General features: G+C 42.1%; 3 protein-coding genes across 3 annotated transcripts; 2 read left to right on the forward strand and 1 right to left on the reverse strand.

Moving 5' to 3' along the window:
* Window positions 1-2,290: 2,290 nt before the first annotated feature.
* Window positions 2,291-31,067, reverse strand: shq1 (SHQ1, H/ACA ribonucleoprotein assembly factor). The gene is made up of 12 exons (XM_046384771.1): window positions 30,917-31,067; window positions 29,790-29,956; window positions 29,510-29,574; window positions 26,957-27,085; window positions 26,664-26,824; window positions 26,421-26,533; window positions 26,225-26,322; window positions 21,666-21,823; window positions 21,092-21,145; window positions 17,220-17,343; window positions 12,046-12,166; window positions 2,291-3,140 (listed from the first exon to the last, which is right to left on the reverse strand). The coding sequence occupies exons 2-12, from the start codon at window positions 29,933-29,935 to the stop codon at window positions 2,501-2,503; spliced, it is 1,809 nt and encodes a 602-aa protein (XP_046240727.1). The 5' UTR covers window positions 29,936-29,956; window positions 30,917-31,067; the 3' UTR covers window positions 2,291-2,500.
* Window positions 31,068-32,321: 1,254 nt separating this feature from the next.
* gxylt2 (glucoside xylosyltransferase 2) lies at window positions 32,322-47,636 on the forward strand. The gene is made up of 7 exons (XM_046384773.1): window positions 32,322-32,882; window positions 39,690-39,876; window positions 40,914-41,045; window positions 43,181-43,432; window positions 43,750-43,873; window positions 45,463-45,635; window positions 46,442-47,636. Exons 1-7 carry the CDS (start codon window positions 32,590-32,592, stop codon window positions 46,616-46,618), a joined length of 1,338 nt encoding a protein of 445 aa, XP_046240729.1. The 5' UTR covers window positions 32,322-32,589; the 3' UTR covers window positions 46,619-47,636.
* Window positions 47,637-48,520: 884 nt separating this feature from the next.
* On the forward strand, window positions 48,521-54,808 carry ppp4r2b (protein phosphatase 4, regulatory subunit 2b). The gene is made up of 9 exons (XM_046384774.1): window positions 48,521-48,678; window positions 49,353-49,434; window positions 49,769-49,939; window positions 51,214-51,307; window positions 51,398-51,435; window positions 51,561-51,635; window positions 51,730-51,870; window positions 51,970-52,268; window positions 53,203-54,808. The coding sequence occupies exons 1-9, from the start codon at window positions 48,645-48,647 to the stop codon at window positions 53,580-53,582; spliced, it is 1,314 nt and encodes a 437-aa protein (XP_046240730.1). The 5' UTR covers window positions 48,521-48,644; the 3' UTR covers window positions 53,583-54,808.
* The last annotated feature ends 6,140 nt before the right edge of the window (window positions 54,809-60,948 follow it).

Below are 60,948 nucleotides of genomic sequence, written 5' to 3' on the forward strand. Positions count from 1 at the left end.
ACACATGCAACACCCGGCAAATTACATGCAGTGAAACACACACAGGCTGCATCAAGCACCCAGGGAGCATATTGGGGGGTTAAGTACCTTGCTCAAGGGCACATCAGCCGGCTAATGGAGGGGGGAAGCATTTCTCGCATTAATCACTCCACCACACCCAAATTTTTCCTGCCCGTCCGGTGGGGGAATCGAACCGGTGACCCTCAGATCACAAGCCGCTTGTCCAACCTCTAGGCCACGGCTGCCCCCAAAAGCTATTTCTACTACTGATTTTACTTTTCATTCTCCAGGTACATATTACAGTAAGTATGTAGGTATTTATGCAGGTAAGTATGTTGACAGTGCTGCACATATTACAGCTTTTTTGTCTGTGCGTATGCATAAGTAAAAAGCAAATGTGCCACGAGCCATAGCGGGGACTTACCATACTAGACGTGTGGTGTTGCTAATGGCCTAATTACCATAGTGGCCGACAAGTCCTGAACACGTTACTCTATTTTCTTAGACCGATGAGGGTCAAAGGGCACACTCACTACACGAGTTAGGTGCTGATTTATCAAATCTAAGTCAAAATAGAGCATAGAAATTGCAATAATTACCGCCCAGTATAATATATCAGCGACTTTCATTAAACCTGTTCCTTGAAAAATGTCCGTCAGTGGGGAGTATTAATTGCATGAGAACCTACTGAAGCGCAGAGCTCGGCTGTGGATCCCCCCGCTCAGGCTCCGAGATGGCTGCACTAATGGGAGAATATGGAGGCCACTTTAAAATGAAAAACGGCAAGAGAGCCCTGTGTCACTTAATCAATGTGAAACCCCAGCAGGGAGAGGAAACCACCGCCTGAGGGGGCCACGCAGTCCCCGTGCTCACGTCTCCAGAAAAAAGGGGGTTTCAATGGGCCAACTTTAACGGTGTAACTCATCTCAGTCACAGAAATGATGGTGCTCACTCCCAGTAGGGGTGTTGCAAAGAGGCTGTCTCTTCTTGGGAGGTGCTTAACAACACCATTCGTCTTGGTAACACAATACTACAGTCACCGCCTACCTAAGGAGCTATCATCACCGCTGGTTCCTGAGCTGCCTTCATTCATGCAGGATGAAATTCACCTTGAGAAAAGCCAGAGGCAACACTGTGGCTACGCTTGATCAATCACTCCCCCAGCCAGTTATGACCCATAAGGATCACAAAAGCTGACAAATTCTGCTAATTTTGGCCATTTCTGTATCTCATCTTTCTCCATCAGTTATGATAATCAACCCAAGTCCAGTCAGGGGACAGAAAATTAAAATGTGGGTATACTGAAGGGTATGTGCACATCTCCACGCTTGAGCTGGCTAGAGAGTCAGTGTGTGTCTGGCGCAGTGCTCCTCTACCTCGTGGCTGCCTCGGGCCCTGGGGTGCTCTTATCTCTCCAACAAACGGCTCCCGTGCTGCGGTCCCGCTCGCAGCCCTCATCTATCTGCCTGACATGTGCTTCCTTGTTTGTTTTCTCTCGCCTGCTCGACGCGGCTGATGATATTGAGCTGTGTTGACGGCACTCCCCCATTCATGCCAGATGAATCAATCACTCCTGTCTGCTCCGCAGCCCTGTTTAGTGCCGGCAGAGTCTTTTCCACTTCAATCAATGCTGGGGCTTTAGGAAGTGCTTTCCTACTATTTATTAGGAAAAAGAACAACTCTCTAAAAGTAGCTCTAACAGACACTTTGCCTGAGTGATGCATAACAATGAACAAGGACAAATGTTAACTCCTGAAATTACATTGCTGGTTGGTTTATTCGAGATTAACATGTATGAACATAAAGAATTTGGTAATGTGGTTATGGAAATATGCACATTAGATTGGTTCTACACTCTTGGCAGCTATGAGTGAAGTAATTCTACTTCAAAAACCCTGTTGAATTACTTTCAATAATTAAACAGGAACAGAATAATTCATATAAAATCACAGATAGGATGTTCAGAGAGTAAAAGTATATTTGGATAGCATGTAAAGCAAGTGTAGTTATTGGGCAAAATGAACAAGTAAGTCAGATAACACAAGAGGAAAGACAGAAGAAGAAAACTGGGCTTTGTCTAGCAGAGATTTTTGACTTGTCACAGAAAAACAGATGGACTGAAGGACAGTAACACCAGCTCACTGTCCCGGTAGCAGTGAGCCAGTGGGGTCTCCTCTAAACAGTAATTCATCTACCTGTGAGCTTCCTGTTACGACATGTCAAAGTGTCTGCTGTGCAAATTCTTCTTCTTTCCTGACTAAAAGCATACACATGCACATTTAAAAAAAGCATGTATGAAATTAAAGAATTTATTCAGGCATACCATGTTCATAAATTAAGAAAATACCATTCATTATGTAAAATAATATCCTTTAGAAGAGGGTTTGAGTACAAATTACACAGAAATGAAATCATTAAAAACTAAACAGTTGCACACTTACATCACTTACACAGGGTTAACAGTTTATAAAGTGGCTTTCAGGTTCCACAACATATTCTGTCAGGAGATGAAGTTGCTGTCATCGAGATCTTCCTGCATTTGGACGATGAGCAGAGGGTTCCTGGGCGTACTCGGCTCTAACAGAGTCCCACTGCTGCTCCTCCCAGATGTTGCTTCAGTGTTTTCCGCAAAGCGGCTGGGCTGTGAACAGCTTCTTTCTGCTTTGCAGCTGGAATCTTGGGAAATGTTCAACTCCTCTGCCACTCGTTCCCCCAGCTCCTGGATCAGCTGTCTGCAGCTTTCTGAGGCTGAGGGGAGGGTGTCCACTTTCTCCGCTGAGAAGGGTGCGCTCGTGGGCTCCTGGGGGATGGGAGAAGCAGCGAAGCTGGGTTGGGGATGTGGAGGGTTGTCCTTCCACATCTCTCCTCCTCCTTCTCCTCCCCCCTCGTTTGAGTCGGTGCAGTCTTGCCCTTCAGCCTCAGATTCCTCACTCTCATCAGATGAGTTGCTGCTGCTGCTGCTGTCACTGGAAGCACTGCTGCTGTCACTGCAGGATACCAGAGCGCCCTTCTCTTCTCCTTCTTCCTCCACTGCCACCATTCTTGCTGCCTCCTCTAGCTCTTCAAGTTCCAGCCCCAAGTCTTTTTTCTGCAGGGAGGCGTTTTGTAACACTGCGGCCAAGGATGTCATCTTCTTGGACCTGGGAAGATAAAACAGTGGGAAGGAGGGAGGGCGAATTAGGAAAGCAAGAAGTTGTTTCACTTTCCTCAGTAAACCCTTGTGTATGTTTACACAAAGAGGAAAAAAAAGAGACATCAAGCTACAACTTCATCAGTGGTACCCGAGAGAGAAAGAGAGAGACACGACTGACTGAACGACTGGCTCTGCGTACTAAGGACGTAGCCACGGGATAACCATCTACAAATCTAATACCCATTAACCATATCCCATCCTCATCTGAATGCTAAGTAGACTACGATTATTTGAGGCACGGGGAGCTCAATGAAATATGGAAATATGGATGTTTAATAATGTAGGGAGATGAGCGGCACTGATACACACAGCACTCGCTGTCCTCCTCCCCCACGCCGCTCTCCCTGCGCGAAGTGATAAGAGACTGAGAGGGATTACAGAGAGGTGGACCCCTCCCCCTCCTCCTCCACCACCACCTCAGCCCGTGCATGCAAACACACGCACACTTTCGCCTCCGCAGTCCGAGAGGCTAAGCCAACAACTAGAGCCTTCAAACAGTGTGAGAGGAGAGGGAGCTGTGACCAGTAAAATCAGACAGTGCTTGCAGAGGATAAGAGCAAGAGGAACCAAAGTTTACACTGTAAAGACTACATGTTTGCTATCTTTTCTAAATGATTTCAGGAGATGCCAATAAATCCTGAAAATCTAAAAAGAGAGAGAGGGGGAGAGAGAGAAAGAACCTTATAGTCTGATTTGAATTTTAAACTAGTTATGTTACCCAGCAATCAGGCTGCAGAGTGAACAGGATGAACCCAAGCGGACTGTTGGAATAAATCGTGCAGAACAGAGGCAGGGTAACCCTGAATGGCCCAACAGACTGCAGTTGTGCACAAAGTCTGATACAGTCAATAAAAGTCTGGACTGAGAGTGGCTCCGAGCAGCAGCCACACAGCCGAACGTCTCCGAAGATTAAGATGAAGAGAATGCCCTCATAAAGCAGTACATTAAACAATGTTCCCGTCCTGTAGCTTCAGTTTTATGGTTGTGTCGCCACAGAAGACACAACAGACTCCTTGAAGAGAGAGAAGGTGTTTTATTGCTGATGAATGTCCTCCTACAAGGCCCCATTTGTGTAAAGCCATCAGATTGTTAGGAGGCCCCCGCCTGCACATTATTCATGCTGGGAATGCCCGCCATGCTGCCAAAAACTTAAGTGGTAGCTATTCGTCCCCCGGTGGGGTTAGGGCGTATGTGCCGCCCCCATTGCTACGGCGATTACAAGGTGACCTCTGCGGGTCACTGCGATTCAGACTGTGTCCATTCAGGGTGGGATAAAGTGTGTGTGTGTGTGTGTGTGTGTGTGTGTTTGTGGAGGAGCTACTCTTCCGCTGCCATTCACATTTTCACACTCGGCTCCTGGTGCCCTCTCCGGCCCAATTAACCCACTGCTGAGCACCAGGATGGCTCCTCATTATCGTGCAGGCCTAATGAGCTTCCTATTCAGGAGAATGGTGCGTTTGTGGAAACAGAACGTAGGGGCCGTACATTCATTTAAGACCTCAGGAGGGACTGTGTAAACAGATCTTATAGTTGCGCTGTATCATATAGACACTCGTTCTCCTCTGTGCACTGAGAAACAGAAGCTGGGAATGGGAGGAACGTGTGCATGAGGCAGAAAGCTCTTTCTCACACACAAATCAATGCTGAAAATGTTCTTGCAGTTTTCTCGGTCACAAAATGTCAGAATTTGAAAACATTGGCCAAAGTGAGTGATTTTCCTGCTAAGATTCTTGGGCAACGTGCCAGCTCAGAATGGATAAAAATTCTTGAAAAATCTTCCCCTGTGGTTTTGGTCACGGAGCTGCGAGTGCAGCTAAAGTGCATAACTTTCTCAAGCTACAAAATGTAAAATTCTGAATGTGCCAAGCAGTGGTTGTGGAAATTATGTTGCCTTCTTTTAACAGTGAAAACAAGTATTTTTGCCCAGATTTTACCAACATGAATGCTGTATGTCTACTGATTACCTATTAATCTTTGCAACCGAACATAAATAAATTTCCGTATTGGAGAAGTTCAAGACAAACAGTTAAAGGTTCACAAAATTTATTACACTGTATTTACTTACGGTGTGAATGAGATCATTTTCGTGACATTCCATCCCATAGTTATCAAAAGCATGTCACTCAAAACCTTAAACGTCAACTAGAGGAAACAAAATCATTAGGACATTCTGTGGACACCATAGACCTCTGTACCAAACATATACAGTAGCACTTAAACGCACCACACCGGCAGAGTTTCCAAATCAATCTGCGTATTGAACACTAAAGACGAGTACTGCAGACATCTCGTCTCGCTTCGCCTCCCTACACAATCATGTCAACACATGAGCTTTCTGTAGAGGTGGCTTATGTGTGAACAACAAAAACCACCACATTCTTTGGAAAACTGAGTCCAGCAATTTTGTGGTCTCCATATATGAAAGCCACAAGAGAAAGGCACAGTATGAGCTCAAACCCCCAAGTCCTACACAACTTCTTCAACAATCATGAATAACTTTTTCCACTCAATTGTTAAAGGATATCAAGACATTAATGCAACCTAGACAGATGCTGACGATTGGGTTTAGGCTGTTCGGAGCCTGCTTAGGTCCAAGGCTCTATAAAACCCATGTGAGTGCTTCCTGTAGTTAGGCTGGGGCAGAAGAGCCTCCTGCAAGCACAGCCACTTCAAAGACTGCCCCGTATTCTCTTTCCCCCGTGGGAAGTCATTATTGAGTTAGCGTTAGGGAGGCGCGCTTGTTTTCTCTCCCCTCCCTTGCTCTGTGGTGGGAGAAGCTCAGCCTGTGGTGAATACAAAGGGTCTGTCCAGGAGGGGGGGAGGGATAATGTTGTACACAATCCAGTCATTACTACACCGCTGTTGCGGCTTGCCTTCATTAGACCGAGGAGGAGTGGCTTTTTCAAGGTTGGAAAACTTCTGGTGAGACAAAGACGCTTCCGTCTGCCAAAGTCTTTCAGTGAGAATGGGAAGAGAGAGTGTATGTGCATGTGTATGTGTGTGTGTGTGTGTGTGTGTGTGGGTGGGTGGGTGTATGTGTGGTGTCTGCGAAAGAGCCGAGCTAAATTACAATCTGACATTTCTTTCATCAGGCCCGTGTTCACTGAAAGGGCAACTCATTCAGCATGTCTGTGCTCTTGAAAACATCTCACATAAAGCTTGTCTTCAGATGCATAAATCTGTGTAATATGAGCACCAGATTTCCTCAGTGTAACTCACAAAATGCATCATTCACTAGCTGAGCGGGATCAAAGCTGACACTGGGAGATCTGATCCGTCACTGTGACTGAATACTGGAACGGTCCAAGGCATCGGATGCCACTTCGATTCCAGAAATGAGAAACACAGATATATTTATTCAGCACGCCAATGTTCAGACCCATAGCTGCCTATGAAATTGTTCTGTATAAACACTGATGCATCATAACTATCTGTTGACTCTATCTTTTCTGGGGATTTTTTTTTAAAACAACCTTAATTACCATTAATTCATTATCACAGGGATTTCATTAGATTAAAAGGTCAGATGTTCCCCAGTCTTACACTAAGTATTAGTATCAGAAAACACAGAGAGCTGAGTATCACCACTGACTTTCTGATTTGATTTGATTCCGATTATACAATGGCCAAATTTGATAAAATTCCAGTACATAATACACACAATATGGATTCAGTTTGGGATATTTCAGTCACAGCAACATTTTTGCTTTGATTAGGAAGCGTTCCTCAGAAAACTAAGGCTGTAAATTGTACAAGGAACCATAAAACATAATGTGGTTCACATATATCAAAGAGGCTTCAGAAGCCATTATTTTCAACAAGGCTGTACTGGTGTATATTCTTGCATATGGAAATTGCAAAAGCCTCATTTTCGGGACATTGCATGGTACCACCACTTCGTTTTGGATCGGGCATCTTTGTGATGTGTCACTAAATGGTTTTGGAGATTTGTGGTATTTAAACAATATTTCACCTCCACATCTTACGTATGGCTTTAGTCCAGCTATTCTCCATTTTCATAGTTTTTAAAACCAAAATGGAACCAGACACCTGCCTTTACACGTCTTTTGATTTCACTGAGGTTCACTAGTCTCTCGCGGGCCAAATCTTGTTATGCCAAGAGCCAAAAGCTGACCGCACAAGACTAACAGGGTTAAAGTCTAAAGCATTCAAGGGGAAAAGGCATATATGAAAACAATCTCTGGATTTTATAAATAGACAATTCTCCCAAAATACAACACGCTTTCTATAAAAAAAAATTCTTTAGGCTTTTGCATGTTTGGTTAAGCACAAGAAGGAATGTGGGAAAATTCTTAAAATGCCTCAACTGACAACGCTATACTGTATTTCCCATATCATCATTAAGTTTAAAAGTCCAGTTGAAATGTATCTATTTTATCAACATAGAGTATCTTTACAACTCTACTCTGGTTTGGTTTGTGCTCAAAAACAGTCAAAGCCATCAGGGTTGAAACTGAAACAGCCAACAACAGTCTCCTGTTGGGAATGTGAGATCTTTACAACAAACTATGTTCAGCTCTTTAGACCTGCATTTACTGTCTCCCACTATCTCACATCCCTGAAAGTGTACAGATATGCAGTCTGTCTGTATAATATTCAACGTTTAATATTTCACATCCAATTCTCTAAAAGTGACAGAAATTACAGTGTAGGGAACAGTTGTTTAATCAGCATCTGATTAGAGGAACAGGCCGTTGAGGCTGCAAAGACAGATAAAAAAAAATCCCAACAGTATAATTGACTGTAATAGCTAGAGTGGGCACTCCTAACATGGAAAGAGGAAATTATGCAAAGTCTGTGTTTAAGATGAGCCTGTGTACTCAAGACAAAACAGTGAAGTGGCCTCATGCTGAGAGGAAATCTGTACCACTTATCCCTGTTAGCTGGGAGACATTTGTGTCTTTGTTCTTCCCAGCAGGGCCACTGGGATCTCCTTCAATGCTGAGGCTAACTTCAGATAGACAAGCTTCATTATCTGTTTCAAAGCCTTCAGGACGGGCATTTGACAGTTGTATGATGCTGCCTGGTGGTTTCAGGGAAATCCTCCTGAGCAAACTTCTGGTTGTCACATCAGCGGGGGGGCTGGCTGGCTACAGGACCTGAAGAGGAGGTGCATCCCACCACAGAAACTGCCTGCAATGCTTCATTTTAATTCTCTGGAAAAAGCTGAAATACAATTAAAACACCTACACTATACAGACAAAAGTATTGGGACACACCTGGTTATTATTGAATTCAGGTGTGGTATGGGACTGTTTTTCAAGGGTTTTAGCTCAGTTCCAGTGAAGGGAAATCTTAATGCTTCAGCATACCAAGACATTTTGCACAATGCTATGCTTCCAACTTTGTGGCAACAGTTTGTTGAAGGCCCTTTTCTATTCCAGCATGACTGTGCCCCAGTGCACAAAGCAAAGCTCCATAAAGACATGGTTGGATGAGTTTGGTGTGGAAGAACTTGACTGGCCCACACAGAGCCCTGACCTCAAACCCATCCAACACCTTTGGGATGAACTGGAACAGAGATCGTGAGCCAGGCCTTTTGGTCCAACATCAGTGTGTGACCTCACAAATGCTCTACTTCATGAATGGACAAAAATTCCCACAGGAACACAAAATCGTGTGGAAAGCCTTCCCAGAAGACTGGAAGCTGTTATAGCTGCAAAGGGGGATCCAACTCCATACTGATGTCTATGTATTCAGAATGCAATGTCATTAAAGTCCCTGTTGTTGTAATGGTCATGTGTCCCAATCATTTGTCTAGGTAAAATCTGAGGATGGAGTGGGGGGAAACAGGCGTTAACACCACACCACCATTGCGCACAAGTGCATTTTCAAGACGTCAGACCACAGGTCTTGGATGACACGTTGACCCCCACACTTGACCTCAATGCCGCGGTTGTTGGAGTCCCAAATATTTTTCCCCTGTGGGACAGCTGCTGCCAGAGCTACCTCTGTCCAATGACCATTGTCATGCAGAAAATGCCGAATGAGACATATGTAGAAATCCCTTGTATCCTTTGAAAATAAAAGGAAATAGAATGCACAACTCTTTTTTCATTATCTTCCTTTGCAGTTGTCACGCAGTGCTGCAGACTTGATTTTCTTCTCTGTCCTCCCTTATTATAGGGGAGCAGATCACTTCCCACCTAACAGTCACAATTACTTGAGTCTGTCCATTTAGCTGTTTTGGCGTGAGGCATAGGTTATCCCAAAATGATTTCTTGTCAATTTTCCACTCTCTGGAGCAACGTGTGATTGTCCAATTCACACGTCTTACAGACAAGTCAGTCCACATACAAAAAACAAAAAAAAAAGCCCACACAGAACCATTTTCTCCTTTTGGCTGATGACCTCATATGGAAACATGACTCTCATCTCACCTCCCACCCTCTCAGAGGAACCCTGGAGAACATCATTTGTACGCTGCCATGTTTTTCTGCTAGAATCTAATTGACCCAATTAATAAGGGTAGGTGGGTGGTTGCACGTGAACCAGCGCTGAAAAGAAGTTGTAGCCCTTCTGATTTAACTGAGCTAATGTAACACAACACCAGGCTTATGAGCTTTGTCCGTGCTGGCTGCCGTGAATCTATGCTGGCCTCCCTCCAAGCTTTCCGATAAAAGGAAACGACGACAAAGAGAGAGAAAGTGAAGCGGCTCGCTTCTTCTTTGCTGTCCAGCAGCTCTGCAGGGGCTTTGGCATCTGCGGACCTTCAAAAGCATACCCTGAAACTAATGGACTGGACTGGCCCCTGCTCTATTTGGACTGACAACAATTTGGAGATAATTAGGATCGGATGGGTGTGTGAGGGTGAAGTGTAAACAGCTTTCACAATGGAAGTGTTAAATTCTGGAATGGTGACCACATTGGCATCCCTGAGACATTGTGACGGGCATATTGCTTTGAATTTGCAATCTTGATTTCGACCTGCAGACTCTGCTCGGACCCCGTGTGAGAGTGTAAAGGAGAGGGCCTGCCCTGTGGCTTAAATCACGGTGAAGTCTTTACGAGGTTGTAAATTTGAGACCGATGTCTCAGCAGTCAAAGGAACTTAAGGAGTAGAAATGCATGTGGGATGGCGAGAGGACTGAATAAATCAACCCTCCAGCCAGCAAGCATCCATTAATCGCCATGTCCATCATGTGCAGCTGATCGCATCTGCCTTGTTGGCTGTACGGACTGACAAGATACAGGGATTGCAGGGGGGGGGGGGTATAGATTACATCTCATCGTACCGTTCAGCTCCCAGAGACGACTCACTTAGCGGAGGATGACAAATCCAGCACGGAGGAATGTCTCGCACTGAAGAACACAATGTCTACGCCATCTGTCATCAAACCTGTCAGACGACACAAACGAGCTGCCACAACAAACAGCATGTATGATACTGGAGGTTGGTCTGTGGGAACCGCCATCGTTCCAAACCTCAAAACAGGACAGAATCTCCTGTGCTGCTTTGCATTTGGACCACAGGCTCTTGTTACATTATACACCAAACACGCTAGAAACATAGTTTCAGAAACCACAGGTGAAGACTGTAGGGAATTTCTCACAAATGTGAGCCAGACGACCCAAACTGAAACAACAAAAAGCAATATATGCTTGGTTGCTCTTTCAAGTGGTTGAGGGTGACAGAAGTGATTTTTACTAATCCAAAAGTCTTTTTTTTAAAACAACATGACAGCTTATACGAGGGGCTTAAAAAACAAAAAAATTCACTTCCTTTATTGACAGAAAAAAACAAAACAAAACAAAACAGAAAACGGAAATGTAACAATTTAGTGGCAGGTCAGTGCAACAAGAGCTCGGGCTAATCCATTTAATGATCGATGCAGGGCGTAGTAGGAGTCAGCATGTTAGGTCAAGCTGACATTTAGCTCCAATGTACAGCGGAGGGAAAGCGATGAGGAGCAGGGAGGGGAGGCAGTGCTCTGATGCCCCCTCAGCTGAGAAGAGACTGATTGAGTTTTTCAGTGAGTTGACAGAGCTTCAGAAGCTTCATGTGCTTACACAGTGAGATGGAGAGCCTATAAAAGCATGTGTGTCTTCTCTCTAGTCTCTCAGAAAGAGATCCCACCAACCCTACGGTAAGCTTTTGATTTTTCCCACCAATTAAGACCCCTGCATCCATAACATTTTTTAAGAGTAGTATTCATAACTTCTGCTGGAAAAATGTAGAAATGAGAATGTGAGGGGGGGCAGTGGAGGGGTACTAAATCCCTGCAGACCTTTTATCGTGTCTGCATCTGGGCGCTGAGCCTACAACATCAGGCACACATTTTTCAACTGGGCTTTTTCCAGACGAGCACACCACTTGGCTGAACCCTGGCCAAGAGTAAAACAGAGCTCATTACTGAGTAATGTGCTTGCAGGCTCACATATGAAATGTGTAAGCAATTGTAAAATATGCACAAGGAGGACAGAATCGTCAAACCTATATCACTTTGAGAAAAAGTGCAGATTTTGCATGTTTGGTTTGCAGTGCCAGTGGACGGTTACACCCACGGAAGATGAGAAGCCCCAGCACACACGTGTGCTCTTAAAAGTTCCATACAGAGTGAATCCACTGAGTGCAGCTGGCTCCTTTGATGGCTCACTGATGGTACTTAGACACATGGTAATGGAGACAAAAGGGAGGCTGCGTCTCTCGCTGGCTTGGTCATTCATTTGGCCCCGATGTGACAAATGACTCGTCCAATCCTCTCCTCTAAAACACTGATGCATCACGGGGGCTGAGTGGCACTTCCCTTGGCTCCGAACATAATCCTCTGCAGATAAAGGCTTCCGGCGTGTGCGCGCATGGGTTTATGAGTGTGTGTTGGCGAACTTACTTGACCCTCTGGATCCAGACGCAGTAGTCTGTGATGTACAGATCGTTCAGTATGTAGGCCGGGTCGTTCTCTCTGAAGACTTTGTGGATATCCAACAGGCATTTGAGGACACAGGCTTTCCCTGGGCACAGGAACACACCATGGCAGGCAAATGGAAAAACAGTGTTACTCAGGCTCAGTATTAAGGATGACAATGCACTCCAGCTGCTGGCAGACGCAGCATGCATCTAAAGGCTTGCAGTCATTGTTCCATACATAAAAGCCAAGGTACAGGATCAGAAGAAAATGCCAGCAAGCTGCAGAGTAATTTGATCCATACAGTTTAAAAGAGTTCCTGGTTAAGAAACGGTTCATCTGAGACAAAAGAACCAAAGAAGACAACCCTATTTTTGGCATTCGTTCTGTCAATTTAATGGCGGCTCTGCTCAGGCTTTCTGTCAGAAATGTGTTTCCTTTGATCTGTCAAAAATAGCACACAATATTTTTGATGGTTTTCCACTTGACAGCCATTCAAGTCTGCCCATTCAGCTATTGTGCAGCATCATTTTAGTCCTAATCTGAATCCATTTTGCTTATGATGTGACAAACCTGAAGGCCTGATTTAAATTTTTTATAGACATCAGTGATTCAGTCCAGAAAAGTAATGAATTGAAGTGTCTTTCCAACTGTGCACGGCACCAAGTTCAATATAGGTCACTTGACTACACAGCTAGAAGCTTTAATAAGTTTTTTTCGTCTGCTGCTCGAGAAAATCAATGTCTGCAACTCCTGTCTGCTTTTAAATTGAGAATTTGTCAAAGTATTCTATTCCAAAAGCCCTTTTTTTCCATTTGGTACAATACTGTTGCAATCTTGTCATTAATGTATGGATTTGCTACTCAGTCTAACTTACAGCTTAATCCTTTCAACTACTTGACTACATTTCATTTTTTTTTAACTACTCTAGTGAGTCTTATTGGTATGTGGCATGAAATACAGACAGTTACTGTGCCAATGCCTGCTGCAAAACTTTGGAAATTCCCCAGCCAGACAAACACTGACACTACTTTTGTCTCGTGCTAATAACTCGTGATGCTGTAACTCTAATAATTACAATCTAAACACAAAATAGTCTGACAGATAACTTTGTTCCTCTACCCTCAGGCTGTATGCAAATATCTCCTGCCAATGAAGATGTATTTGCGCATTTTATGAGACTCCTTTCTGCGCTGCTTTGAGCACCAAAATTTTGTTCACTTCCATGTAACTGGAAGGGAGGAAGCTTAAATCAAGATAAATATCTCAAAATCTCGGCAAAATACAACCGCAATTTCCTGCACAGTTACATATCACATACATGCTATTGAGGAAATATGTGCTTTTAGGGACTTGGGTGAGCTGACGGATGCCTTAACAACTTAAACAGTACTGACACAGCTTATAGTGTTGCTTTGAGTAACACTAAGAAAACCCCAAATATAAAAATGTTGCAGAAAAATACGATGCATACGACATGGGTTTATGGTTGACACCTGCACTTTGGAAATGTGTTTTCAGATCCTTTTAGCCAGCATTCCGAAGCTTTCAATGCTACAAATGCATCACACATGATCTCCATTTTTTAGTCTGACAAATTACCTTTCACCTCAGTATACAGCAAGCCAAACTGCCACAGCACTTCTCCCCCTAATCAGGCATATAAATAGCCTTATGATGTGGCTAACAATCCTCTGAGGGCAGAAGAAAATGCTCCTCTCCATCTCCGCAGAGCTGGTTGGCATTGTCCAGAGACATTCCAGCCCAAACAAAACAAACAGCACGCTCGCAGTGAGGAAAACCTTAAACAAACATTTGGTTCTCATTTAAGCATGAGATTGTATGCAAGGAACTTTGCCCTCAAATTCAGGACTTGGCTCATGTGAGGCAAAAACACACTTGCATCCAAGATTTGACTTCTTTTTCACCGGGAAGATTCATGAGTTGTTTGTAGAAAATCAGGGGAAAGGTTGCTCTTTGCACCAGTTCCAACACTGATACTCTTCTCTCCTCCGAGACGTGAGCAAGGTGTGTTAATTAGCAGGTAATCCACTGAGTGGGGAAGAATGTGCAGTGCGACTGTACAACAGTAATTCTTTCATGGGTGCCAAATAAGCAGACATGCATAGATGTAGCGGTGGGTGTGAAGTGAGCCAAAAACAAAGCCCGCTTGGTCCTCTATGGGAAGATTACTAAAACAGCCGAAGCAGCAGTGAAGTGAAAATAACTAACTTTTTTTTCCCCCATTTCGTGCTTTATTTTTAACACTTTAGTATAGATATGTTGTCTTTGTTGTTAAAGAATTCATAAAATAATCAAAAATGATACTGACAATATATGGGGATCAACACATGACAAATAAGAAGAGTGGATCAACAATAAAGTTTCCGCTGTACACCAAATATCAGTTAGATGTGTTCATATTGTCTGGCTGAGAATCCCTGTTTTAGAGGGACTGCATATACAGTTCTGCTTTCTATTGCAAGCCATGGACTAGATTTCTCATCAGTGAACCAGCTTAATAAAAGGACACACATGTTAAGCAAAACATATAACTTCATATCAGGAATTGCCAAGTTTCCAATCCAAACTCTTCTCCTTTGCTTTAAAGTTTTCGTTTTCATTTTGGGATGTGTGCATTGCCATATGAACTGAGAGATTATTTTAAATTAATGTTCCCAGTACTTGAGTGGAAGGGACAAAGATAACATTGCAATGTAAAAATCTATCGAAGGTACAACATTCATTTAATTACTGAAATCCTGGCTGATAGAGAGGGCAGTCTGCACCACCTTTCCTAATCTCTGAACAATGTTCATTATTTGAGTCCTTTCTTAATTTTCTATTTGTCTTTTCTAAGGCATGTAAAATGAGAGACTGCTGGAATGTTGTGTTTCATAGCAGCCTCACACAGATTTGGTCCATTTCACTTTGTCCCTTGAAAGAGAGTTAAACTTTCAGAAAATCTGGAGAACATAAGGGAAGAATTGCTGCATCTCTGAAGAAAATAAAAGTACATCGTCTGCAGAAAGAGAAATGCGATGAGGAGTAGAATATATTCTTACTGAAGTAATGACTGAGGACTGCCCTCCAGCTAAGGGTTAGGGCTACACTGATTAAATGAATAAGATACTTCATAGGGAATCTTCCCAAAGTTCCAGAAAGCTGGATTTCTGTTTTTTTTTTTTGATTCAGGTGAACATTTCACCATTTTTTTTAAAAGACCATTATATTCTCTCTTCTCACTTCCTAGTTTTTCACAGCAAGAACAGAAACACTTTCACAAATTGGAAAAAGCTGCAGGAAGATTTCTGCAATTGTCTGACTTTACTACTGATGATGATGGGCTTTAAAGGCAGGAGAGGAACATGAGAGGAACAGCCATGATAGCACTGACATCACTATATAGCTTCCTCTTTTCCATTTTTATTTTCCTCTATCACACAATCCATGCATCTCATCCAATTAAAGACCATCAGTACCCTGAACCCAAAGTGTTCACATCCTGCACTGCTAGTAAAATTCAATTAGTCCTCCTTGATTTTCCATAACTAGGTCAAAGTGCTTATTTGACCTAAAAATTGACTTCCACTCTTTAAATACCCAAACTTTCCCTGCTCTCCCTCTCAGATTTCCCAAAGGTATTCCATGAACAGTGGTGAATGAATGACAGCAGACTAGCATGTTGGACGGATCTGTGAGAGGGGACCACATCTGACATTTCTTGTCTTGTGCAGGCAGTTCAATCATGACAGCAGCATGACCCCAGAGGTCCCCTTCCCCCGCTCTTCTGTACCTGCCCAGTAGCTCTTTACAGTTACAGCCACTTAGGAGGCAGGTGGAGGAGCTCCTTGAGAATACTCACCACGCTGCCAGAGGGCTGTTCAAATATTTACCCCCGGATAACATTTCCTCCGAGGCCTTAACCTGTGCGCTGCTGTTAATGGGTTTGTTTTACTAATACCTATGAATGTTTGCTTTCACAGCCACTTACATGAAGTGCCTCAAACAGGGAGCATACATTTCCATTTGCTTTATTCTGACAAATTAATTAGTGTGTTATGTAAGTAATGCTGGAAGGAAACACACCCTTCAGACACAGGTCAAATTACTGTAGTGTTACAGTTCATTAAGGAAAAGCCCCATTGCTCATACTTTCCCAATGCTTGCAAATAATGAAGGTAGCAAGTTGTGAGTGAACATTAATAGTAGTGAAATAATTAGCTTTTTTCCCCACTCTTAATATACTGAAACAAATAAAAAGAGGCTCTTATCAGTTGGCTGTTTTTGGATAAAGAAGAGTCACAGTATGATTTTGTATAAGCTGTCAATAAGCAACAATTTCCAGGCTTTGGATGAACACAAGAAATCTCATTACAGCAGAACAAGTGTTTCCGAGGTGAGACAGAGAGTGAGAGAGAAGGTGAGAGGAAAGAGTGACTCTCCTGATAAACACATCTTCCTACTTAATGAGGTGCAGAAATGCTAATCTGGAGCTTAAAAGGCCTTTAATTTGCCGTCATTTACCAGCATTGAAATCATCACAAGCTGGATAATCTTAGCCCTCACACATCCTGAGTGTGTTTACACAGCACACTTTCATCTGTCCGTGGGGGGATTTTGATTTAAAGATTACTCTGCGCTTTGAGATATCCAAGTCAACAGTCCGTTCTCGACTAATCCACATTTCACTCCCCGAGGAGGTGGGAGTTGGGCCACTCTATTGCTTAGCTGGAGGAATATTACTTTCAAACCACAGTAAGCTCATGAACCACTTTCTCCCAACTCTGCATCTGCCCAGCAGGCTGATTCTGCTCGAGAATGTACCAAGAAAGCCCGCTGTCTTTTTGGCAGTGTACTCTCACAATAGCCCTTTTTATGTAGAGATTCTGCCACAACAAAGACCTGCCATTACGCTGGCTTTTTATTTATTTTATTTTTATAACACAAGCATAATGCCATAATGCCAGAAGCAAAAGAGGCGTGACGTGTGACACAACAGCACATCATGCTGCCTCACCTTTTTTACATAGATGTTAATTCAGCTCTGCTGGCTCAAAGATGGAACAATAATGTCCCTCCTACCAACGCACCTTTTTTACAGAACAGTGAGGCTGAGTAACAGGTTGTGTAAGGAGGGGGGGGGCTTTTAGACTCACCTGCTTGCAAAATCTTAAATGTGTCATGAATGGATGCAGAGACCATGTCAAAGTGTCTGTAGAGTGGGTAGCACAAAACCCTCCGTCCAAATGATGCCAGGACATCTTGCAAGGAGCTGTACATCTGCAAAACAGAGTAGATGAAACCACAGATGAATAAGAGAGGAGACAAACCACTTAAAGCATTTTGAATCTAAAAGTCCATTACGCGGTTGTATGACAAAAATCCCACTCCTTCCCCTCAAAAAAACCAACCGCCTGCTTTTAAACAACCCATGAGAGAAACATATGTAGCCAATTGTGTTGTTACACTTATGCATCCATGTAGATAGGAGTCTGGTCAGAAATAACAGCTCGGGGGCATTGCCAAGGTGGCTTGCTGAGTGGTGAAACTTATTTATAAGGACTTTGACGAAAATCTGAGAGCCATCCAGCACAAAAACAGACCATGTTATTATTCAATAAAAGAAGGAAACAGAAATAGAAATAGACACAAAGATGAAACTGAGATTAAAGGTTTGGTTGAGCCACATATTTAAGACTCTGGGATCTCTCATTTTTCCCTTTCCCTTAGGTTAAAGACCGTCTCCTGTTGGTGTGCAGCCGCTGGTGTGCTAATTACTCCTAACAACTACTCATTTATAGAGCTGGCAAAGTAGGGGCTCACAACTCTTAAACACCTCTGCAGCCGTGGCCTGTTAATTGCTGCCTCTCTTTAATCACTACCTTCACTCTCAGATTTTCCCTGCTCTAACGGACACACAGCCTGACACAGCAGACACAAAGATTTTTTTTAATCTCTTGTTTTTTTTTTCTCAGCTTTTCTTTCCGCTTGTTGAGGATATGTTGCGAGCTTGCAAGTGCGTGTCATCAGGGATCATGCACTCCCTTGGGCTCGTTTAGCAGGAGCGTAAATAAGGTGTGCTGCTGCAGGCAGGGGGTGCGGGCCACTCGACAGTCACACCAGTGCAGTCGACTGAGGACATGTAAACATGCAGCAGATGGAGGGAGGAGGGGGAGAATAGCGGTGGGAGGGCGGGGGGGGGGTCGGCATATGCGAAGCGGGAGAAAGACACAGCGAGCGCATAAATAAAATGATAGCAGAGAGGGAGAATGGAATGAGGAAGCAGAGCTGATTTCAGCTGTGACACTCAGACAGACAGGCAGCCAAAGACAGAGAGGAATCCACTGTAGAGCACAAGGTAAAGGAAGGAAAGAGGAGGGGGCGGGTGGAGACAGGGAGGTGGGGATTGAGCGAGGTGGCCTGTCAGTAAGAGCTGACAGCTCCGCTGACTGACTGACGAGCAGTAAGGGGCTGCCAGGCAGGTGAAGACTGTTCTTTACTCCGCTGTCATCACAACAGGAAAGCCCGTACCTCTCAAACTGTGGTCATGGTCTCTGCAACTGAACTCCTCCAAGCAGTTTCGTTGGCTTGTTTATAATTAGCAACAAAATGCATCTCGGGTGATTCAATTACAAGTGGTGACCATGTGTGCCCAACACCTAATGAAGACACTCTGGGATCCTCCCACTCAAGAAACATTTGGAGGTGTTCTGGGACGCACTTCACACTCTGTAGTGAAGTGCGTCCTCAACATTAATGAAGGATCATCTGTTCAACATCATCTGTCTAAGCAGATGTATGTGTTCATGCACAACTGTTGTCAGTGAAAGCGTGACACAACTGGCAACGTCAACCCTCACGAGCACCAACAACAAAAGAATAAAATTCAACAGAGGTCCATTTTGAGCACCACGTCTGGTCTGTCAGTCAGGCGAGATTTAAGCTTGAATTGCAGAAGCTCGCTAAAAGCTTACAGCAGAGTGGATATGTTCCTACTCAAAAATGTGACTACAATTTTGGGTTACCTTGGCTGCAAAGAACAATTTGCAAAGAACAAGGAGCTATTCCTGGAGCCACGGGCATTTGCAGCTCCTGCCAGACAAGAATGTTTTATAATTCTTGCCAATTCCTGCGATCAATCATTTTGTGTATCCATATATTGTTCTCACAATACTGGGCTGTGTTCCAAGAAGCATTTTTACAGCGTAATCTGTTGATTAAAACGTAGAAGATTGTCAAATCTGTAAAAAGATCCATTTCAGGTCAGGTTTTACTTGTCAAAATTGACCAAATTACTCAGTGAATCTGCTTCTTGGAACAGTCCTTAACAGTCAAAATTGTACCGTACAGACGGTTACACTGAAGAATTAATCTGTGATCGGACATCCACAATCTATCTTAAAGGCAACTCGCATTGATTGTGGCAGGCTATTAACATCCTCTGACTTTTGTTTGCAAACCTTAGAGTGTTTCCCACACAGACTTAACATGGGAAGGCCGGTGCAGTATATCAATCTCCCATCACTCTCCCCTCCCGTCTACAGACAATCACATATGCTCTGCAGAGAAACACAAAGAGAGAGAGACGATCTCTGGGTTTACATCCCTCTTGTGAATGCACTGACTGCGGTACAGCCTCTCTTGTTTAATGTGAGACTACGTGTCCCACTGTTTTGTAAAAGCTTCTAAGTGCACCTGGTTGGTGCAGATGTGTTTCGTTACCGTGCTGGCGAGGGAGGGGGCGAGGGAGGCGAGGACGGGAGAGGTTTAGATCTCTCCTGCTGTTTTGGCACGTAAGTGTGGAAAGCACTCCTAATTATTTGAAAACACAAGTGAGACTGAAACCCAGTTTGACACAAAAACAATGTGACAATTTGTCCTTCAACTGTGAACAAGGGCTAAGACGTTAAGGCAACACCAGCTTTCTGTCATTCCCAGTCTCTCACTCACTCACACACACACACACGCAACACACCCAAGTGATTGTCTGGTGGCAGGTTGTGAGCAGACAGACCATGACACCCTATCATTTGCTCTTTGAATTGGGAACACCTGTTACTGCTGTTGTACAGAACTCAGGTAACGTGCCAAGTCCCAACAATTAACAACTCCCTGTAGTTCACGCTGAAGACTCATAATGGTGACATGGATGGAGGCCGGACCCGGACTGTGCATTTCAGAGCAAATATCAGTGACGGAGCGGTCTGGAAAACCAGCCAGAGCCTCTAATGTGCCTTCCAACGCAAATGCAACAGTCAACATATTTACACAGAGTCAAACCAAGTGTGTTTGTGTGAAAGTCACACAGACACATTCACAGTGTTATTCACCTCTTCAATCACTCTATAATACATCCAACCTACCAACCCAGTCAAAACAAGTCTGTTCAATAGCTGCTGCTGAGCCATGATCAGAGGCAACCGCAAGTCAAAACATTACAAGAGGATAATAAAAGAGCAGCTGAACTACTGTTTTTGACATTCTTAGTAATATTCACATTGTTGGTGTTTTAAAGGCTCGTGATTAAATACACAAAGTTTGTCTGAAATACAAACTACAGAATATAATAAGCATAAGGCAGACAAGTCCTTGTCCTGAGGGGTTTTTACATTTTCTTTCTTTTTGGGCTATAGAAAAAAGAAGGAACACTTACATTATTAAACAGGCTTGCACGAGCAGTTCCTTGCCAACACAAACTTGAGGAATAAAAGAACTCCCTCGGGGAAAATGTCATCATTAAGGTAAAGCAAACCTCTGAATTCTGGATTTAGATTCTCCAAAAATCTTGTGTCACTACACTGTATGTCCACCAGGACCTCTCCACATATCTGTCACCCACAAATGAGCATTTGTTTATTTGCTGGCCAGTTGAAACTAGAACTGGAATGAAATGGAACTTGCGCTGATCACTTTTTCATTTTAGTCATCTTTATTTGGTGCATAGTCCCTTTAGGATAATCAGATAAGTATGTGAGAGTAAATCAATCACTGCAGTTAATCCTTTTCTCCCGTGTAACAACTGACTCACCTCGAGCCAGCAGAGAGTCCCGCTGACTTTTCTGATAGTCCACGATGACTCGACCTGCAGGGAAGAAGGGAACTGCTTAAGATCACAACAATAAGCGACAGGAAATACCACAAGGACATCCAGTGCGATTAGTTCTGGAGCAGCGCGGCTGTTCAGATTTCTGTTCACAGTAAATTAAACTTGGGGACTTTTTCTAGACTCTCTCCATATTATAATATCCTGTATGGAAATTACAGTGTTCACACGTGATTGATTTTTTGTATTCACAGCTGGGATTTAATTCAGCAATCTGCTGGATAAAATATCTCTGGCATTTCATTCACACAATCTATGAACTGTCTTTACCAATGAAATCAGCCTTGCTCACCTTGCCTTTCTGCAGCTACCTTACAGGAGTGACACAAAGAGGCCTGGACTGAGCTCTCAGATCTGCTGGTAATCTCTTAAGGCTCTGAATGAAATGGAAGGGGGTCTAAAGGATTTGAGGATAGAAGGCTTTGTCATCCAAGGCTAAGTGCTGCTCAGAGGAGCTGCCTCCTCTCTCACACATACACACACACACACACACACTCACATTGTGCTCTCCCTCTGTAGAGCGCACTTCATAGCAATAAGCCAGCAGGATGTCCACAAGGCCGAGCCACACTTGATTGCGAGATGTCTTGTCTAGCAGGTACGAGCGGTTGGTGAACTTTCTCAGCTGCTCCTTCTCGTCGTCGATGAATGACACAGCTGCATGACAACAAGGATTTGACAGAAAAGTGCTTTTATTTAAAAGTGACCACAGCTCTCTTTGGTGAAAGCCCTGTGACCTGCACAAGAACACAGACAGGGTGTGAGAAGCAGTGGCGGGAGACAGAGGGAGAGCATAAAGTGTGCAAATGGCTTTAGTGTCCAGATTAAGCTGGCTAAATTTGAAAATCCATCCAATCCATCATTTCCTGTTAACACCTGGCTTTTAAGTGTCTTTGGTGAATTACATTCAGATGTAAACGATGTACGTGTTTATTTGCCTCTAGGGCAGGCAAGTGAGATCTGATCACAAGTGATGGCTTGAGATGCATGTGGAGGCATGAACTGACATACTAAGGGCTGTCCACTCATGATCGGCTCACCTAAGCTGCATGTTAATGCCTGGTGTAAACAGGGTGTCAGCTTTGGCCTTCTGACCACACTGGACCACTGATTTCCAAAAACTGAAAATCTGAAAAAGGCAGCCTGATGTTTCAGTGTGAATAGGGAAAGCACAACTTGTGAAAAATATTTGGTGTAGAGCTAAATTCTCTGGACTGAGATTCTGGTATTTCCTATGAACTCTAACCAAAAAAAATCAGGAAGCCTGAACTTTAAGCATGCGTGAGCCTGTCTGTCTGGGAGTGCCTGAGAGTTCACAAACTGAAAGTTACAATATGCAATAAAACAGACACCTCCTCCAAATCTCACAAACACCAACCACAAAGACATGAAGTGTTGCGTGTCACACTCGACCTTGAAATGCCATTATTATGGTAATATAACTGGATCAACTGTCAGGCTACAGGTGACTTTCAGTCTAAAATAGCAGCTTATAGTCTGGTGGTGTCGCAAAAATAAGTTTGGTAAGTACATGTCGCAGGTAAAATGTGCCTGAGCTGAGGCAAACATGATAGGAGCTGATGAGGAGAATAAGTAGAAGCAAAATAGGCTAAACAGGCCTACATTAAATTAGAAAAATTAGCAAAGCCAGTCTGGTTTAGAAGTGTTTGACAGCTAAACAGCTTTGCATTCAGAAAATATAAAGTTCTGTCACATTAAAGTACCTCAAAACCTGCTCTCTGCAAATCCACTAACTGTTGCCTTTTGAAAGAGGCCTCTGCTAAATGGGGATCTGTGGCAAGCCTAATGGGGCAGCACAAACACACTTCAATCCCATTTAAGCTATCTGCATCGTTCAGTATTGAAAGGCACACTGAATGTCTGTAGGAACATGCTGTAACTCAACAGTTTTTCTTTCTCACAGCAGCTTATGAAACAGCTGAAAGCAATTCCTCTTTCTGCATGAGGAGAGGAGAGTCCGTGCACTGAGCCCCTGATGCACAAGCAGCACTGGTGTATATTGGCTGGAGCTCGTACACAAATACACAAACTCACACATTCGATATATATACATATATATATATATATCTGTATGTATGCAGACACACACAAACACATGCCGTGCTTCAAAATGATCTCTCTGGCTGCAGTGCGAACTTTGCTGTGCTGAGAAGGAGATTCCTGCTGCATTACGTCAGGGTTTTAGCTCCCTGCAGACGCTACCTGAGTCCATCGTCAGCGCAGCTGCAGAGCACAGCCGAGTGGAACACACACAGATGGACACAAAGACCCACGTGCAGCCGTACACACACATCGGCACACGCTCTCACACACAGACACACACTGAGAGGCATGAAAATACACATATACACACACACACAAATACATAACCACCCCACAGATTTAACACATTAGGAGTTGCAAGCAAAAGCTATACAAGTACATAGTATCTCTTATACACACACATGCTAGACAAATGCCAGGATGCACAGGCACTTAAGGAATGAAAATACATAAGCACAGATTTATGTAGCTATAACAATGACATAATGCAGCGTTTCTATAAGTGTGGCTCATCACACACAATAACGCAAGTGCCTTCTGTTCTCAAGGAACATGTGACACAACACGCTCACATTTTGCAATCAATAACTGACATTCACAACACCTAAATGGAAAATCTAAACAGTAACAGAGCACCGACTCTCCTGCAAGTTGGCCCCAGCAGCCTTGTGATGCTGATAAATTTTCTATTAGTTCTGCAGCCAAAAGTGGTGAGGTGAGGTGAGCAGACCTGATTGATTTTTCCCAACAACCACATTCATTCATCTCCTCTATGGAGCCAATCAGCTCTAATGGGCATTAGCACACAGTGTATGAGGGCTTCTGCAGATTGCAAATTAATTTCTGACCTAATTCCTCCAGTTGGAACGGCAGCCTGGCTCTTCGCTGCTTTCCACAGGTCCAGATGGCCTGATGGCATGGAGTAAATATGCTTTGTTGAAATACTGCTGAGGGTTGGAAAACGCTCCCAGAATTTCACAAATGTAAGAGATCAACATGTGACCTTGGATGGCAGATATCGTGTATACACACACTGTGATCATATCAAGGACAAAATCAAAGGAACATTTAATCACACAGTCTGCTCAAACTGAAAACTTGGGTAGTTTATTAGACAAAGGTCAGATTTCTAAACCAAGCCATAACAAAGTGCAGCAGGCAAAGAGAGGCCGAACTGTCAGGACCACTTAGCTGGACCAGTATGAGAATACAGGCCTCCAGTGGACAGCTGTGGCCTGTCAGCGCGCTGTCCCCCGGCACCGGAGAGCACCAAGGGGCCAGTTTCTACTTCATTAGCACTTGTGTCCACACGCATCTGTCAGGTGACTTATATATCAGACTTAGCAGAAGGGAAGAGGGGAAAAAGTCTTAAAAACCCACATGGAGGAGTTGTAGTTGCCATTTTAAATATATGACAAATGGTTAAAATCATGACCATGCTTTCAAGATTTGACGGCAAGCTGCTTAAATGTCTTGATTTGAGTGCCATTCTTCACACTCAGCTGAGACTAATGCTATTCGACCTGTCAATCAAGCCATTAAGTTTAATTTGGCCCATTTATCTACGCCTGGGCTCCAAACTGAGGCACTCTGTCTCAGAATGCAGAATGAGGCGAGGGAGCCTGCTCATCAGCCTCACGCTGGTGGAGAGGCGAACGGCCGCACTCACTCCTGCGATAACGCTATCGGTTTAATCTAAATCCTCTCTCAACAGTGCGACACCCATGCACTACATGTGAGCTGTGGCTGTGAGCCACATGTCTGCTTAAACAGTGGAAGTGCTAGAATTAGCTGTGTGTTAGAGGAGCCGGATGGCACAATTAAATAGCCTCTAGCAGTGCAGTGACTTCACAAGCTATTGCTCCTGAGCGAAGAGCCCGAAGGGAGAAATGAAGGTGCCGGCCAACAAGCAGCGCTTCTCAATCGAATCAATAAAGAAAGAAGCGGATGGGAACTGATTGCAAAAACAAAACTATTGGGGACGAAAAATGATATGGAAAACAGAAGATGGCATAAATACTGAGCTTGAGTTGTCACACTCTAACCCAGCAGATGTTTAAACTGGTCAATAGGCAGCAGAGAGATGTAGTGATTACGGAAGGTCCAAGTTCAGCCTCTCATAATGGCAAGTGTCTTTCCTGCTGAAGAGCCCTGAGGCACTCTGGCAGGGAGTGCAGCTCTGTAGCGCTCTGGCCGACCTTCCACTAGAAGGGGGCAGTGAAAAGACTCATGTGTCCTTTGGGGATTAATATATTGTCAGAGAACAATGTCAGTGCCTTGCAGCCATTAGTTCCAGCCAACAGATTCCTGTTTGAAACCGTGCATATACAGTTTGTCAAGTCACAATATTACTAGCGCACGTTTTGGAATGATACCACTGGGGATAGTACGAGGAGCCCACGTGATCATTTTTATTTAATAACATAAAAACAATGCATGATTGCCCTCTCAATTTTTGCAACTTCATGCCACCTTCTGGTAGCCTTCCGTCACTACTTTGGTGATTACTTTTAATTGGAATATGCATCATACTAAGAGGGCAAAAAAAAAAAAGGTTGATTTAAAAGATTTTCACATAAGAGTGTGCACTGAGGGTGGCACACCAAGAGTTTTAATTGAAAAAGAGCATATTCACTTTTGCACCATTGTCTACAGTGCAAACACACACTATGAAGCTATAAATCTTCTATACGTTCACTGTATTTGCTGCATTATTTTGCACAGATACTTTTTATTAATTTAATTTTGTTTATTTTTATATTCTAGATATATTTTTACTTTTATTTTTATATATTTCTTTGGTCTGTAGATTTCTAATCTTGTTTGGAGCAACTGTAACAAACCCCATTTCCCCCAGCGATCAATAAAGTATTTTGATTCTAATCCTGATTAAACAGCATCTTTATTTCATTTGTTTTGTATATCATTTGTCTGTTCACTGGACAAGTTTAATAGCACAAACAACTTGTAACCAGATTAAGATAATGAACTCACCAGCTTCTCCCTCCTGCTCTGCGGAAGGACTCAGCTTCGCCCACCATGGAGTAAACCTCAGCAGCCCCTTAATCTCTTCATCCTCAAACAAATCAGCCCTGCAGTGACACAGAGATGTTAACAGAGAACAGTCAGCCAACGAGGGAAGAAAAGCAACATTTTACGTAGTCAGAGGTTTTGACTTTGATCAACTCACAGGTAATGGTCGGGAGAAAAAGCAGATGCCTCTGCGTCCAGCCGTGCCTGCCTTCTCTCTGCTGCTGACGTTCCTTCTGGGTTCTTGACATCAATCACATCGCTCAGTTCCTCCTGCCAGAGCAGTCCAAACATATCAAATTTTGCCAAGACATTTCGATTTGCATGATTCAAAAAGCTCTATTCAGCAACTCTGCCTGATCACACTCATAAAATGTGTGACGATTTCCCAGAAGAGGCTCACCTGTAATCTGGCAAACACTCCAGACCTCTGATTGCCAAAGCCGTATGTCTGCATGGCTCTCAGCTCCTCCTCGGAGCTCTCCTTGTACGCCTCCTGCTCAACCTCCCAGTCAAATTCATCCTCATCTTCACCTTCATCATCTCCCGCACTTTCACTGCACCCTTTTGAAAGGTTAAGCAGTTGCGGTTAGCTAGACTCATACTGCACCACTCCATGTTATTTTTCCTCATCTACACGCTCTTAGTAATTGATTTTCGGCTAATAAGTTCAACAGATGTACAGATGTGACTTGCCTGTGCTTAACTCCTCTACAAGTGGTTTGGCTGAACGGGAGCCTTTTGGGGCGAGGAGACTTGTCAGCATCTGAAGTCCTTCAAAGTGCTCTCCAGCTGTTTCCTTGGGGACTTGAAGAGTAAAGAGTCCTAAAGCAAGGCAGGACAAGAAGAGACATTGTTTAACCATTCAGAGCCCCATTCTAATAAAAACAGGCATTACTTTCAACCCAATAATATGTCACATATTTTGCATTAAAAAAAGCACAGAGTACTAAATTTAATCCTGAATAAAGAAACTGTGATTGATCATTTTGTGCGTGGGTTTTAATGTGAACATAAGTATATTTTTTAATAACAAACAGACAGGCTATCAATCTGGCCACCTGTGCATGCAATACTTCCCATTTAAGTAGCTTTTTAAGATGTGCTATTAAAAGTCAACAGGCAATATATGACTGATGAATTGGACTGATTTGGCCACACAACAGATATAATCTGAAGGTCACCTAAGGAGCTCGTAAAATTTCAATGCACCCAAGTGTTCAAGCTTAGATGTGCTTTACGAGCGAAGCTGACTAATTGCTTGAGAGCAGAATGGAGAGCCTGGAAGAGGGATCTTAATGATTGCTCATTATAAGTCTAAACAAGGACACTCATTAGCTGAGCTTTATTAGCAGATGTTACAGGCTTATTTGGACACAGCGTGTTAACTGGGGCCACGCTGACAGACGGGCAACAAGGTGTCAGAGTCCATAAGGCAGACGCGTCCATAAAGACAACTTCATTAGAACAGATTATGTTCAGCAGAAAGTCAAAGACAGCTCACAGTGACAGGGAGCTGTGTATAGACGCAGTCAAACAGTCATTAAAATGTTTAATTTTCTTGTGATATGTTTAAAGAAAATCTTAGACGGGCTCCCTGCCACTGCAAAAAAGACATTACAGGCAGCCCGCAGGCCACAATCATTATGACTTTACAGATGGTTCCAGTGGCCCTTTAAACGGGATGAACTCAGCAGGATCATTTACCCTGGCTGATTGACTGAAGAACAAACTGAAGCCCCCTGGGATCATTGACTATGCCTGATCACCAATACCATGCAAAGCAAGCGCATCATCATACTGTTGGCACACTGACTTGTAACAGGAAGAATGTCTGTGCCCCAAAATTCCTTTGTTTGCACTATGTAATTTGTATGCATGTAAAGTGTGTGACGTTTAATGTCACAACACCACACACCACCGACTATATGGGTGAAACAGGATCACAGGAAAATGTTTTCTGGTTTTCTCTCTGATGTCCTCCAGCTGCTCTGCCTGAACGCTCTGTGATTTATGGAGTTTCCTGATGGACAGTGTGTGTGTGTGAAAGAGTGTGGGGGTGTGTGCGTGGGGGGGGGGGATCAGACCTGCATTCCTGCAACTGCCTGACAGTATGGGCAGCGATAATTTTGGGACTGCGTGACCCCCACTCAGATGTGCTGTTCCAACATCAAGTGATCAGCAGTCGGTGGTTAACTGATTTTTTTTCCCTCCTTGCTGGTGGTGGCCTTGCAGCCCTCTTGGGTTTGCCTGATTGCCAGTCTGAGAGATTACACATCTGCACGTCAACTAACATACTGCAGTAGCAGACTGCATATCAATGTGCTATCATTAACTGCAAGAAAGTTTTTATTCAGCTTTTTAGAAAATGGCTGAAAAATTTGAGGGATCCTAGCGATTGAGAAAAATACCATTTAATGGCAATGTCTTTGGTTCAGTTCCATCAAGGGACAACAGAGTCTTATGCCACTCTTTGTCCCTATACTTCCTTTCTATATCTTCACTGTGAAAATGCCTGAAAGGTTACACTGTTTTTACAAGCTCCTGTTCAGCATACAGATTAAGTTTGGTGTGATTCACTTGTTTGGTGTTTGTGTTTGAAATACAGCTCAATATGCCGAGACAGTTTTTGTACAACTACAAGATACTGGAACAGTTTTTCCCTTGTTGAAAGAAAGGTCAGCACATTCTGTACAACACCAGAGGAGAAAACAACTTTTGTCTGAACTTAGAGATGTACCTTAGAAAAAAATGTTTTTTACTGGTTTCTAAGTCATGGTGTTAGCATAGACACAGAAAAATAAAATGAATGGAGGATATCAGAGCCTCCAACAAAACTTCTAAATAGGGATATAAAGTTCTCAGCCTCGTCATGTTTTTGCTGGCTGTTTGCCATTATCCACCCAGTGCTGCGATGTCATAATGTTTATGAAGGTGGTATGCCACGATCAAAATGGTGACACAGACACCATGGGATTTTCAAAATAACAGCATAATTTATTGATGAATATGTGGATCAATGTTTTCACTTAACATCAATCACACTGGATCACTGCTCAATGAAGCAAACTATCGATCTGGATCAATAGACTGTTACAGCCCTACTTCTTTTTGGGGGGTTTTCCTCTTGCCTCCCAGTGTTTCTCTCCCACAATCCTCGCAGAGTGCTGATATTTTATATTGCACAGAGTGTAATCCATTCAATCACAACACATGTGAATGTATGTTTTATCATCATATGTGACCTACCTTTATCAATGTCAAATTTAGCCCTTTCTCTCCCATCCTCAACTATTCTTCCAGGAAGAGACAATCTGAAAAGAACATAAATAGATCCAGATGGTTACAATTACTGATAGAAAAGACAAACACCCTAAATTTCTAGTGATATTGAGAGCAGTACCATGGTCAGGAAATATATCACTGCAAATTTAAGTCTAAGATGGATGGTGCCACTTAATAAGTCTTTTCATCACCCCTCTTTGCAAACTAGGTTTCAGTGGTGGTTCGTGTGCACTGGTTAACTCACCTGAGAAAGTAGGGCTTGGCATAGAATTTGAAATCTGTCCCATCAATGTAAAGGTCAAACTCCGATGTTCTGGTGTAGGGCACACGGATGTTGAGGATCAGATAGTCGGGATCTTGACTCAGGTCAAACGCAGGAGTTATCATCATGAATACTGATGTAATACAAACCTGTAGCATCAACAACAGGAATAAAATTAAGCGCCAGTAATAACATAAAGGGTGGTATTCTACAGTCGTCTTCCAGGCTGCTGGTATGAATGACGGCCCAGCTGACTACAGCATGCCACCTTGTGGCTGACTCAATTAAATGGTTTACTTGCATTGCCCCAACAAGCAGCCCACGTGTGCCACTATGACAGTGAGGACTGTAAACAAAGCTTGTGTGCGACATAACGACTCGTTTCCTACTGCAGAAAATTACATCAAGGTATTCACCTTGGCTTAATATTACCTTGTAGTCTGCCCCTCTTATTGTCTCTAATTTGGAAAGCTCTTCATGCCAAACGTCATTTAAAAATCTGGGCATTTCAAATGTCTTACTTATTGGCAGACGTTTGTGTTTCAAAACATCGCTTAACCCCGTTTAACTTAACATAAGGGTCTATAACTTCATCCGGCGTAACACTCATCCACCAAGATGCAGTTTTAAAATTTATGTGCTAACAATAACTAGCAGTATTGCTTATCTGTCGCAGCTGGGTCGAGCTGGGCTTGGCATGCATAGAAGTTCTGCAGGTCTAAATGTTGTGTGTACAAGAGTTTTTCATTAGCCTGGCTGAATTCCGAATTTGACCGCGGGCTCTAAATTCAAAGAACATTAAATGTTACTATATAAGGAGTCTATAGTTTTCAATGAGCTGCACGTCACATTGACTTGACAGGTTTTTCAAAGGAAGTTTCGCTTAAGGTTAGCTAACAGCCTGTAATTAAGCTAGCGCACGATTGGTGTCCTCGTGTTTCGGCTAACACAGCAAAGCATCAGTGCTAGCTAACACAGCTAACGTTATTGCTACTTAACACTACTTTTACTCCAATGCTTCCGGTGGAAATGGGCCGTGTAACTCACTCAACTGGCAGTCACTACAACGCAGCACATTTAAGGTACAGTTAAGAAGAACACACACTCACCAGAAAACACTCTGTTATCCCAACAGTGAGGCTTCACTGGCAGCTCTAACATAGACCGTCCATGTTTTACCGTAATACAACGTGTAAACCGGGAGTAAAATGTATATGTGTCAGTATCACGATAGGAAATGACTGGTTTACTGCAGTTTCAGTCGTGTGGTCTTGTTACTAAAATAAGGTCCGGGGACTCATGCAGGTTACATTACTTAAAATACTGAAAGACAGATAATAACAATAAAAACAAAAACAAATTTTAATGGAGGCCCATTACAGCTGTCGTGTTGAAATGTGACTTGACTGTACGTTCACGCAGTCGTTGTACTTCAGTATTATTTTTTTTATTATTATTTATTTTTTTTATTATTTTATTTATTTTTATTTCTTACGTCTGCTTTACTACATTTCAAACTTAGACATTATAGTTTTTACTCCGTTGCATTTATTTGACTTCTGCTAGTTTCTTTGATTAGATTTGGTTAATTGATTTCTAAGTTTACAAACAAAATCTAATATGAATTTACAAAATAAGACACATTATATTAGATTAAACAGTATAAAACTCCAAAAACTCCACTAGATACAACATTAAAATGCTGCTTGCCCTCAAAGTGAGTGTTTAGCCCCTTAAATCTTATGCAGGCTATGCAGATAGAAATCATCCAGCATAAGACATTGGGAAGGACCTTCAAAGCACATGTCCAGTGCCCACATGCCAGTCCAGGTTGCACCCCGCCTCTCGCCTATAGTCAGCTGGGTTAGGACCCTGACGGATAAGCTGTATAGAAAATGGATGGATGGATTACCAGTGGGGCAGCTGCCTGAGGGTGAGGGACACTAACAGACTCAACAGAAAGCCGGTCATGTTGTGGGAGAGGAACTGGACTCTCTGACGGTGGTGTCTGAGAGGAGGATGTTGGACTTTCCCTCTCACCCTCTCCACGATGTGCTGATCGGCTACAGGAGCTCGTTCAGCAACAGACTCCCACGGTGCACCACACAGCGACACAGGAAATCATTCCTGCCTGTCGCCATCAAACTGTTAAACTCTGCACTGTGACGGACACTCACTTACTTTTATATATGTTTTATATATACAATGTATATATGTACACATGTAAATACTTATATTTTTATATCTTTCACTTTCTTTCTTGATCAGGAAACCTGCATGTGCAATGTCTATACCAAAAAGAATTTCTCCTCGGGGTTAAATAAAGGAATTCTGATTAGAAGGAGAGTTTATTGACTTGGCACTGACTACATTTTCATGGCTTACTTTTAACTGAGTGTTTGGTGATAATTAGGATGACTTACTGGGTCAGTGTTTCGGTGATTTTTAGACAGAAACTGCATTGACATTTTTAGAGAATCTATAAATCATGAACAGTACATACACAAAGTTATATCTGTCTCAGAACGGACATCCTGATAAGGCCATCAGAGTATACTAGCGCGTTAATACTGCCACCATTACGGTAATGTCGGAGAAGCCACGCCTCCGCTGTGTAATCCTCCATGGACGATGAGGAGCTCCTCGCCGCTCTCCATCATCATCTGCAGAAAAATGCGAGCGGGGAGCGGTAACAAAATGTCAACTCGGGCCGCTCTCCCTCACTCGCAGACATGAGCGGAGTCCCGTCTACCTCTTCCACCCGCAACAAGTCGCTCTCGCCATGCGGATCCACGGCAAAATAGTTGTGATCGCCGTGTGTTTTGGAGTTTTCCTACTTTTGTACTTTTTGGGGGGCAACGCTGCGGACGATCCGCTGTTGAAAGAAGTTGTTGAGGAAGAGGAGGAGGAGGACGGCAACTCTTCCCGATCGCTCTCGGAGCTCGGGCGCGATGTTGTTGCGGCAAAGTTTGCTAAGAAACCAGCCGCTGGAGTCGGCGCGCGTACGGAGGAGCTTCTCAGGAGACGAAAAGCGGAGAGAGCGATCAACAGAGGGGCCAGCGTGAATGCAAAGAGGTCAGTTTGTTTCTTCCTCCTCTGTCGACACGTTTCACCCAGCCCCGATGAGCCCCTGTTCCTCCACGCTTGTTTCCATTTGCGCACACACAAAAGGCGTCATTAATCACCTGGTGTGGCCGAATCTCATCTTTCCCGTCGACAGGAAGTTAACGAGCGAGAGTGTCAGCATTTAATCATGCTTTGAAGCAGACGTGCTCACTCCATCAAAGAGCTTACGTGGGGCTCAAGGACGCTGGCGTCACAATAGCTTGACCTGTCAGGGCGACACTTTCAACATGCACATGGGCATCTGTTTGGCTGCGTTTTTGTGGCTCTTATTGTGTCCCCCCCCTGCTCATTTATTAGATTGTGAGTCAGTCTGTTACAACCAGGGGCTGCTCAGATATCTGGCTGAAATGTGAGTAGGGAGCAGGACTAATGTGATTATGTGGAAATGTTGGCAGTATTTGCAGAGGACGTCAAACAAACAGCACAACAGAGCGATGAATCATTACCTGACCTCCAAATCTTCATTATTTGACCCTTGAGGGCTTTGAGGCCCTCAATTCAAACCTCCCACTTTTTTTTTTAAAGGATTTAAGGTCACCTTGAAAGACCTAAATTGCAATTAATAAGGAATACAAATGAGCACAGAAAGGTTTGCCTGTTTAAATACCGCTGCACTGGTGAGATGTAACTGGAAACGACAGAAAACGGAAACCCATCCTGTTTACTGTTCCCTTGTCAAAATCTGCCCAAACGATCCGTGTGGGAGTGACAAGCTTGTCAGGTGAGATTTTGGTTTTTTTTGTTTTTTTTTTTCCTAAATTCCCTCTCTGGGTAATTAGAATCTGCACATGATCTCATCTCTTCGCAGCCTCTCAGATTTAGACAAAAGACAGAGTTTGCCAGTTGGTGTTTCTGTTCGAGGATGGGAACATTTTTTATTACATTTTCCATCTTACTATTTTCAGCCTCATGCATCCCTTGCGTTTCCTCCTGGGTTGAGTGCCAGGCGATGCCATAATGGCCATGCTGTGGTTACAGAGATACTCGCTCCGCCGGCAAGCAGCAATATGCATTCTGCTCCAAAGCCAGACTGGAGGTTTGGGACAGTGTTCGGTAGATAAAAGCCATCAAGGCGTTACGCTGAGAAAGGACCTTTGCGTCCTCCCACAAACCACACTCCTCCATGTGTGCTCAGCGCTGATAAGGGAGATGGGGTGGAAGGGGTCACCAGTGGCCGTAAAAAGAAAAAAGAAAACACTAACAGGTTTGGAAAGCGCTCAAAACTGACTGCTGCGATTAGAGGGAAAGACGCTGAGCATCTGGCCAAAAGCCTTCAAAAACTTTTTTCTGTTTAATTGCCTGAGCTAACCAGGTGGATGTTTGGTTTGGAGTATAAAAGCCAGAGGAATTTGAACAATAGGGTGTAGTTTTCAGAAAACACACGTACAAACAAACCTTGATTGTTAATGTGCTTCCTGGAGATAGTAAGGACGACTCAAAGATGTCTAAGTAATTGATTGTCGGGCAGAAAATCCTTAATGTGTCTATTGAAGCTCCTTTAATCCTCATTTATTTTAGCATCAAACATACATTTTAATGTTGAGATGTGTGTACAAACTGCTTTTTTAGGCCTGTTTTCTGTATCTGTTGCCCAACACTCCATTCAATCTGTACATTTCAGTGGTGGACAGACTTCCTGTGAGACTGGCCTGATAGACAAACGTCCCCGTTTTTCCTAATCATATCATTTCCTTTTGACACATCACTCTACTTCCTGTAGCTTAAAATAGAGAGAAGTGCCCCCCCCAGACACCGTTCACATACTGCAGACGACTGCAGATGATCAGCTGGTGAAGTTTGTATAATCAGTTCATCATCATTTATCAGGCAAAGACACCAGACATTTTCCACTTCCAGATTTTTCTTTCTTTTTATCTGGTTTTAAATGGAATATGTTTGACTTTTGGATTCTGATGCTTCTTCACTATTTCAGAACATTTTATACACTGACAGATCAATCAGTTGATCAACAATATGAGCATATTAGCTAATAACTGCTGGTTTCAGCCCTACACACCAAAAATCTGTGTCTTAAAATCCCTGTACTTCACACGTTCCTTCAGCCTCTTCTCTTACCTTCATGTTTCAGATGCAGAGTATTACAGATGTAACCCCTCTGCTTGCAGTGTTACACTGAATTAAAGCGTGCATCTACAGGATTAGATGTGATACGTTGTGTCGAAACAAATCCCTTGCCCTGACACTTCATGTATAGTTAGGCAGTCTTCCTCGCAGCAGTGAGGTCACTCCCTCTCGCATCGGCATTATGCGTAGCTATAAAAATGTCACTTTGCATGACTGAACACTCTTTTCTGCTGTTTTGAAATCTCCCTCCTTGCCTGTGTAGCCTAGCGTGGATGGAGAGGTTGCTTGTGTGAGCCTCGTCAGGGCAGTAAAATCTGTCTGGCTAACTCACTTTGAGATTACAAGCGAATGAGTCATGAAGGAGAAAGTGAAACGACAGAAAGACTTTGCGTAAAATCATACATTTCTAAGAATGTTTTCCTGGAAGGGAAATATAAGCTGAACGACAGCGTTTTCTGAACAGTCACTGATCAAGCAAATGCAGATGCAATTAGTTGATCCGCTGACGAGCAAAAACCTAATCACATGCAAGATTTCCTCCAACGTTCCACTTTCAAGATTGATTAATAGTTGTTTATCATATAAATATGCCTGACATTTGCCTTTTGTATTTATTTTTCTCTGTTTTGCATTACTGTAAGTGAAATATCTTCAGGTTTTGGACTGTGGATGTTTGATCAAGTGCGATTTTTAACAATTTTTTGTCAATTATACAACAGTTGTCAGGTTAATTAATAATGACAATAATTGTTTATTTTGAATTCTAGACCACGAGTGTCTTGGTGCTGGCGATGCTCCTTTGGGATGTTGCAGTAAACAAAGTTTAGTTTAGGCTGGAAAATTGTGGCTTGTGTTTGTCTTTACTGGCACAATGGACTGACTGAAATGCAAAAGAACACTATAGTGGGGCTCAAGCTCCGTATTCGATGCATTTTCAGGTGATGCTATCGCCAATGGTTAAGACCCACTTTGATTTCAGCAGTGTCCACACACACTGTTTGTTCAGTGTTGCTACAACTGTCTAGGAAACTCAACGGTCTGGAATGATAAATCTAAAGTGCAACACACACTGGCTGCATCACTCGATGCACATCATTAGATGCATGTCGCACAGAAGTTGTACTCAAGTTGACTTAGCCTGAATGTGGCAATCTGAGACGCGACTATTGTAAATGCTCAGCATCGGATAGGAAATATCCTGATGCATCGACAGGAATATCTCAGCAATGAAGCATATCAGTGTACAGGCCCACTTATTCGATGGGCTTATTTGGTGGCCCAAAGTCAATCTCCAAACCAAATGACATTTACCAAATGTTTGGGGATGTAACATATGCGTTCTCATCCAAACATTTGGTATATTGTTTGATGAATCTTTTACCTTTTAGATCTGGGATTTCTTTTGTCAGTGGTATGGAAGTAACTCTTCCAAGATGTGCAAAATGTCATCAGGTTAATGGGAACATCTTGGTAGAATAAAGATTTAGACTGACTCATAATGACCAAATATTTGGTTTAGGCCACTCAGCTTCTTGGCAGCTTGTTGAGCAAAGCGTAAGCCGGTGATGAATCCAGTTAATCTGTTTGAAGAAATGTGTATGGTTTCATCATCATGTGGTCTCATATTTTGTTCCTCACTGTTTTAAATTCTTTTCTACCCCCCGTATAGAGGAAGAGCGTGCTGGGAACGTGTTCATTTTCATACCTTTGATACCCACGGGTGCAAACCAAAGTGAACATATTGGATACAAGTCTACCAAATAACCCAGTTATATGCTGATTAATTGAATGCCTTCAAGGTGTTCTTTGGTGTACTTTTTACTCTGGCTCTTCATTCTGTACATGCACATTTTTCTTTGACATTATCTTTTGAAGGTGCTGCTTTTTTCTCTCCTTACATGATTTAAAAGGGCTGGCTGTGGTGCTTTGTAGGCAGAGAGCTCCTCTTATGCTCACTCTGCAGCCAGTAATGAATTCAGTCCTTTTGTACCTCTTCTGTGCGTTTTGACTGCTTCCAGATGTGGAGGGAACAGTGCCATGACACAAAACATCATGTGTGCAGCCCAGGCTTTATGCAACAAAGAAATTTCCTTTTTTTTTTTTTGTTTTGTCATCCAATTTTATGCAGAAATCATTTCAAGGCATTTATTTTGCATGACTAAGTGCATCGCAATTACAGCCGTGTAGGAGATATGGATTGCATTTTCTGCGGGAAAATAGGAATGTGTGTTCAACAACCTTGACAGAGCGTCAGCCTTTGAAGCGTGGCAGACAGATTTCTCAGCACCTTCTCATTCATCCTAATCTGCGGTTCATCATTGTCCCTCAGCCATGCAGAAAACGAAGTGTCACGCTTGGAGACTACCCTGCGAACCCACCTGTCAAATTTCACTCTTTTCTCTTCCCATTTGTTTGATGGCAGACTCTTTGCTTCCTCCAGTCTCAGAGGGAATCCATGCCTTTTGCTATATGCAGCCTTTAGTCTTAAAACCATTTGCCGCACTGTTATCCCATATAGAGATGCACGCTGAAGAGCAGGTCTTGTGGTGCACTCCCTATGGCTATGCCAACATTTATGTTTAACGTGTTATTACAACCAGCCCCATGCGGTGGAGAACAACGAGATGATGTCAGCCTTACCTTCAGCCCCCCCGCCCCAAACAAATGTTTCTTTATCGTAGTCGGAGATATTCTGCACTGCTGAGTGTGCTTTAACTCAGCAGCAGCGCTGGCTCTGCAGAGAGAGCATATTTTTACATTAGATAAAAGACCACCTTGCCTTTGAGCATGGAAGAAAAAAGTAAGAACAGAACTACAGAGGAAAAGAAGTTATGTGTGTGTGTGTGTGTGTGTGTTTGGAGGGGGTTGGGGGCTCTCATGTCTTTGAGAAAGATCATTGATTTCGCACTTTGTTTGTCTGACTGGAGGATCTGGTGATCTGTTGTTTTCTTGAATGCTTCACATGTCTTGAATCTCGTAATGTCCAGGATTCATTTCTGTGCTGCTGATGTGTTCATGAAGTGACATGTTATTACTGTTTGACAGTTACATGCTGACAGCTGAGAGCTAATCCGCACTGCTGGGCTCTGAGGCTGTAGGCATTTTGTCGCGGGTGGAAGTGGTTTTAACAGATGGCATTTGCCCGAAAAGCAGGCGATACCTATTCAGCGTTCAGATAGGATGCATTTTAGTTCATTAAATATTTATCTATGAAATCTTTCAACCCAAATTCATTCTGATGCAAAATTTTGTACAAAATTAATAAACACAGATTTTAAGGCGACTTTGTTACCTCTGAAAGAAAATACAAAACATCCTTCCACTTACAAGTGAAAAGTTGAATTCATAAGCAGAAAAACACATTGATTAAGTGTGTGACCAGTAGCTCATTGTGACTGTTAGATAACATTTAATGAATAAAAATTGCTGTCTACTTGTCCTTCTGTTGAGTTATGTTAGCATTCATTAGCGTCAGTTAACTATTAAGCAAAAGTTACATAATCTCATTTTACCGAATTGTTTTTATACATCAAAAGCAATATTTTTGGATAACAAGAACCTCAGTGTCAGTTAGCCTGTTACAGAGGCCATGATAATTCAATTCAGGCACCTTTGATCCATATGGCATCCATATCATCTGCCTGTGCAACACATTCAGTTAACAGAAGCTGCCATCTCTTTCTTTTCTGCTTTTGGGCAAAAAAGAAAAATGCAAATTAATTGTAACTGGTTAAGGGCAGTGCAGACATGCTGAACAACAAATATTGTTAACAATATATACATTTTATTGTTACTCGTTAATATAAAGTCTACTACTAATGTAATACCTTACTAACATACCTTGCTTGTGTTGGCTTGGCAAAAATCTACATAATTTTATATGATCATATTTATTCAAATATCTGTCTGAAACAAAGATCTTAATTTAAAAACTTGCTCAAAATGTTCAGTCCTGCTTCTTCCCTTTTTGTTGCGCTGAGTCTGGAGCTTTAGAGCTTTCGTTGATACTAAAAACACTGTCAGGGGTTGATTTGTCATTGAAGTATGTCAGGCTAAATTACAGAGAAATTTGTTTAATCGTTCGTTTAATGAAACCATACAACCAGAAGAAATTGGTGTCTTGAATTTGAATGTTATCTGTACAGACATGATCTCAATGGAGCGGATAAATGTTTTCATATAATCTTTGTATTACATTCTGAAGCAAAAGAGGATTTGAAGGGCGTTAATGGCTAACCGAATAGGAGGATTTAAGGTGTTCAAATTCCATATCGGTCAAACATAATACTGAGGTTTCAAGTAACGGTTTCTTTTTCAGTGTTTGTGTGGCTCAAGTATACCTCAGTTCATCTGCTGCAGGGTACACATTGTTCTTCACAAGCACAGCAGCACACAGGCCAATTTACAAGCGACGAGAGAGGGAAACAAGCTTTGTGAAAGCAGTGATTGTCAGCAGACACACACCTCACCCCCTTCGCCCACACATGACCTTGAACCACTTCGATCTGAAGACACTGATGGCTGAAGAAAAACACATGCACGTTATTTATTCTGTTGTTCAGTTAATGCGTTTGAAAGGTACTCTTCATGTGTTCAGTTTAAATCACCCGTGTTGTACATTTTCTGTTCTTTTACACTTTTCATCTGTGTCTTTTACATGTGTTATTTTAGTAATGTGGCCCAGCCAATGACCAGGCGCCCACGGGCAGAGGAGGTCATGCACCTGGCTGTGGTGGCCTGTGGGAATCGTCTAGACGAGACCCTCGCCATGGTCAAATCAGCCCTCCTGTTCAGCCTCAAGAGGATCATGTTTCACATTTTTGCAGAGGACCCTTTGGCTCCTCAGTTTGAAGAAAGGGTAAGAATTCTCCCCTGGCTTGATGCCCAACTGTATACGTTGCAGATTTTTACAAAAAAAAAACCACAAGATCGATTGTGTTTCCACAGAGACCTTACGTAGAAGGGCCATTCCTTTTGGATTATTTTGTCTTCTTCAGTGAGTCCTCTGACTTCTGATTTAATCCGACACATGTTAAACTTTCGTTCTTTCTTTTTTTGATAGATGATATCAAGATCAGAGCAGCTTTAACTCTGCCTCTCTGACTCACTCTACTACAGACATATAACTCATTTTATCTCAAGGCTGAGGTGTAATATATTACCAAGGCACCCTTTTCTCTTTTCGCTTTTTTCTCCAGTACCATGTATCACTTCAAAGTCACCTTTACAGAGTTGCCTGGTATGAGTCCGATTACTTCCTCTGATATTGTAGCTAACAGTCTATTAACTTCACTTCCGCTAATGAACTTTCAACAGCACCTGAAGCACATTAAACAGCTTTAAATCCAAACCCTGAAGGCTTGAGCGTGCCGTCATGTGTGGCGACTCATTGCCATGTGTGAAGGCAGAGAGTTGTGGTTGTCAGGGCCTACAAAATGTGGCACATTTGTGGCAAATTGTGTCTACTTTGGTTTCTTGTTCTCCTCACAGGAGCCAACTGTTTGCAGAGCTCTCACTCTTTCTAGGAACAGTCTGTTAAACTGATGATTACACAGGGAGTCAGCACCTAAAGGGTTGGATAGCACAAGCTTTAATGATGCACTCTGGACTAAAAGAGGGTGCCTTCCTTTGTTCAGGCTGCAGCTTTTAATAAAACAGCTGGCAGCTGCATGTTTTCCATACAGAACCACGGAACGAGACGTGACTTCACTGTTTTAAATGGCTTTCTTCGCGAGCCATTTTGTGTTCGAAGGTCTGTGAAAATAGAGAAAGATTAGGTTTCAGAATAATACTTGTTTAGATTTTCTCACACACACTCATTCCCTCACTAAACCATTTAAGAAGCCCGTCAGACACTTCCTCTGTATCATGTTTGATGTGTTGCTTTGCTTCCAGCTGAACCGGTGGCCTCGCTCTGTCTCAGCCAAGTTCCAGTACAGTATCTACCCCATCACTTTCTCTGTGGGGAACGCCGACGAGTGGAAGAAGCTCTTCAAGCCCTGTGCTGCTCAAAGACTCTTCCTCCCTGTAAGGCTGCAGCATTTATCTCCTCTCATATCCGCACCATGCATAATGTCATTAACCAGCGTGAGGGAAAAATGACATGAATCTGTTTCATTTCTACTTAGACAGCATTTCCCAGCCATAATTTTATTGCATGCTTTTAATTAATTACTTGTATGATTATTGATGATTTCACACCTTTTCTGCAACATTTACTTAACAAATAAGCAGTCTCCAGAGACTGAATCCAGTAATCTCATCCACTGTAGGCTGTGTATTGATTTTCTTTTTTCTGCTGGTGTTCATTGAAATAACAGCCAGCTTACTTACCATGTAATGAACATATTGCAGGTCAGAGAGATCTATAGAGGTTTTCTCTTGCCTCAGGGCAAGACATCACTCACTACTGACAACACCATCTGAGAACCAAGCAGGAGTCTTTCTGCCTCTACGAAAGTCTGAATTATATAAAGGCTGGATTGGGCCAACATTCAGAACCATTATGTTCTTGTTTTGGCAGTTAATGCTGTAAAAACCCAAATCCATCTGTTCTTTAAAAGTGGTCTGCGATACTTCTTTTACACTAAGCAGTCCCCCTGGCATGGAAGTAGGTTGAATCAGTTCAAGACTATCGTCAGACTTGCACACACTTTGTGAATCCTCCCAGTGAAAAAATGTTTCACGTCCACTGCTATGGGGTTGCTTCCAGGAGCTAAATTTCAGCACTGCTCAGGTCCAATCAGGGAACGACGACTACAGCTCATTTACATCACAGGAAACTCATCCAGTAATTTAAAAATAATCTGCCAAGCATTGACAACAAGTTCCTCACAGGATGCAGGATGTAATTAATGTATTTTTTAACTCATCTTATTGTTCAAGAAGACAGTGGAAGCCAGTATTTTCTTCTCCCACTGTAGCCCACATTTTGATGATATGTGAATTCTGTGATGTTCGTTCACACTTCAACTCTGTCTTGATACTGACATTTTTCCTGCACCTTTATCAGTAAACTCTAGCAATGGTAAGGGACAAAAGTCCTGCATAGGCTGTCGACTCTTTCTGAAAACCTGGAGCTGGGCAAATTATGGTAGTTGGTTTATTTATTTATTTTATTAATGGCAGGTCTTATCTCCTTATTGACAAACATGTTTGTTTGGTGCAATGGTTAAGCCTTTTACAACAGCTGGCAAACAGCTCTGTGGCAACATTCATCCTATAGTCTGATCCCCACCGTGACTGTGTGAAACCGTGATTTCAAATGCTATCCCTAGTCCACAGCCAAGTGTCCACATTACTGGATTTAATTATTGGCAGAAATTCCACTACTGGCACAATAACAAAAAAATTTCTACTTGTCAGCAGCAAGTATATCATGCATCCTGTATTAATACATGAGTGAATCAGTGTCTCTGAGAGCAAGCTGTTGGCACTGTGAGAAAATATCTTGATTTTTTTCTTTGTTACATTGTCACAGGTTTTGCTCTTTTAGCAAAATTTTCAGCCAAGCAGAAGATTCACTGCTTTGGTCCAGACCGAAATATCTCAACAATTGCTGGATGGATTTCCATTGTAATTCATACAGACATTCATGAAATGAATTATTTTTTAACTTTTCATCTAGTGCCATCAGCAGGTCAAAATTTTAATTTTAACCAGCACTATTATTAACCATAATCTACAGCTTTTGTGTTTTGCTCTTTTTAGTATATGTTACTATGCTAACAAGCTACACTAACATGGTGACCATGGTACACAATGCACTTGGCAAACATCAGCGTGTTGGTGACGTTATTGTGAGCATGTTAGCATTTGTACAGCCTCAGAGAGTTGCCAGCCTGGATGTAGACTCTTAATTTTGCTAAAATATTGACACTGCAGAGTTTGTTTGATGTGGAATCCCATTTTTTCTTTTTAAAGCTTTCTGCATACTTTATCAGTACTTTTTATTAGTGTCTGTCTGGGAGAGTGCAGCGTATTATAAAACTGTGAGATACTAATGTATTTTTTCCATGAAAGAAAGTGACCACTGTCCCAAAGGTATAAACTTGTTTTTTAATTACGTTTTAGGTTACATGTTGTAATCACACTCTCTGTTTCTTTAGATTAAGGACTATGGTCCTAAATACTCTAACGATATTGTAATTGTTTCCTCCCAGATCATTCTGAAAGACGTGGACTCATTACTCTATGTAGACACTGATGTACTGTTCCTACGGCCCATGGATGACATCTGGAGTCTCCTCAAGTCCTTCAACAGCACCCAGCTGGCAGCAATGGCCCCAGAGCACGAGGTCCCAAAAATTGGCTGGTACAGCCGCTTTGCCCGCCACCCTTACTATGGAGTCACAGGGCTCAACTCTGGTGTCATGCTGATGAATCTGACTAGGATCCGCAGCACAATGTTCAAAGTAAGGCCAAAACATCGTCGTGTTTCCTCACACCCTGAGCAGCAGAATGCTAAAGTGAGCTGTGATTTGCCTTTTGCATTCTGAAGGGTTTTCTATGAGCTCAAGTCACAGGCTGTGTGCTCTGAGTGGGCCGTGATTGAAGTTTTTTGATTACCACGCTAGCATCACAGACTTCTGCCCTCAGAACTCAATTTAGCAGCTCTCCAGCTCTTAATACTGCCTGCTGATTGCAAATGGAAGTGGGAATATAAATGTGCTCCTACTTTGGTGATGTGTTTTTGAAGAAAAAAAGGGTGATGTTGTTGTTGGTATTACAGAACAGTATGATCCCCAGTGGCTTGTCGTGGGAGGATCTTCTTCATCCACTCTATCAGAAGTACAAGAACCACATCACCTGGGGAGATCAGGACCTCCTCAACATTATCTTCCACTACAACCCAGGTACAGGTCTTTTTACCGGTGTACTTATGTCATCTACAGTCATCACAATCATCAAAACACATAATTATCACACTGTAAACATATTATTTATCCCCAGAAAGAGGCTTTAAAAGGCCTAACTAGAATATCAATCTATGTAGATAAATGTTTTGGGTTTTTTTTGGATTACTAGTCTGCACACTTTCAACAAAGCGGTTTCACACTATCAACATGTCCATATAAATTGCGGCTTATTGCTGAGTTAATAAACTAGTCTACATTATGAATCCAGATGAGTAAACACATGAGGCTGTGACTGTAGGCAACAGCAGACTGAGTTCCAGCTGCAGCGACCAGATGTGGGCAGAGTGCTCCGAGCCATCAGCAGTGCTGGCATCAGCAGTGTTTGCTTGAAAACAGAGCCAGGGAAGTGTTTGTTTTACATGGTATGGCTTTGGGTTCTCTGCTATCTACAAAGCAACACTCCACTTAGTCCACAAGCATTGTTCTGAGCTCTTTTTGCTTGTTCTCCAATCAGGAAACGCTTCTAAAAAAAACTGTGATCTGCCGTCAGATCAGGACGTGATGGAATTTAAGGGGGATCAAAAAGAGCTGGTGTTTTGATTCATGTAGTTTTTAAGTAAAAATGGAACAAGCTGAGCAGCTGCATAGGAGCAGTTGAAGGTTGATTGATTTGCTCAAGCATGCAGTGTAAACATTTTAGTGTGTTGAAGTCTTTGTTAGGTGCAAATAAATACATAGACGGAAGGACGGAAGACAATTAAACTGGTAGGTTGCACGCAGGAGGATGATGACACTTTCCTTGATCTCTCTCCTCAATCTTTAATCCGTTTATTCTGTTATCTTTATTTAGTTTGCGTTGTCTATGTATGGGACACAAGCCCTGTGGAACAGAAATGGGTTCTGTGGTGAACATTTCCACAGTCACAGCTGCATGTCACATGGCATCCAGAAAGATATTTTGCCATACAAATCCACTGCTTTAAAGAAGAAAATCGTTTGGTTTATCACATACTGAACTCTTAGGTGCTAACACTTGTCTAAAACACACTGACTTGTGAATGCAGAGAGCTGGAAAATTACAGCATATTCACTGAGTGAGGAACTCTCATTTGAATCAATGGGTCTCTACACAATAATACATTCATTGTAACAACATATCCTCTTACTGCTGGCTGTTTGGAGCCTATTTTTCCCACTGGTCCAGGCTGCATACACAGTTTGCTATTCAAAAACAGTTGCTACAGTCATACAAGAGACCTGCTGTGGTTCAGTGAAGATCGTGGTCACGTTAACATGGATATTTGGTTACTTCATCTAATAAACCAGGTGAAATGGGCGAAAAAGGGAAATTCTCCATATCAGTAATATGGGACAGATATGTATGTTTTATGCTGTATACTATACTCCTTCTGGACTTTTTCTCTTGGTGTCATGGGGAATCAAACTGACAGTCTATCAGTCACAAACCTGATTTTCAAAACCTTCATGAGTTACTGTCCCCACCATGTCCCAGTGTCCTATTTACATGAGATAAAGTGCTTGGTGTAATATATAGTGATGCCTGTGTTGTTTTTTTTCTTACCCAGAGTGTCTCTTCACCTTTCCCTGCCAATGGAACTACAGGCCAGATCACTGCATGTACGGGAGTAACTGTAAAGGGGCTGAAGACAAGGGCGTGTCCATCCTCCATGGCAACCGTGGAGTGTATCACGATGACAAACAGCCGGCGTTCAAAGTAGTCTATGATGCAATACGTGAGGTGAGTATCCCTGTTAGATATTTGAGCTTTACATGCACAATAAGGAATATAAAAATGTTAAACCCTATGCCCATAAGCCACACTTAAATACTGTTGATGGGAAACAGCAGATAAGTTGTCATTCATGTGTATTTGTGACACTGTTTGTATTTAATCAGTCAAAACTGTGTGAGCATTTCGTAGCAGACATTTTGATTGTTACAATAGAAAAATGCAGGTGTAACTAATCACATTAACAGTGGCTGCAGTCCATTTAGATCTGTCAGTTCCAGGGCCTGGTATCATCCATCATTAATGTTATTAGTTACACCTGTGCTTTTCCTGCTATATGGCACAACAAAGTATTTCCACTTTGTGCTTTGAGTACAGTCTGACACATTTAGCCTCACTTAGCACAAAGCAGGAGAAAACTACTGGCCAACGCTTGAAAAGCTACTGATATCAATTCTTCCATTTGACTCAGGGTAACACTAAGATGCATAGTTCCCAAAACGTCTTACCGATCCTTTAATAACTCAGATAAAGACCAACTTTGAGTATTTTTTTTCTGTCTCTTGCTTGCATTAAACAATCTGGGTCAGTCTTTAAATTTAGAATTTGTTTTCTCTGGCAGCAGAGTCAGTCCCCCACTGCTCTGCTGAGATAAGCCTCTTAAAGATGAGCTGGGTCCTAATTTATGACTAATACAGGACACAACGCAATTTGTAAATGGCATTCGGTCTGTGATATGTTCCATTAAAAGTACAATCGAACTGAAATAGCTCTGGGATCAGAACTGACACAGGACAATGTCTCTGTTTCTGCAGTTTCACTTTGAGGACAACATGTTCCAGTCGCTGTTCTACCCCATGCAGACCAAGTTCCTGGACACAGTCAATACCCTGTGTGGTCGGATTCCTCAAGTCTTCCTCAAGCAGATAGAAAAGACCATGAGGAAGGTGTATGAGGAGAAAGTGATCCGACACGTTAGACCGCACAAGTAACTGATGGAGAAATTGACTCTCTGTTTTTATCTGACAACACAGAGGACCATCTTGTTGTGGATTATGTGTCATAGCAGCAACTCTCAGACTGAACTGTCACTTCTGCATTTGCAGTGTACACAGCACATAATATTTTCCAGAAAGGACTCAAGAACATGATGATCATCTAGTGATGGTATGGGTAATAATGCTTATGTATACAGAGGAGCATACAGTGCTGGTCAGTGATGCTGTAGAATAGATTTGCCTTATTGCTGTTTTATACCTTTCATGCCCCAATCATGTACCGTAATGAAATGTTGGAAAGCTACAGTGGACATGAATTCTTTTTTTTTTCTTTTTTAAGAATTATGAAAGTATCAGCTCTTCATCTCAATTGTAGGCTAAAAATGAAGTTGAAAGCCTATTTGTGTCACATGGAGCCTTTAACAAAAGTATCTACCTTCCTTTTTTCCTTTGTGAACATGGTATACACTAAACAAAATCAACCTTGGACTTTGAAAAGCTTTACTGCTTGACGTAGTAGATTCATAAACCACTCCTGTAAAATCTTGTGAATGTTTTAACAGCAAAAAATGTGAGCCTTTGTGAATGAGAAGAGTTGCCAAATGCCACTGACAGTATTAAATGCAGCACAATAGACGAATCACGGACTTTTATGTTACATGCCGAATGTTAAAATGCACTTTCAGAATGATATTAAGACTGGATGGTTGTTTGTACACAACCTGTCCACATTAGATGCTACACAAACCAAAAGTGCTAGCATTTAAAGACAGTGACACACTACAGCTGATTATGTGCCATACAAATATTCATGTCTACCATGTTTACTATTACATGAAAATGAGTGGTATAGACGTGTGTGTGTTTGAGATCTTCGTTTGTAATATGATGTATGGTCTGTTGTGAACAAATGGGTCATATGTTTTAGCAGCATTACTTTCAATGTGGTGTAATGATCCACTGAAAATGGCTGTACAGTCAACGTGTGTTTCTAAATAAATCAATGCAATGTACCGAGTCTCTTTTAATGTATTAAATCCAGGCCCTGCCAAAGCAACAAAAGCTTATATAACCAGTAATTATACAGTGAGGAGAGGCAGTTTTTAGGTCCAAGCTGTTGACACCTGACCAACAATAAGTGTAAATGCTACGAACCTGATTCCAAAAAAGTTGGGATGCAGTGTATGATTTAAATATGAATATTTGCGAAGGAAACGTGTTTGCTGACGGTTTCATCGAACATCGACCCATCCTTGTCTGCAATCTGGGCTGCATGTCACAACACTGAAGACTACAGCTCAGTATCTGCATATCTATATTTAATTTCATACTATATTTGTCGTGATAAACATAAGAATTTGTTGGTTTTGGGTAATATTTGAGGAAAAGAGTAACAGGTTGATTTTCCCCCCGATTCAGTCCCAAAAGGGTTTCAGATTTGGTTCTTTAAACCTGGTTTCAGTTACTAAATACAAGTCATGGACCTTGGGAACAGCAGATTAGCAATACCAATATGACAGAGTGCTGAGAGCACAGGACAGTATTGTCACTCCGTTATTAGCCGCTGTAAGGACAAACATTTGTTCAGCTGCACGGTAATATTAAGCACGTTATAACTTATTAATCTTTTTCATCAAATAAGTATGTGTGCAGTTCTGATATTGCACTTTCTGTCTTACACATTGTGATGTATAAAATAACTTTATATTCATATTGCATTTAGTTGTTCTTTCATCCCTTTTAATTACTGCATTGCTATATTATGTTTCATTTTATTTAACAATTATGATTTTATCTGATTTTATGTCCTTGTATAATATTTCACATATACAGTATTACGTGCGACTCTGTTGCTCTTCCCAGCGCAGATATTCGTCTGTTGCTGAGCAGGCAGTGACCTCACGGCGCCATATTAAAATGCTCCCTCCTCTTTGCCTGTGAGATCGTAGCTTAGCAGCAGGAGCAGCTAGCCGCCAGTCTGCTTTTTACATCCACAAGGCTGACAGAGGGCAACGACGTGATGGAAATTGACTCGCTGCAAGAGGCGCTCAGAGGTCATTTCAGCTTATTTCGATAGTTTATGTGTTCACTGAGACCCCGTGTTGTACGTGTGCTTCTGTAATTGTTATGTTATAAAAAAATAAACGGATTGTAGATCACAAGCTAATGTCGCTACCTAGCTGCTACCCAGGACTAGCTAGCGCTAACATTACGAGCGGTTTCACGGAAATGGTTAGCTTGCTGTTCGATTTATTAACTAGGCAAGAAAGTCGTAGTGTGGTGGTTTTCCTTTTCCGTATATCCAAATTTACGTGTATTTTCCCTTCGTATTTGACAAATTGCTAGCAAAATATCTGGCTGAAAAGTAACTGGCCAGTGACACCGGCTATTGGTATATTACTATTTGCCGGCTACGCCGTTGCGGCTAACTTACCATGCTATCCAGTGCGCTAAACTAGCTAATAGATAGCATCGACTAGCTCGCTAACGCTACGTTATGTAAATAGCTAATGTTAATTAGACAAAGTATCGTCAGTGGTCTGCTAACAAGTTTCTTTTACTTGGTTAAAGTAGGCAGTCACTGCCGTAAACCAACATATCAGTTTTTTATAACAGAGCAATCAAAACTGGACATGAAGCTAGGTTAAACAGTTCATATCTGATCAAGCTAATCTGTATTCTGCTGTCAACATGTTTATTCACCCTGTGATTTATTTTGTCCCCTCAGATTTTGACAAGAAAGTAAAGAAGGAGCCATGTCCTCTGCTGGAACAGTTTCTATGTCATATTGCCAAGACTGGAGAGACCATGTAGGTGAACACTGCAGGCCTGATAAATTTCTCATTTCTCTTTGCAACACATACACAGTCACAAATAGGAAAATAGGAATAAGTGAACCATAAATATATTCATACATATAAGTATGTACCTGTCATATATTTGTAGTTCAGGAATAATTTTGTATTTTTTCTCAGTTTGTTTTGCAATTTTGTCAGTGTAACTGTATTTTCAAATAAATTGTAACCATAGCCGATGCAACTTCCAACCACTGTATGTCATTGAGAGATTTTACTGCTTTTTCCTTTATTCAGATGTGTTACGCCAAATGTGCTGAGCCTTGTTTTGCTTACCATTTTCTTCTAGGGTTCAGTGGTCTCAATTTAAGAACTACTTCCTGTTTAAATTGGAGAAGGTAATGGATGACTTTAGAGCCTCAGCACCTGAACAACGAGGTCCTGCAAATCCCAACGTGGAGTCAATTCCATTTGAAGATATGAAAGAAAGAATCCTGAAGATTGTGAAGGGATACAATGGGTAGGTACCCAGCTGAAGTTTTCACATATGAACTCTGGACAGTTCATGTGTGAGTGAGTTCGTAAGTTCAAAACATGTTGATTCTTCGGACACAGTCCTAAGTTGTCATTTCACACATGTAGCACATAACAGGTGATGTCAGATGTGTTTTCACCTCCGTTTGGTTTCAATAAAGAGCGGTGAATGGGTGGAGCTAGCAAGTGAAGGAGGAAGACGGCGACTCATCTGTAATGATGACAGTTTTTATTTTACATGATCATATAAAAATAACAGTGTTTACTTTTGACTCACTAGCACGTAATAGTGATTAATGATGACACATTCGGTTTTATCTTACATTTTCATTAAACATGTTCAGATAAGTTTATGTATGTATTTCTTTTGGTAGGGATTAGTTGGTAGAGGGCAGTTGGAATTAATAGTGTTTGCTTCGTAAGGTGATGATTGTTTGTGTTGGTCAGCAACAGCTTATTATTTTGGTAGCTGGGACAGTGATTCTCTAAGGTGACGCTGTTCTGACATGTTGTTCTTTGGCAAACAGCTGACAAGGTAGCTGTATTTGAGCTGTCAGAGAGCACGTGATTGCATGTCACCCACATTCTGCACTCATTATAGATTACATGCTTTGTGGGCTGTTTTAAAGAGCATAGGTAATGCTAGATGTTAAAATAAAGTGTTTTATGTTACTTCAAAGTTAATGAACAAATTGGAGGAAAGCGATATGATACTTTTTTTTCTGCTTCATTTTTTCATGCTTCAATTCATTACCATCAGTGGAAGGCTGTAATAATAATATGGAATATGGAACAGATAATAAATAAACCACTATTAAATGATTACATTATTTTCATCTTGTTTTGCCTTGTAAAGCTTTTAGGGTCAGTTCAGACATTTGTATGATAGTAAACTGAATGCCCTCATGTTTCGGAGTATTGGTTTGACAAAACAAGACAGTCGAAGATGATGCTTTGGACTCTGGGAAAGCTGATGGACAGTTTTTACTTTTCACTTTGAGTAATATGTCAAAACTAGTTTGACAACTGAGATATCATAATACTTCAGTAATATACTTGAAATTTTTTCTCTTGGCTGCTACTGTGATTTCTCCCCCAGTCTACCAGTATCCCTGAGTACTCACTAACCTGACTAATTAAAATGATGAATCCTAGGGCACTTTTTTTTTCTTTTTTTTTCTTTTTTTGTTCAATAAAACCTGGCTGACACATTTTCAGTTTAGTATAACTTGAATTTCTCTCACTGTCTCTCTATTTTAGAATCCCATTTACGATCCAGCGCTTGTGTGAGCTGCTCACGGAACCTAAGAGGAACTATACAGGAACAGATAAGTTTCTCCGAGGGGTGGAGAAGGTACGTCCTAAGCAGTACGCCCGTTTTCCATAATTTGTTTATCTGCTGACACCAGCTTTCACTAATTTGGAAATTCTTGTGACCCTCTAGAATGTAATGGTGGTCAGTTGTGTTCACCCAACCTCAGAGTAAGTGTCATGGCCAAACGAGACACATTTTAAAATAACTTAATAATACCTTTTTAATATGAAGTTTTGGAAATTATATTTTCTGTTGAATTAAGAGTTTTGTATTTCTGAATTTGCTTTTGCAGGAAAAATGGATGCAATGCTGTCAGTAGAATGAATGGAGTGATGCTTCCTGGAAACACATCTGCTTTTACAGAGAGGTTGTGTGAAATACACATAAATAACAGGTAATTTTTTTTCATTATTGAAAAAACATTTTTTTTTCATTCCCTTTTTCTGTGGGCTTCTTATTAGGAAAGTGAATGGTCCCGGAACTCCCCGGCCACTGAACCGACCGAAGCTGTCTCTGGCCAACTCCCTGGCAGCTAATGGCCTGCCAGACAGCACAGACAACAAAGACCTCAACACAGGGCAAGAAGATGACAAAGACTCCAGGTATGTTTGAAGCTCTGACACACCAGAAAAAATCTTTTCTCCATGTTCACAACCCGCTTGGAAACAATATTTACATCTCTTGTTTCTTCTGTTTGTCAGTGAAGTTTCAGCGTCGGGAGGTTCCCTGGGGAACTCGGTGAAGAACAAACACCCAGATGCAGAAGAGGACATGGAAGCCGAGCAGCAGGAGGTGAAGAGACTTAAGTTCAGCAAAGACGAGGAGGAAGAGGAAGATGAGGAGGATGAAGAGGAAGAGCAGGAGTTGGACACACTGAGGCCTTCACATACCACCTGCCTCTCAAAAGAGGCAGAAGCCATGGTCCAAGAGGAAGAGGAGAAGGTCGGGTACAGCAAGGAGAATGAAGCTTCCAGCAGTGCTGCTGCCAGTGAAGACCAAGGTAGAGGCTTTATTTTTTTTAGATGCTGTTATGGGATGTTTAGCGTATATATTTTTGGAAGGAGTTCACACAGGTAGGTTAGAATAAGTTGTGCAACAAGTAAGTTTTAGTTTGTGGTGCTGTTGAGTTGTATCAGGTTACAGTGTGTTTGTTATCTCATTCAGCCTATTTATATCACTGCATCGGCTAAATAACATCAGCACCTCTTTGTATAGCACAATACGTGTTAGCAGCACCACAAACTGCATTCTCCTAAATTATAATACTGTTGAACCAACACCTCTTTACACACAAACCAATCATTACAACCTTCATGAAGGCAGGATTTATTGTGGGCCTGTTGTGTTAGACTGCATTAAATTTAACTAAGTATACCTCATAAATGGATGGTGAAAATATGGGACCTGTCTTCCATGGTGTCAGATGAAGATAGGCCAATGGAAGCACAGACTGATTTGGATTCACATCAGTATGGTTGATCAGTGGCATATCACATTGGCAGTGAATGAGGGTGTGCAAAAATTGAGGGAGAATATAAATGTTAAACTCTAATATGGGTCATTTTCATTTGTTATAAAGCATATTACTCACCAGTCTTATTATCGTTGTTATTTCCTTGATTTACTACATACTCAAGTACTTTTAGAATGTCATTTTAATCTAGCTTCTCTGCAATAATGAAAGGAAACTTTGAATTCATTTTATAAGTTCATGTGAGCAGATATGACGAGCTCTGTTCATGATAAATTGTGTGTGTGAAGGCAAGGAGATGAGGCTTCCATCTGTCTTAAATTGACTGCAAAGGCTTGGGTGGTTTCACAGTTTGAAGAGGGCTAAAACACTATAAAACATACTCTGTGGTATATTAAAACACCTGTTGTTGTTTCTTTTTGTTTTGTTTTTTTTGTTGTTGTTGTTGTTTTTTAAACCACAGAACCAACAAGCAGCACCCAGGCTGAGGTGTGTGCAGGCTCAGGCCAGGAGGCCGAGCAGGCTGAGAGGGAGGTGCCCTGCGGCTCCCAAGAGGAGGGCAGTGACATGGATCAGACGGAACAGCAGGCACCCGCAGGCATCCTGGAGAGCCCAGAGACCAGCAGGGACAGTGAAGAGAGCAACAGCGACCCAGTCAGCAGCAGCAGCAGCAGCAGCAGTAGTAGCAGCAGCAGCTGTAGCATAGAGGAGAGTGCAGAGGCGGCCAGAGAAGACGTAGCGCTCACTCCCTCCAGCAGTACCACTGAACCTCCTACAGAGGGCGCCATGGAAAGTGCCACCTTGAACACTGGGACCACTGAGGAGCCCATGGAGCAGGACTAGACTGAGGGCCCCCTTGCAGCCATGTGTGACCATAAACCAGCTTGTCCTTGAATCCAGCTTGACTGACACTGGGAATGAGGATAACTGCACCTCGTATACAAGACGAACGCCTCGTCCCGCTTTTGGACACTCCTCCAAAATGGCTACCTGGCATTGATGTGGGCATACAAATAAATTTTCATTTGAATTTTTTTTTCCTCTTTTTAACTGGAACATTTTATTGGTTTTCTTATCCTCTGTTTTTAAGTTTCCCTTGAAAGGGGTTGGTTTCTGGGCTGGATTTTTTTTTCTTTTCTTTTTTTTTTTTTTTTTTTGTATGTGAGCAATGGGATTGTTCATATGCTGGGGTGATCTGGTTCTTTTCTTATGCCGCTCACTCTAACCATTTGGACAAGATTGGTAGTCTAAGTTTTGTATCCTTTAAGCCCTTGCTTAAACCACACTACCAGGGTTAGAACATTAGAACAGAGCCATACCAGCCCCTCATTATTTGAAATGATGTGAGCTGCTGCCACCGGGTCTGTTCCTGACTGAAGCTCATGTTTAAAAAAAAAAAAGAAAGAAAGAAAAAATGGTTCTTTAATCCAGCAATGACCTCAGTGTAACACCCTACCACCACTATGTTGTTACTCCATCTGGCTGTTTAGAACATCCTTTGTTTTAAAATGTATTTCCCCATCCTCACGAGATGGGGAGACTTTTTTTTTTTTTCTCCATTGTGTCCTTATATTATTTTAACCATATTTTTGCAATGATACACTACCAGTCCCACTGAACAGTACTATGACATGCTACCTTACTGAGGAGTTTTCTGTAAAATGATATATTTTGGATGCATAAAACCACACACATAATTTATATGATCATTTCAATTCAATGAGTTATTTTGGAGTATGTTTTTGTTTTGTCTGCCAGTTGTAGTTTCCAAAACCAGCTGTAAGTACAAAGATGACCTCCGCTTTCTTTGTATCGTGATGTCACCATGTTGTGTCACCGACCGATTTCCAGAGCAGTTTCTGGTTCCAGTTCTACACCTGTTTCTGCAGCTGTACTTTTTGATATTTAGAATTTTAAATTTCTGTAAAGTAGATTTTTGTAGATTGTAATACAGTATGTGTTCACTGCCTTTGTGAAACCATATATTATTGTATAATTTCTGTGTATACTCTGAACGCATTTGCTTTCAGTGTGGTATTCAGAAACAGCAATAAATGTTAACATTTTTATGCGTGGTGGTCTTGCTTACTTTCACACAGCACTTCATGGACTGTATTCACCATTCACTCATTTCTAGCATATGCTTCTTAGTTTCATAGACCATTTTCACAGCAGGCATTTTGACTTGGCACAGCAGCAAAACGCAGGTGCAATTAATACCCTAATTACAACTTGATTCCAGTTAAGTTCTGGGGTTCCTCGTATTATGGCAACTGTGCTTTCCTGCTACGACAGCTCATAATATCTAATATCTACCTAATTTCCTGACAACCATTTTTTAAATAAATTTTTTCCTGCAGCTTTTCACCAGCAACATGCTACATACCAGTTCCATACTGTATACTAATTATTTTTTGTGTGCACTGGTTTACTTCACTGTGTTAACAGGCAGTGATCCAGTTGGGGACCACTGCCAATTAACAAAAGCAAAGCCTTTCCAAAAAATACAATACTTTTTGTTTTCAAGAGCTTTATTGAGCTGTTAATATATTATCATGTGCTACTGTACTTTGTACAATATTAGTTTGCCATAATCTTGATGCAGTTTGTATGATGTTACTATAAGCTTTGATATTCATATGCACAGTGAAATTTTGTACTCATGGTCTGTTGTATTTTTAAAAAGAAGACCAGTAAGCTTCTTTTAGGAGTGTGTCTGACATGTTTCTCCTACAAGAAATGAACTAATTAGACTCCTGTTGTCTCATCCCTCCATGTCCTCCGTGTCAGGGCAATTGAAGCTGGAAAATGAAGGCAACATGAAGGAACGTGATGAAGGCAGCCCGTCTTACTTGGGATATTTTTTGTAGACAGTGAAACCACACAAGATGTGTTTGGCAACCTTCTTCTGTAGAGGCTTGCCATCTGCTATGGGGCTCGGGTCATAATCAGAATATACACAAGTGTGAACCTTTGCCCTTTAAATAAAGATGGCTTCCCATATCAGTTTGTTTAGCAGAAGTCTCAGATGTGTTCCAATGAGTCATTTCTCAATATGGCCCATCGCTGCTTTTGACTGCTGAAATTTGCCCAGGCTCCCTGAGGAAATAAAAATGCATTCATCCATGCGGCACTGTTTAAACGGTGGGCTTTTAAGACTCGTATCCAGGGAAACAAATGCCAGGTCAAGAGGGATATTAAAAGCAGCTTGACACCAAATGACTTTTAATCTGACCCAAGCTCTCTGAATGGCACAAGATATGAACAGAGGAGGATGGTAGCTTGAAGGTTTAACTGACACTTTCATCTTTTAAGTGAGCAGCCTGGAAAACTGGCCAGTTGTCTCTTCACACTTATCGCAGTTTATATAAGTTAGTCCTCAGTTTATGTCATCACTGTGTTTGCAGATATTGGCATTACTGTCGGACCTACAATGAGAAAAGCTGCCTCTGGTCTCCCAGAGAAGCACAAAATAAATAAATAAATTGCAATTTAAAACACTGTAGTTTAATGTGAAAGTGGTGCAACAGCCTCACTGTTCTTTGCATTCCGGTTTTCTCAGAATTATTTTTAAAAAATGTTAAAGAAACTATGGATGCAGGTGTTTTTGCTCACATTTATCTTCATGAAACCTGAAAGTCCACATCCCATAAATTGGCTCACTATATGAATATATAATTACAAGTGGGAGAGCTGCAGTGAGTAGAGTGCAGCCTTTGATGAAACTAGTCAGTGAAATAACTATGAAATTAAACTCTTCCTTCTTCCGCTTATGACCCCCCTCTTGGAGCTCTCTCATGGACCCCCGGGGGCCTGTGGACTACATGTGAAACCCACTGGGCTGCTCTATGTACTTATATTTGAGTTTCATGCTTCACCACCTGCCTCAACTTTTAAATGGATCTGTGGTCTGCATACCAAATCAAACTAATTGTCTCCAGTCTTCACGTTGAAGGAAAGCACTTTGGTGTTGGACACACTTGGCCACATTGACAGGATTAATAAAAGAAATACATCAAGTCATAAGAAAGTCATTACAGCACAGGAGGTACTCTTTTAGCTGAAGTACATCACTGGTAAGGTTTGAGCATATTAAGCGGTTCAATGGGATTGAAAAGTACACAGACGGAGCTGCGGCTGCAGCAGCACCAGTCATGTCCTCTCTGTCGGGCACCGCCACACGCAATCTCCGTGTAATCCAATAGAGGGTACTGTTTAGTTTCCAAGCCAGGCCAAACATGCTCAGCCTGCCCTGAAATCAGAATGCAGAGCCAGTCCTGCTGCTGCCAGTGAATGCAGCCTGTGACACATTCAGCATGCCTCGAATCGCCTGAAAAAGCACACAGACATCATGACCTCCTTCATCTCCCATCCAGCTCTATCCACACGATGAACTCTCACCTGTCAAATTCTGTTTGTCTGGGAGTTCATACTGCCTTCAAATGCTTGTGAATGAATGTGAGATGACTCAACCATATTTTTTTTCTTCTTCGTTTTTGTCAAAATGCCAGTCAGAGTGTTAGTTTCAACCGGTATGACACATTTATCACGCCTCTTCAAAAACCGCAGACTTCAGATTGACTCCCACGTGTCTCATTTCTCATGGGAGAAAACAAGGTTTTATCAGAACCATCTACACTACGCTGCTTGTAAATGCCAGCTTCTTCTCATGTGACAAATTCCATGTCTTACACTATTCATGAAGAAAATAGACAAGGTACGGCACTGATTTTCTCTGCGTTGCCTAATGTTTGTCTCTGCGGGGAGAATTTCAGGCACAGGCACATCCAGGATCAGGTGGGGGTTGGTATCAATGTCAAGTTACATTATTTGGCACGCAGCAGGGTCAAACATTCTGAATTACTCTGACAAAATGGCAAACACCAGCAGTGGGTGGGATGCTGTTCAGTGTGTTGGCAGGCTCAAACATTTATTTTCCCCCACCTCAAGAAGCTCACTTAAAAATGGAGTCAGCGGGGAGCCCCAACCACAGGAAGCCTCCAGACAGACTTCACAAGCACTGTTTAGCAAAGTGGACACTGTGAGAAATACTGTCTAATGTTCTGAAATGGTCAGTTGGGGGGGGGGGGGGGAGCAGAGTTTCAATTATCCTGATGTCCAGGCTCCAGTGGGTTTGAGAAGTGGATTTATATGAGACTCAGTGTGTAGGCAGCATGCAGAACGGGCTCTAACCTCAGATGGTTGCTGTTTGAATTGTCACTCCTCTGTCAGAATAGCATCATCACATAGAAAGTGGAAGAAGTGCTTTGATTCAGCAGATCTGTTTGTGTCATCGCCTATCTGCATCCTCTTTCAGCTTCAAGTCCTGTCAAAAATGCCAAGTTGGGGAATTCTAAGACATCGCACGTTGCATAAAGTGGTGACATTTATGGTTAGCAATAAACTGCTGGCTGTTAAGTCTGGCTGGAGAAACCAGGACAGTGTTAAAAGAGCTGTACACAAGGAGCAAGTGGGAGTTTGACTCCTGCAGAGGCGCTTAACCTTGGGTTAGATATGCATCTTGGTCTCACAGACACAAAAAATACTACACAGTAAAAAGGAAACAAGCAAGCAAAACACATCTAAGACACGATGGTAAGATACTCCAGCAGCTCAGCAACATTTGGTTGAGCCCTTAGAGCAACCAGAGGGCCTGCGTCAGATCACATATTGTGATCAATTCTGAAACTACACGGAAGCCAATGCAGACATTAGAGGAGGTGTGATCAGAGCAAAATCTGTGCTGCAGTGCTTGAACCCACTGGAAAGGAGTGCGGTTTCTCCCCATCTAACTGTCAGGTTCAGACTCAGGCAGGACTCAGACACAGAGCAGGTGGTAATTTCAGCAGACTTTATTGTAATAAGGCAGCAGGGTAATACCTCTTGGCGGACTGACAAAACAAATGGCTATGAAAATTCCTGAGACACGTCTTCTGTACCCGAAGACGCATGGCTATGAAATTTAATAATCTCCAAAGTGAAGACACCAAAAGGCTAAGAAAATTACAAATGAAATAAACAACTATATCTTAAAACTAAGGATCACTCCAATAGGATCACTCTGATAACAGAGGATAAACTATCAGCCATAATAATCTAAGAGGTAACAAAAAAATCAATGGAGAAAAAAACAAAACAAAAGAGTAATCATAAATGCTATACTGTGGCTAAACCCTGATCCAAGAAACTTACAACAAAAAAAATCATTCTGGTACAGAGGCAAAAACAGGAAGGATAAGACTGTATCTGTGGATAAGACTAGGCTAGAGTGAACACACACACAGACAAAACACACTGGCACAAAACAAGGGAAAAGCAGACTATTTGAACACATGGAGGTAATGGGGAACAGGTGAACACAATCGGGCAATCAGGGAGACAATCAGACTGGAGACACATGAGGAAGGGCAAGTGACCTGAAACGAGGGGAGAGTTTTCAAAATAAAACAGGAAATGACGGGACATAAAACCCAAAACAAGACGAGGCCTCACCGCTGTGTGACGCTAACACGATAAGAAGTTTCTATCTAACTGTTGAATGGTGGAAACTGATGAATTGTGGAATTTGGTTCAGACATTCATGAGCATTTAGCTCCAAACGATACCAAAGTACAGCTTCACGGAGGTGCTTGCATGACGTTAGATTCTGGTCTTGCAAGATGATAAAGGCTAATGCCACGTTGATGAAATAGCTCAGGAAAATAAGGTCAGATCAGCAACAATTAGGTCTACCTGTGTGGTACTTTCTGGGAACTGCGCAATTAAATGAGAATGTACTTCCTGTCACTTGAGCTTATCCGCAATAACAAGTTTTTCTATTTTGTTGTTTTTTAATTGCAGGAAATTGTGTGACATTTAGTTGTTTATATCTTTTCAACTAGGTAAATGATGGATGGTATTTTGCACTTGTGTCATCTCAACCAAGCCACTTCCAGCCCTTTATATGCATAAATTCAGTCATTTCAGTCATACAGTTTCAAAAAATGCCTATTTTTCATTATGTCTGTCTAAAATGGTAAGCATTACCAGTTTTCATCAAGTTGTGGTCCTTCTGCATACGCTCTAATAAAGCATACTAACTGACTCACCGTGCCGGCAGCACAGGGCCTGTCGGCTCCCTCAGCCACTCTGTCTAATGGCACTGAAGGGTCTTGTTTATAGCAGCCCCATGCTTTTAGAGGCCATTTCCAGAAATGTGACCTGCTCTTTGCGCCAGGCTGTAAAAAGTGTGAATGGGAGACTAATAAAGGTGCAATTACGGCAATTGTGTGTGTGTGTGTGTGTGTGTGGTGATACCCCTGTTCAGTGGAATTGTATACGTGCTTTCTCCAGCTGAGAAGGTGGGTTGCTTGGATGCTTTATGATGATGATAATGGATGATTAGGCCACACTGGAGGGGCACACAGGATCGTTTCTGTCTGAGCTGCTGCTACCTGTCTGTACAAACACCGACATGTAGTAATTCTTCAGGTCTGTGGTTCAGGTACGTCTGACAGCAAAGACATAAATAAATAAGAAAACTGACCGGGCCGGTCACTTGAACTCTTCACACTAAATACAATTAGTGCTTATTTATTCAAGCCCCTCCAAACCAACTTAATGAAACAGGCTCTTTGGAGACAGACACTTAAGCTGTATTGATTAGACTTTCAGCTGGAAGAACATAAAGTTGAAATGTAGCCTGTGAGAACATGCCGTGGATGGTTGACAACTGCTGCTGTGGGAAGCCAGAAAACATTGCGTGCCATAAGCACAGTCCGTTCACAGAGACAATACAGCCTTTGTCACATTTAGAGCTGCTTGTTGTATTCTAAATCACTCAGCAGGAAATAAGAGTTACTCACAAGGCCTGTCACACAGTCGAAAGGTCTACAGAGCAGCATTTTATGTGGATCACTAGTGACATGTCATGGCACATACATTATAAATGAACAAGCAAGGTGGAGGTGGTAAATTTTAAAAGGCTGACATCTAAAAATTGAGTGTTAAAGAGCTGAATGAAGTGCTCCTATATTCGTGAGCTTCAGCCTTACCTCACGCTCCTCAGGGAGATTAATAAATTCTGATGGTCAATAAAAGCTCCACCAAACCACACACATACACATCTACACACATGCACATTCATTGTGCCAAAAAATGAGCAACACTTTCATTATTACCATCCTTTCGTGTAGCACATTACATCGTTAACTTGTAAAACTCTCAGAGG

The sequence above is a fragment of the Scatophagus argus genome, chromosome 3 (genome assembly GCF_020382885.2).
Source record: "Scatophagus argus isolate fScaArg1 chromosome 3, fScaArg1.pri, whole genome shotgun sequence".
In the NCBI taxonomy this organism is placed as follows: Eukaryota; Metazoa; Chordata; class Actinopteri; family Scatophagidae; genus Scatophagus; species Scatophagus argus.

Bases quoted from the DNA above. Each gene is read 5' to 3' on its own strand.
- gxylt2 (XM_046384773.1), top strand. From the start codon at position 32,590: ATGCGGATCCACGGCAAAATAGTTGTGATCGCCGTGTGTTTTGGAGTT. The intron at 41,046-43,180 runs GTAAGGCTGCAG...GTTTCCTCCCAG, and splicing joins CTCAAAGACTCTTCCTCCCT to ATCATTCTGAAAGACGTGGA. The intron at 45,636-46,441 runs GTGAGTATCCCT...CTGTTTCTGCAG, and splicing joins TCTATGATGCAATACGTGAG to TTTCACTTTGAGGACAACAT.
- ppp4r2b (XM_046384774.1), top strand. From the start codon at position 48,645: ATGGAAATTGACTCGCTGCAAGAGGCGCTCAGAG. The intron at 51,308-51,397 runs GTACGTCCTAAG...GTGACCCTCTAG, and splicing joins TTCTCCGAGGGGTGGAGAAG to AATGTAATGGTGGTCAGTTG. The intron at 51,636-51,729 runs GTTGTGTGAAAT...GCTTCTTATTAG, and splicing joins ACATCTGCTTTTACAGAGAG to GAAAGTGAATGGTCCCGGAA.
- shq1 (XM_046384771.1), bottom strand. From the start codon at position 29,935: ATGATGATAACTCCTGCGTTTGACCTGAGTCAAGATCCCGACTATCTG. The intron at 27,086-29,509 runs GTAGGTCACATA...GCCTTGCTTTAG, and splicing joins TAAATTTGACATTGATAAAG to GACTCTTTACTCTTCAAGTC. The intron at 21,824-26,224 runs GTGAGTTCATTA...GTTGTCATGCAG, and splicing joins AGAGCAGGAGGGAGAAGCTG to CTGTGTCATTCATCGACGAC.